Source organism: Pistacia vera, unplaced genomic scaffold, assembly GCF_008641045.1.
Source record: "Pistacia vera cultivar Batoury unplaced genomic scaffold, PisVer_v2 Contig684, whole genome shotgun sequence".
NCBI classification, from domain to species: domain Eukaryota; kingdom Viridiplantae; phylum Streptophyta; class Magnoliopsida; order Sapindales; family Anacardiaceae; genus Pistacia; species Pistacia vera.
Genome location: NW_022196539.1, coordinates 1 through 53,835, shown reverse-complemented (window position 1 = coordinate 53,835; position 53,835 = coordinate 1). Strand labels below are relative to the sequence as shown.

Genomic DNA, 53,835 nt, shown 5'->3' with positions numbered 1-53,835 from the left:
TAAGGGTTATTTTGTAAATAGAGAGGGTTTGTTTAGACATTTAGATATGTTTAAAAATTTTAATGAGATAAATTAAGAAATGGGGCCAATAACATCACTCTTAATTAATTTTAAACGGATCTAAGTTTTTCAAAAACCATAAAAAAAACTCTTTCTTTAATTATAAAAGGTTTAAATGCGCTTCAAATTAAATGATGTTACAAAAGGTATATAAAATTAATCTTGATTATATTTATGTATTAAAAACTGAATTTATTTTAAAAGAATTATATTGACATACTCTCTCTGTTTTTATATAAAAGTCGTTTTAAGGGTGTTTTATTTTTTCAAATTAAAAGTCGTTCATTGTCTTGTCCTTTCTCCACTTTTCGTCATAGCCCACATCTCCTCTGTCTCTCTTTATCTTATCTTATCTTATCTCTTCCCCTCTTCTCCTCTCTTCCATATTTTCCATCGCCCACTTCTTCTTTCTCTACTCCGCGTCTCTGCTTCCATCTTCTCTCTGTTTTTCGGAACAAAGTTTAAAGACAAGATCCTTGACTCGAACTTTATCGGAGGTTAATTCTTCGACTTTAAGGAGCCACGTTTCGTAGAATCAAAGAGATGGAAATGGAAAAGAAATGTAAATGAGTGAGGGACGACAGACTAAAAGAAATAGAACAGAGTAAAAGAAAAGAAAGAGAGGAATGAGCAGAATAAAAGAAATGGAATAAGACAAATGTAAATTATGTAAATATGCAGCGTAAAAGTTTCCCTCCTGCAAAATTAGGGGGAAAAGTTGGGTGAGATAGACAAAAATTTTTTTTATTAAAAATTATGTCCAAGCTTAAAACGATTTTTATATAAAAACAGAGGGAGTAATAAATATTTTGTAAGGTGAATGCTTTGTGGAAAAATAATACTATGATTACAAAGTAGTGAAGTACTACTCCAACATCGTATCAAGCCTTATGACGTTTTGATTTACCATCACTTAAATGACACATTTGATTCAACCGTCATATAAGTGATAAGAAAATATGAGTATGTTTGATGCACAACATTTATATACTTCCTCCGTTTTTATATAAAAGTCGTTTTAAGCTTGCCACGATTTTTAATAAAAAAAAAATTTGTCTCTCCCACCCAACTTTTTCCCCTGATTTTGCAGGTGGGAAAAGAGTTTGCAAGTGGGAAACTTTCCCCCTGCATATTTAAATAATTTACATTTGTCTTATTCCATTTCTTTTATTCTGCTCCTTCCTCTCTTTCTTTTCTTTTACTCTGTTCTATTTCTTTTATTCTATCGTCCCTCACTCATTTCCATTTCCATCTCTTTGATTTTACGAAACATGGCTCTTTAAAATCGAAGAATTGACCTTCGATAAAGTTCGAGTCAGGATCCTGTCTTTAAACTTTGTTCCGAAAAAGAGAGAAAAAAGATGGAAGCATAGACGTAGAGTAGAGAAAGAAGAAGTGGGCGATGGAAAATATGGAAGAGAGGAGAAGAGGGGAAGAGATAAGATAAAGAGAGACAGAGGAGAAGTGGGCCATGACGAAAAGTGAAGAAAGGACAAGACAAGGAGCGACTTTTAATTTAAAAAAAATAAAACACCCTTAAAACGACTTTTATATAAAGACAGAGGGAGTAATACAAAGAACACCGTATAATTCTAAACAATACTCAACCAAGTTTGGTGGGAATTTTACATTGTATTTTATTAACTAATGCAATGTACTTCCAAGTCCTCAATTCATATCCAATGTACTAATTAATACCACATAAAAGGGCGGCTGAAAGGATGTATTGTATTATTTCAGGCCGAACGACTTACACCTACCCAAGGTTTGACGAAACGACGATTGGTACCCAAAAGGTTTGAAAACGACAAACAGGTACCTTCAGTCATGTGCTGTTAGTGATTTCTGTTTACTAATAGTGAAAAGACTAGAATGCCCCTAGAGAAATATTAGTCCATTTTTTTAATTAGTTTAGACCCCTTAAGTTTATTAAATTCATCAAATACCCCCAAAAACAAGTTTAAAAATTAACAAAAACACCCCCAGTCACCCATACTTGCCAGATTCCGACAGCCACCGTCGGTGGTAGTCGGAATCTGTCACAACGATTTACACCACCACCGAAAATTGTCGATACTTCACCGATCTGACCGGAAAGTGACGACCAAAGTAATGACCGTCGTTGACTGTCAACGACGACCAAATCTTGGCCATCGTTGACAGACAACGACGGCCACATCTTTGGCCATCGCTGACGGCCACATCTTTGGCCATCGCTGACGGCCAAGATGGAGTGTTGCAACCGTCGACAGCCAGATCCGTGACGGATTTGACCAGAAAAGGCCAGATCAATGCATTACGACACAGATCCAGGTGTTTTTGTCATTTTACAAAAAATTTATATATTGGGGTGTTTAATTAAATTAGCAAACCTAGGGGATTTTTTATAAATTTTAAAAAAACTAAAATATCAAACTTTCAAGGGCATCCTAGTCTTTTCACCATTAACAAACGGAAATCACTAACAACACATGACGAAATGTACCTGTTTATCGTTTTCAAACCTTTTGGGTACCAATCTGTCGTTTCGCCAAACCTTGGGTAGGTGTAAGTCGTTTTCCCTATTATTTCATTTACTTTGACAATTTTTAATTAATATATATAGATAATTAATATTTTAAAATCACACTAATAAAAAAATATTATCCTTGGGGGATTTTCATATGAAATACCACTATCAATCCACCTATATAAAAGTGTTTTAACACTACAATTTTTTTATTTTTTTATTTTATTTTTTTGCTAAAAATTATAATAGAATAGTTTCTCCTTACATTAACTCTGTTTGAATAAACAACAAACTAAGGATAAACTACTTAAGAGCTCTATAAATAAAATCTCTACTTATAGGAACTCTATTCCTATAAATGATAACAGAGCCTATTACTTGTTAAACATAAATTCTCAACTCCCGAAACTAAAATAATAAGATAAAATTCCAGAAAATATTTATGAAAACAAAATTTCAATATATATCAGTTTACCATATATTAAGATGCATACCTCAGATTTTCCCATACAGCTAATAAAATGAGAAATTTTTCGATAAAACAGGCATTGAATAACACAGCAGATTGGCATGAGTTGAAATGGAACATGGTTGTAAATTTATACCTCAACTTAATAGTATTTTCATTGGTTCAACCGTCTTTGAAGTTCCTCGACAAATTTACTTCTGGGGACGGTCTCCTCTACAGTGGTATCGATGTTCTTTAACTTTACAATTCCTTCGTTCAGCTCCCGCTCACCGACAATTACCATCCAAGGGATTTTTGACTCCCTGGCGCGATCTATGAGCTTCATCACTTTCTTGTGGACCATGAACTCTGCTTTCACCTTAGCATTCCACAGCTCACTAACTAGCTCTGCCGCTTGAGGTAGCTTATCTCCAAGCAAGGCCACCAGTACTTGTGTCTCGCTGGCTCGGATTGTCTGCCAACACCAGAGAAAACAAGAAATGGCACATTAGTGCCTACAACAAATACAAGCACAGAGATTTCTAAAGTTATCCACCAAATGAACTTAAAAATGGAGAAATGTTAACTAAATTCTCTTTCCCACTATTTCATTTTCCTTTTGACGAGCATATAAAAAACAAAGTTATCACTATTTTAACCATATTATCAACTTGCCACATTTTTTGTTTTTGTACATGCATCAAGTGGAAGTGACACAGTGAAAAAGGAGAGTGGCGAGCTTTTCTCCTTAAAATAGAACATTTCTACCCCAAACCATAGAGACCATGTAAAATCAAATGATAGACCCTTGAAAGGGATAAGATTTTATCTAAGCTTGACAAGGATAACTTAAAAAGCACTTCACAGATCTAACTCTGCAATCTAAAAGAAAGCATCATTTGTTTTTCATCTTTTTGTATTTTCTACACGTCATGATGAAAGTAAGAGTGAAAAAAAAGTGCAAAAGAGAGTGTTCCTAGCACTCCTAATCAACCAAATATTTGTAAAAGTAACACTAAATCTACAAAGAAAATGAGCACAATAGAATGCTGTTAACAAACAAATGAACAAGGCTGGGTTACAGGAAACATCCAATGGGTGTAGAATATTGGAGCAATCAACACATTTATTCCTCAACAAAATGCACAGTATAATATTTAGCTAATAATTGACTCACAGAAACCAACTATATATGAATGTTATCATCACCTGGTTCCTTTCTTTTTGTAGCTGCTCCATTATAGTAAACACTCGCTCAATTCCAAGACTGACACCAACTGCTGGAACCTGCTTTGTACCAAACATTCCAATAAGGTTGTCATAACGTCCACCAGCAGCAATTGAACCAACCTGAGTACATAAAGGAGTTAGTCATATTATCTTAGCAACAACTATAAAACTAATGCCGGGAAGAAATTATAAGATGACAAATGAATAATGATTTACATAAATTTGATAGAGATGCCATATTTCAATAGATTTCATTTGATATCATTTAATCCAGTGGTAAGCAACAAAGAGGAAATTTGGTTTATGATTTAACTCATATGACCAATCTCTTTTATGTTGTTCTAGCTACCCTTTACATTTTCATCGAAATGTAAAGAAGTGGGAGTTTAGCTTCTATCCTTCTTTTATCTACTACATCCTTCTTCCCCAAGAAGCTATAGAGATTGGGTACAGAACTCAGCCTCAGTCCAGGAAACATAGGCTTGATTTTAGAAATGTAAACTGTTAGGGTTAGACTGAGCTGGCACAATCTATAGTCAACAGACAATACATTCATGAACTGGTATGGCACAACAGCTACGTTTTATTAGCTATAACTATTGGACAGTAAGCTGCTGAGACAGTACACTTGATCACTGGATTAGGAACCAAAAAAAAAAAAAAAAAAGACCAAAATGTACAAGAAAGAGCAAAAGGGACCTCAAGGTTTAGCAAAACTGCCAAAACCCAAGTGCTTCATGCAAAGACAGAATATGTGACTCAACTGGGAATTATTCTCATGGACTTGGTGACATGACCAGCCCCATTCAACAACTCCACTTGTAACTTATCTTTTGCTAGCTTGGATTGGGCCCCAGCTAAGTATTAACAAGTCAGGCACAGTCCTAATCAGGCTCCAATCAAAATAAGTAGCCCACTTTTAATAAGGTATCTTAATAAGCCTTTAATAATTAAAACTTAATATGCATGATTTTATTTGTAAACTTACTGAGCATTCATATTACACCACATGTTACCTCAATACTGGAACAAGCATGACATTGCCATTATCTAGGGCAATGGTAGAAGTCAGATAAGCACAAAGAAAAGATTTGATTTTGAGAGTGGTCACTTCAGCCAACCAATCCTCGGGCAAACTCAAAGATTTGATCTTTAACAAGTTTTATTCCAAGATATATTCCATCAAATATGTTTTACCAAAAATTGCAAATAATAATTGCTTTCATGTATGACAGGATTAACTTCTGATGAATTTAGTAAAAGAAAAATCATCATAAGAGTGATCTATGAGCATAATTACAACAAAATGATCCAATATTACTTAATAAAATGTCACAATAATATGGTATGCAATATGTATATCTATATATATATCAAATAGCCTTGATGAAAAGAACTAAATGCGGATGCACAACTAGAATTTACCTGTGTCTCCCCTTTGAAAACAGCTTCATAAATCACTCCAGTATAATAATCAAGACCCCTCGCAAGACTCAAATCAAAAACAACTTTGTCAACACACTTAGACTTTTCTAGAGCTTGAAATAAAATTTCAAGGTCATCCAATGCAACTTTTGATGAATTGTTTTCCAAAAACTTGCTTCCTTCCTGTTTAAGCTTTGACAACAATACCAAAGGGGATCCTCTTTCCTTCACAAAATTTCCAATCTTATCTGCTGTCTCAACAGTTAAGCCCTTTTCCTCAACCTAGAAAACATTAGTTTTACAATGTTATTAACAATGCAAAATCATGAGTTTATGACCAACAAAACATGGCAAGAGCTGAATATTGGAGAACAAAAAGAAGAGAGAAGCAGGGGAAAGAGGCAAGAGATATACTTATTTGGCAATAAAAGAGAAAAATTATAAAAACAAAATGGTCAATTTAGCATTTATTTTCAAATAAGTTAGAACAAAAAACAGTATAAATTATACTCTTGCAGAGTATAAAAAAGCCTGACGCATTCACCATTATGCAATATATTTTACAAAGAAAAACGAATATTAGCAGTAGGAATCACTTTCAATCTCCATCATACAGCAGACAAAGATGCAGTGAACCTAGTCTATTGATTTTTGATGCAGCAAAGGGGAAAAAGAGTTGTTTGTTTATTTTACTTTAATATAGTAAAATTGGGCTACAACCTTTGCAAAACATCTTATGAAGGTAAGACTTGCAGGGCTTAAAGTATTGAGTCATCACTAGTCTAGAAGTAAACCAGACTTGCAAGAACTGCTTTCCAAATTAAGATTCAGAAAACCGATGGTACCTTTCATCTTACTATTCTGACTCAACCTCAAAGCAGCAGGGGCAAGGAGTGGGTAGTCTAATTAATAGGAACCTGACTTTGTCAGGCAATTGGTTGTGGAGATTTTTCTTAGATAGCAGCTCTCTTTGGCACACAAGTGCACTGAGTATGGTCTCCAATAAAGCAGCCAGGACTCCAATATTGCCGTTAAAGGCCTGAGCCACTGACATGGGACTCTTATTTCTCATGGTCGGCAGTTTAAATTGGTTCCAATTATTTCATCTTAAAAATCAGTGGACTACATTTAAGAAACTGTACAAGACTGATAAGAACCTGTGAATAACAATCTTAGTCTCCCCAGGCCAAAGGAAAGCAAACCAGACATTAGAACATTAAAAGCAACCTGTATGGACAATAATGCACAATGGAGTTGCATGGATACCTATATGCTTACCATTTCTTTTTTAATCTGCTCAAATACATGGTAAGATAACAAAAATTTTCCAAAGGTTTCAGAAATAATAGAAGCCTCCCCTTTTTTTTAATGAACGAGATGTCTAGGTCAGTTGCATACACCTCAACTAATCTATTTTTTAAAATCAAAGTGTTCGCACCAGCAGTGACGGATCCAGAAATTTTTTTTAGGGTTGACCAAAATAAAAACTAATTACATATTAATATTTTTGTTAGAGTGGGCCAAAATCCAAAAATTATATATATTAATATTTAAAAAAAAAATTGAGAGTGGGCTATGGTGGGTTGGATCCGCCCCTACGCACCAGTGTGTGTATGTGTGTGCACCTTAACTAAATCTCTGAGGCCCATTAAACATCCTACAAGCACCTCTACTAATCTTTTTTTTTTTTTTTATGACCGAAGTGTCTAAACCAGTTTGTACGTTTCTCAACTAATTTATGTAGTCTATTAAACACCCTATAAGCTTAATGTTTCAAGATAAGCTACAAATGTGACAAGTGATTCAAACCCCAAAAGCCAATGAATTGAACAAACTTTCTTAACCGTCAGACCAACTCCTTAAGGTTTAACAGAAACCTCCTTATAGTAAAATTTTAGGTGTCAATATAAATAGTAGAAAGTCAATTTTATTATGGAAAATGATAGAGTTACAGAAAGTTATACACCTAATGACGTGACAAAATCATGACCCTTGATTAAAATAAAATTATTATATATCAACGATCAGGATTTTATCATATCATTCAATACACAAATTCAGTATATACCCTTTGATAACTATAACATTATTCTTTTATAATACTTACCAAACTGTAACGGGGTTTTGTTATTACATCATACCTAAAACGTATACGCGTCTTTAACTTGTTAACATAAACGACTCTTACCTAAGCATTCTCATTGGTTAATATACACCGACGATCAAATATATAAAAACTCTTGGGTTTGTTTATATCATTATATGTTACACAGATTTGGATGGATGAGAAGATGACATCATGATGAATTGACGGTGAAAATTCATTTTAAACTTAATTTAAATGGAAATAAAATTATAAAAGAATGAGATGAGTCATCACTTAATACAAAAACTAGGGTTCCTTCTCAAATCTCAAAAAGTGAGCTTGTCGGCAGCCGACCACCTGAAAATACTTTTAACATTTGTATTTTATTTATTTAAATTTTATTATCATCTAATATTTAAAAAAAAAAAAAAAAACTATTACTCTAAAATGGGTTTCTATTGTATAATATTTTTTTAATTATAAAGAAAATATTAGGTTAAAAAGGACCATAATTTGTGGGAAGAAAAATTTAAAAGGTAAAAATGATGATTTATCATTAACATAAATAATATCTTATATAGACACGCGGGATGTCAGAACTGGCCACGTCATCACCAATCTAATATCAGACACTGGTAGACCAAAAAAAAAAGAAAAAGTAGAGTTATCCATTTCTGATATTCTCAACGATAGGGAGGAGCGGGGGCTTCCGAGCCAAGCCTTTTCAGATCTTTTATTCACTCTATTATTATCATTATCACTTCAATATTTACTGGATTTCCTAAATTCATTCAATTATTACATACAAAATAAGTTAGAGTTACTTCCACGGACCTTTCTTTTCCTCTGTTTTCGATATTTCATCGACGCGTAGAAAATATCATTAGGTTAACACAAACGCTCCATCTTTTGGACAACTTATTAGTAAATAAAGTTGAAAATGAGTAAGGAAAATAACTCCAATGGAACATAATACATGGACAAAGATCTTTATTTTTCGTTTTTCAAAAGTTATAAAATTTAGGCAGAAGTTAGAATTACTATTTTTGGGTGATCGAGTGATTCGATAGGGACTCTTATATGTATTACTTAAGAGGTCATAAGTTTAGGTTTCTTATTGATTATTAGTAAAGATAGTCATTGAAACTCTTATTTAACCGATAGTTTTAAAGTCTCAATAAGGTGTACGTAAACTGATGCAGATATTCTCGACCATCCCAACAAAAAGAAAAAGAAAAAGGAACTGCAATGTCAATTCTTTCAAAGTCACTTTCGGCAAGTGAGATCAGAAATCTGAACTCTTATTTGTATTTTTGAACTCTTTTGTCTCGTCTGTAAGGGTTTCAAGTTACAAATTAAACAAAACAAATAGGTAAGTAAATGTAACATTCGGGTAAACCTTCCAGTGATTATTTTTATATACATTCAAGAATTTCTATCGTCTTACTTAATCACCCAAAAGTGATTAATGTAGGAGTTGATCCCAACTTCGTATATGTATAAGATCGTCATCAAATATATGTATATGAAATTTGATCTGATCAACCTTATTGAATTATTCCTTTAAATTTTCTTAAAGTTACTTAACAAACCTGAACGCGTTATTAAAACGTTATTTATATTCTTTTCTTTTCCTCTTGAAACCATCAAAGGTTTAACCTTTCAAGTACACCTCCCTTGACATTATTTATCAAAAAATCTAGCCGTTAAGCCCTCCATCCTCTCTTCTTAAGAACTCAACGTCAGGTACATTCATTTGGTCTTCCTTTTCAATCTTCTCTCATCAAAATCAACTCCCTTTTTGAAACATATTCCCATTGAGAACCCCTTTTCCTTTCTGGGTTTTCCACAAAATCTCCTCTGTTTCCCCCTGTTTTTCCACCCCCTTTTTCAATCTCTTCTAGTCATTCCCTTTTTGTTTTGATTGTTTTAATACAAACCATATTTCTAGAATTTGTTGTAATACTGTTTTTGGTTACTAAAACAAAGACGATCATTTCCTTCATTGGAGTGCTCTGTTTCTGTTTTACCGTTTTTTATACCTTTTCTCCCTCCAAACTTTTGCTTTATGGTATAATATACTAAATATACAACCATATATCCTAATTTTGGATATATTTAGATTTTGTTTACTTCTGTTTCTATGTTTCACGATCTATAATCGCTTTATTTTCGCTGGTTTCTCGTACCCACCTACCAGATACAGTTTTTTTTTTTTTGTTTTCCTCTACTTCAGTTAGTTCTTCTGTTTTTCTTATATTTAACACTGGTTAGTCTACCTGATTTGTTTCCCATTCCCGGAAAATAATTATAATCCTGGGAAACAAATAGAAAAGGATGGGTTTTTCTTGGTTTCTGAAACTGGTATTGGTTCTTGGTATTTTGAGTTGTTGTGTTAATGGTCTCGGTGTGAACTGGGGAACTCAGGCTACCCACCCACTGTCGCCAAAGACAGTGGTACAGCTGTTGAAAGACAATGGAATTACAAAAGTGAAGCTTTTTGATGCAGATAAAAACACCATGAGTGCTCTTGCTGGTTCTAATATTGAAGTTATGGTGGCCATTCCTAATAATCAACTTCTGGTTATGACTAATTATGATAAAGCCAAAGAGTGGGTGAGGAGGAATGTCACAGCGTACAATTTCAAAGGTGGTGTTAATGTCAAGTAAGTTCCATTTTTTGTTTATAAATTTTTATTTTTGTTGTTGATTTGTTGATGTGGGGTTGTATTGTTCTAGCTGGCATTGATGTAGTTAACCTAATGTCAATGGTTTTTCTAATGAAATTACTAATTTTTTTAGGGTTTTATTTGTATGAGCTTGTGATGTATTGATTTTGGATACTTGTTTAAATTTGTGATTTTAGTTTATGATAGTCTTTGTGTGTATGTGTTAAATTTCTGCTCTGATGCATCAACTATGTGACTGAATTCTGATAATTCTGATTGCTGATGCCTTATTAGAAGAATTTGATTGTATGCTTTAATTGCTATTTTTACATTTTGTGTTAAGTCCTTTTCTGCCAGAATTTTAATTGTATAAAACGAGAGACAGAACCCAGATAAAAGGACTTCTCAAACTATAACAATAGAGTTGTCCAATTTTCTAATGCAATAAAAATATCGTGGTCATCCACCGAATCATAGGTAGAGAAGACTTCCATCAGTGCATTACACATTTACAGCAGAATTAAGTGTGTATTGAATCTGAAAAGCATGTAAGACCTGTTTGTTAGCTGACTCAATTCTTTAATCTGCTACTAGTTAGTGGTTAAGAATTGTTTATTGGAAAAAATTGATATGGATCCAATGTGCATTTAATGGACGGCTATGACTCAGCTTTTCAAGTACCATAGTTTTTGCAGTCTAAATCTGATTTCGATTAAAGTTTCAGCTATCTTTTTAATTTCTCTATACTATAGCACATGGTGATAACTTTTGAGAAAAGGAAAAGGGGATTTGGGATCTTGAATATGAATTTGTTGCTTTTACAAACTTTTGTCCATACATGGTTGTCTGCAGGAGCATAAGATTCTTGTACTGCAGCTTTTCTGTGAATGTTTTGTATGGAAACAAAAGGATGAACAACAATTATTTATATTTGGCGCTCTTAAAGCTGACTGCTGGGTATAACATCAGATAGGAAAAGAAATATTCATGTAAATTATTTGAGAAACAGAACAATAAAATTCATCTAACAGTTTTGGATATAGTTGATGAGAACGGTTTAACTCTTTCGCACCTGCTTGGGCTTGATAGCCAGTGGCATAATGAAAGAACTGACATATGAGTTCCGTATTTCAGCCTCTTTTCTTTTGCCAAGATCTTTTCCATGGAAATATTAGTTATGATTTGTTGTTTTAATATCATAATCATGGACTTTTCAATGCTTTTTTTAATTAAAACAGATTTTGGATGGGAAAGATTGTGACCTCATTTTGTGTATGAACCATATAAAATGTGTTGTGAAATTATCACACATCATAGAACAATAAGTTGTCAACTTGATTTATTTTTAGTTTCAAGTTAAATGAAGAATCTGGTTCTTCATCATGGTGTTATATTAAAGATCTCTGTTAAAGAATCTACTAGTTAAATATTTATCAGCCAGGTAAACCTTTCTTCTGAGCTGGGAATGGAACAAGATTCCAGGCATGTCTTCTGAAGTTGCTAATTACTAAAATAAAATGGTATCTTATGTTGCTTCTTCCAATATACATAATAGTTCATAAGACTTAAGGAATATGATTGAGTTGTCTCAATTGCTATCAATTGTTCTTATTTTCATGTCACTTGGTTAAGAAATTTATATCCATCCATGATTTATGAAATTATTTTATTGCTATTCTAGTTGTATTTGTATTGTTGTTAGATTTGTGGGGGAAGGGGCTTGGCAAATAACAGGCAGTCTCATTGATTTTTCTTTTCTTTTCTTTTTTTAAATCTTGCCACAGATACGTTGCGGTTGGGAATGAGCCTTTCCTCACATCCTACAATAATTCATTCCTAAATTCCACTTTCCCAGCGCTTCAGAACATTCAAAATGCCCTCAATGAAGCTGGAGTTGGAGATTCCGTAAAAGCTACTGTGCCCTTAAATGCCGATGTCTATGAATCACCAGAAAACAATCCTTACCCATCTTTTGGAAGATTCCGTACTGATATCAATACAGAAATGACCCAGATTGTTGAGTTTCTAAATAAGAACAAAGCTCCTTTCACTGTAAACATCTATCCTTTCCTAAGTCTCTACGGTAATGACGATTTCCCTGTAAATTATGCTTTCTTTGACGGGGGTACTCCAATTGTTGATAGTGGAACTGGAATCCAGTACACCAATGTCTTTGACGCCAACTTTGATACTTTGGTTTCGGCTTTAAAAGCTGCTGGATATGGAGACATGACCATTTTGGTAGGAGAGGTTGGTTGGCCAACAGATGGGGACAAGAATGCGAACAATGGTTTAGCTGTTAGATTCTATAATGGGCTTTTACCTAGACTTGCAGCCAATAAAGGCACCCCTCTTCGGCCTGGATACATTGAAGTTTACTTGTTTGCTTTACTTGATGAGGATGGGAAGAGCATTGCTCCTGGTAATTTCGAGCGTCATTGGGGAATCTTTAGGTACGATGGACAGCCTAAATTCCCCATGGATTTGTCCGGTCAGAATCAAAACAAACTCCTTGTTGGTGCAACGGGCGTGAAATATCTTGCTAACAAATGGTGTATGTTTAATCCGAATGCCAAGGATGTGAGCAAACTTGCAGCTACCATAGATTTTGCGTGCAGTAATTCTGACTGCACGACCCTTGGATATGGTTCTTCTTGTAACAATTTGGATGCGAATGGGAATGCTTCGTATGCATTTAACATGTACTTCCAAATTAAAGATCAGGATGAGTTGGCCTGTGGTTTTCAAGGTTTGGGCACAACTACTACACAGAATCTTTCAACAGAGCAATGCAGTTTTCCCATTCAGTTAGCTTCATCTTCTTCTTTTTTCAGCCCCTCACTTGTGGGTTTGGCATTGATGATGATGGTGTCAACATTTATGTTGCAATAGATTTATTAGATAGTGGATAGAATCTTCTTCTATTTCTCCTTTTTTCTCACTAGTTCATTTATTTTTGATAGTTTCGTGTACGATACTTCGAGCCTATATTTATTTTTCCCGATTTATTCAATAAAACTACACTTCATTTAGCTTGTAAACCTCAATATTTTTCATCTAAATTTCAGTTTTATGATGTTTTTGTGATGATGCCATGAAATCGGTAAATCTTGTAGGATTCTCATTCATACTGTGCTCAAACTTCTTGCTGCTTTATAGTAGCAGTTTCATGACAACACATATTGTCAAAACCTTATTATTTCAATATTGAATTTACATTTTTATGAGTCAGTGAAAAATTACTTAATTATCCTCGTATTGTTTGCGAGATTTTTATTATTTCAAAACCTTAAGAGGATTTTGCTATTCAATAAACTCTAATAAATACTGATATCTTAATAACATGAAATGATATTTAGTTAACGCATAACAATATTTTAAAAGTAATAAGATATTATTGAAATTAATATTGCTTGTAAATTTTTGTTTGTCATGTCTAAACATAATAGTGAAACCTCCTTATCAATGGATATTCATTCTGCAAGAAAAATTCCGAAATCACAATCAATTATGAACAATAATCAATCAATCAAATTCAAAATTCCAAAATTCCAAAATTTATAAAATATTGAATTTACAATCAAGGATTATAGATAAACATGTTTGTGCCATGATTGTCATTTCTTGAAATCCTAATAAAAATGACAGAGAGCGATAAGTCTTCCTTTCCAATAACATGTTCTGTATGACAATTTACAAATGAGTTAAGTTGTTCTATGTTGCATTTCGAAAGGGGATTTAACCAATTTTAATAATGGTTTATTGAGCCCTCTCATTAAAGGCCCAAAAACCTTGAAGCCCGTTATAGGCTCAAGCCTACACCAATCGTCAACCCATATTATTATAATGAAGGGTATTTGAGCAATTCTAAAATACTAGAACGATCACATAGAACCTATCAGGATGTCTCATTTGGACTAACCGTTTACCTAGTTTTGATTAAAACAAAATTATACTCCCTCTGTTTTTATATAAAAGTTGTTTTAAGGGGTGTTTTATTTTTTCAAAATAAAAGTCGCTCTTTATCTTGTCCTTTCTCCAAACGAAGGAGTAGAATGAAGGAAATGAAATAAGACAAAAATATAAATTATTTAAATATGCAGCGGGAAAGTTTCCCACCTGCAAAGTCTTTTCCCACCTATAAAATCAGGGGAAAGAGTTGGGTGGGAGAGACAAAATTTTTTTTTATTAAAACCCGTGGACAAACTTAAAACGACTTTTATATAAAAACGGAAAGAGTAATTAATATTAGCCTACAATCAATAAAATACTCTAAGTCATTCATTATCTAAACTTTGATTTGTGGGCATATTTTATAAGGACAAGTTGTAAGCTATACCTAAAATCATGCAAATAAATCATCATCTTGACTAACTTGTTTTTAAAATTCGAAATTTGATTAGTGGAAATTAAAAGTTTAATTATATTATATAAGATATCTCTAACACTTGATGGCGGGAGTATCCAATCAATCAAATTCGTTATTACTTTTTTTTTTTTTTTTAATGATTCTTGAATTTCTTTTTTGTTTATATTATCACTAATCAATTCACAATTCATCATCTAATTATGTTTAATATTTTATCTAACTTCTTTTTTTTTTTTTTTCTTGTTAATTGAGGTATCTGGTTAATTACCGCAACTTAACTATCTAGTAGGATTATAGGAAAGTTATTCCACACCAATTACTGTCGCGTCTCCTTAGGTAAATCACGAAATCAAACCGAGAACTATGGGTGAAGCCATGCATAGCCCTCTTAGTTTGCCCTTTTACTATTGGTACATATTTTATCTAATTTTCCACGTATGATAAAGACAAAAAGGAAGAGAAAAAATCATAATAATACTTTTATTTGAGAGGCTTTGAGTGAGTTGATTGTTATTTGATGGATTTAGGTACATTGAGTATTATTTTTAGTGTTCTATTATTATTTATTTTTTACTTTTTTTCTTCTTTTAGTTATAGATCAATTTTCATCTTCGTCTCGCTTCAAAGATAAGTCCTCGAACTTTGAAAAAAAACCTTTCCTACAACGAGTATTAAAATCAATTATAAGATATACATCAACATTGTGACATTCGTTCCGTGGAAGATTTTCAAGATTTTCTTATAATATCACATAATCATTCAAAATTCATTAACACATCTTTAAATATATTACAAAAAAAAAAAAAAGCTCGACAACCAACCTAAAAACATCATGTCGACACATAATACTCTACCCCAGGATTAGTTGATTGTATATATATTCGTCATTCTTTATTCGAATACTCTTCCAAAAAAAAAAAAAAAAAAAAAGGAAATGGGGAGAGGGAAAATATGAAAAAAACAAATATTGAAAAAAGAGACATACCATTAATTTAGACCCACTATTTGCTGAACATTCAAATCTTAGGTAGCTTGGCTGTTTAATTTTCTGACCCACATCACACTACCAACCCAAATCTACCTTTATTTAAATCAACCAATTTATTTTCAAGACAACCATTTCAATCACTCTAACCAATTTGTCGGTCACCATTTATATTATTTATGAAAATTAAGACATGAATGTTGGTGGGAATTTGCAACTTCATATGGAAACATAAATCTTTCGGATAAGAAGGTGTTATGCCTTGAAGAGTTGAAATTTATGAAACCAAACTCTTCGGGTTCTAAATAAAGTAAACAAAAAACCACCACATTGTGGCGGATGGATAGAGAGCGCATGGTTGAATGTACCCTCCTTTTTCAGTTTGAGTGTACTAAGAGGCGCCAATTCCATATCTAAAAAAAGATTAAAAGAGAAATTTGTATAAATTCTAGAGATTCTATAAAAAGTAAATTACGTACAATAAGTCTCTAAAAAGTAAAACATAATTTGGATCCCTTTACCTAAACATGACCTACTTTCATAGTCTAGGGAAAATTTTAAAACCCTTGAAAAATTGTTATTCTTTTTCCTCGTTGACATGAACACTTTTTTTCCTATCAGTTGGACCATCTGTATCGGTTTCTTTTACTTTTCTTCTGGAGCTCTACTTCATGTATACAGAATCACCTCAGATTACACTGAAACCATGCCAAATTGACATGAGACCGTTTTTTTCTCTTTCAGTCGATCTATGTACTATTTTCTTTACTTGTTCTTCTTAGACTCTTATTTCAATAAAGAATTACCTCATTAGTACTCAACAACCTACAATTTCTTCTCCACAGAAGGTATTAAAATTTTTGAGTGAATCTAAGTAGTGTTGGAAGCATAATAAAGATCAAAAGGAGAAGAAATTAGAATGAAAAGGAGGAGGAATGGTTGACAATAGGCAATAGAATAGAGAAGGGACCCAAGGCCATAATACACGACCCACCCACCTAAAATAAGATGATTATAATTTAATTCACTTTATTTAATTATTAATATTATTTTGAGATTCAATTGTAAAATTTGAGTAAAGGAGGATAAGATTTCTGGTTCTGTGTGTGTTATCTTTCATGCATACACCATATCAAGCATACATGTCATCTACTCAACATGATTTTTTTATTCTCACTTTCCTTTCTTTATTCATTTATTTCAATCAATGCCTTCATTTGGGCAATTAAGCAAACTAGGGTTTCGTTTGGTTGGAATTTTGGGAATACTACTTTAGTATTCCCAAAAGTTAAACAGTAAAATACTCAAAAATTCACAATATTATTCAACTTTATCAACATTTTTTAAACCCCCTAATTTGTTAATTCAATTAATACCCCTAAATATTTTTAATGTTTGTTTACGGCGACTCCAGCACCATCTGGCGGTGTGTGCCGGCTGTCCGTATTTGAGGGTAGATTAGAGTGTTTTTGTATACTTTAATGTTTTATTATAAGGGGTGTTTTGTTAAACCAACAAACATAGGGTGTATTTTATATTTTGATAATCCTACATCGTAATACCCGTCCAATTCAACTTTTTTTTTAACTTTTTTCAAAAAACTTTTCCACAAAAACACAAAATTGTGAACCAAACGGAGCCTAGAAAACCACTTGGAATACTATCACTTAATTTGGTAGTATAATTTTTTTTTTTTTTTTTAACATTTTCTTATGATTTTTTATTTTTTTTTTTTTTTTTTTTAAATGTCTAAGGGTGTCTCAACTAGCTTGCACAAACCTAACAATAATCCTTTAGGACCTTAAACTATCATCAGATAGAACTCTAATGGACACCACCCTATTAACAATCGTGGAGACTCGAATTTTAAGAGACCATATTAGGTCCTCCGTTTGCTTTTTATCATCAAGAATACTCAAACTAAGAGATTATGTTACATCCTCCTTTGCTCTTTACTACAAGTTACTCAGCAGTGGTTTGATTGTTATCTTTGTTTTATCCAAAATATATAACAAAAAGGTTCAACCCATTTATGAGTAGCCCAACGATAAGGACGAACCTAGAGGGCTATGCATGACTTCAATCCACAGTCTTAAGTTTGACCCTTTATTAGGTACAAAAGAAATATTTTTGTCTATGATTTATCTGAAGGAGTGGCAGTGGGTTGGTGCTGAATTGTTTATTTGTATATGGGAACTAATGCATGAAATATAGGAGCATTCTAACTTATTACAAGAGATATGTATGGTGGTTCTAGTTATCATGTAAGAAGAATAAAATATGACAACTAAATGACAATCCTAAATTTATCTTAACTACCCATTAACCAATCCCAATTACCCAACACTTAAATTCAAAGTTTTATTCTATGATAGAAATATAATATAAGATTCCCCATCCATCAACAAACCTAACTTTACTTTTTATAAATTTTCAATCCATCAATCAATCAAATGACCTAATCTAAGCCGTGCTCTTTCAAGCAATGTAATTTTTGAAAGAGTAAACAACTTTTTTCCACCCAAGGTTTGCTTTAATATTTTTCCACCCAAAAAGTTTTAAAACACCACTTTTCCACCCAAAGTTTATATTCCGACCAATCGTAGATCGATTCTGACATCTTTGCAACCCCAAACCACCACAATTTCCTTCCCCGATTATCACTTATTAAAACCTCTCAAACCTTGCTCTCGTCAACCCTACCAATCTCCAACAATCAAGCGATTTGTGAAACGCACAGTCACCCTTCCCAAGTTAGATTCTAACCAGTCCTGACCACCACAAAAAAACTCACTAGAATCCCCTTTTCAAAAACCTTAATAATCTAGACCGAGTTTACTCTCCGTTGCCTATTGAATCAGAAAGTGTATTCTAAATAGTAAATGAAATATAAACTTTAAGTGGGAAAATGGTATTTTTAAACTTTTTGAGTGGGAAAGTGTCATCAAGGCAAACCTTGGGTGGGAAAAAGTCGTTCTCTCTTTTGAAAACTTAAAAACATGCATGCTTTTGTCAATGTTAATTATCTCTATTAACAATCTTATCCAATTGGGCAACGCCATCTCATCACCTTCATATAATTTTTATACCAATTGGTCCATTAATTGTGCTTGCACGAAACTTTATGTTTGAGTACTAGGATTTTTTTTCTTGTTTTCTCGATTGTTTTATCTTAAAATATAATATAAATATTTATGTGAAAGGGGTGACTTCTTGATCAAAGAAAAAACTTGCCAAATGCGCTAAGCGCTAAACTTGAACTTTCAAATTTATTTTCACATACGTATTACATAAAAGTAGCCTAACTATAGATATTAAATCTTTAGTGGGTGGTTGTATATGCATCATATGCACGGAAGAATTATTCCTCACGAAGACATACATTTTTCTTTTTTCTTTTTTATACACGGAATAAGAACTTAAGTGGTCACCTCTATTAAAGGTCGTGGGGGTTCAAACTCGATCATTCTCTTGCTCTTTTACCATCAATAAGACTCGAACTTGAAAGATCACGTTAGATTTTTCTTTGTTCTTTTATCATTGCGCCACCCAGTGCAAGTTAGACATACATTCTTTCATAATAAGAATCTTGGCGGATGACACAAATACACAGTTTATATTAAGAAACACTTAAAAAAAAAAAAAAAAAAATTCAATTAAAATTTGATCTTGAAAAAATGGAGGCAAAAGAATTTTGGAGAAAGCTAATGCATAAGGGTTATTTTAAAATTAAAGGTTATGTCAAGTTTTCTCTTTTGTGCAAAGATTAGTGAGAAAAGGGTTTGGTTTTCTTTCTGAAATGAGAAAGGAGGGAAACTCAGGAGACTGAGCTATAGGCATGGAAACTAGTAACAATGTACAGAAACAGAGGGAAATCTAAAAGCAAAATGCAAAGATGAATGCATGAAGAAGAAAGAAAGGACAAAGAATCACTCAAAACTGTATCCCATTTTCAGGAGAAGCCATTAGTACAAGGCGTCACGTGCATGCCTGGAATCCATCATCCACTTATTTCCCTATTTCATGTACTGCCGAATTACTCTTTCAATTAATTTAATTAAGCTTCAANAAGGTTATCAACCCTAATAAGTAATAACCATTAATTAGTATTTTTTAAAGGTAAAATATCTTACCCATCTAATGCTTTTCAAAGATGGATAATGTTAATGATGTAATACCTTGCTTTTTTAATATTTATCTTACTTAATCAAGGCTTTTGCATATCCTAAATATTTTTTATTGTTTATGACAATTTCTTTTAGAGAGGATTTTACTAAGTAAAGGTTATCATAAGACAATGAGAAACAAAATTTTTATTTATTTTAACAATAAAGATAGGCTCATAACTCAATCTCACAAATTCTCTCTTACAACCCCTCTACGTGACAGCTTCCAATTTTTTGATGATGAATTTTGAGAAATTCATAGAAGCAAAAAACTGGGAACTACCACCTAAGGACTGTGAGAGAGAATTTATGAGATTGGGTTGTAAGTGTAATATTATCCATATTTTGATACACCTTATACTAAAAAAAAAAAAAAAATTAAACAAGAAAAAAGAAAACCCAATTATATTATGAAGTAGTGGAAAAGAATTAGAGAAACAAAAACTGAAATTGTTTATGAACTTGAAGAAACAAATTCATTAAACCCCAAGAGTCAGTCTGACGGTCAAGAAGGTTTGCTCATTTTCTTGAGTTCTTGAGTTCAAACCTTGAGATCACCTACCACAATAACATTGTGGCTTACATAGTCCTTTGAGTTTGTAGGATATTCAATAGATTCTGGAGATTAGTTGAGGTGTCATCGACAACAATAACATTATGGCGCGCAAACTGGCTTGTACAGTACAGTTACCAAAAACAAAAAAACAAAAAAAAACAAATTCATCAATGTTAAAACAAAATCACATGATCTCAAAATTCAGTTGACCTACGAAAGGTAATGGACAAGTAGACAAATTGATGAGGACCCACCATAACACAAAATGAAATAAAAAAACAAAATAAAAAGTGAAGTAATGTGCAAAGTAAGGACAAATATTGATGGGTGGGTGATGTGTTGTCAAAATGTAATGGCAACATTTATCTTCATAGTTTGGAAGGACATGTGAAATGTTTTTATTTTGATATTTNCCCCAATACCCATAAGCACTTTTTGGAACAACCCCAATAAAATTTGCTCAAGAGAGAGATGTTTGAAGAACTGAAGAAGAAGAAGAAGAAGGCCTTAAAGTTTTGAATTTTCACTAATAAGTGGAAGCATAAAAGTAGACTGATACTAAAGCCTAAACAAATAAGCACTGCTAATAGTACTACTACTACTACTACTAGTAGTTAAAAATTTCTCCATATTTTTATATCTAAAACTCTAAACTTTAATTTACATACTGAAAAATGAGAAATTTCCAAGGGAAGATCACTTGGGGACCGAAGGGACCAAGGCCATTCTCATCTCCATAACTTTCTTGTGAGAGTTAGAGTGCAAATAGCTCACAAAAGTAGGACTTTTGGCTGGCCTATACTCAGGCAGCAACCTCCCTGACTTGTACCTCACCCCACATGCATTACATAGAGTTTTTGGACCCAATGGTCCTGCCCTCCACTGTGGGGTCCTTTGTGCTAAGCAATGGGTGCACCTCCTTGGCTGCTGTCCCCCAATGTTCCCCTCCACAAAACTCTTCTCCACCCCCTCCTCCACCTCCTCTTCTTTACTTTGCACATCAGAATCCTTCACTTTGTTGTTGGTGGTGGTGGTGGTGGTGGGGGTGGGGGCGGTGGATTCTTTTTTGGGGACAATGAGTTGACTGTCAGCCAGCCAATAGGCCTGGTGGTGGTGGAGCAAAGGAGAGTCTGAGGTGGGCAAGTTAAGGAGTTGGTTGTGGTGAGTACTACTCCAGGTGGTGAACGGGTGAAAAATTAAAGGTTTATCTTTGGAAATGGAAGCTGGTGGTGATCTCTTTCTTTTGCTTCTGGCCTTGCCTGGAACTACAAACTTCTGTAAAGAAGGTGGGGTTTGTTGGAGCTTATTATTCCGCAACAAGGGTTTTGAGGGTTTTGGTGTTTTTGTACTTCCATTTTCAACACTTGTTTTGGGAACAGCTGTAGCTGGAAGACAGTTCCCTGTGCTTGAAAAACAGTCCTCCACAAAAATTGACAGCCATTCCAAGCTCACATCCACCTCCTGCACTTCCACCAAAAGAAAAAAAAAATCAGTAACACCCAACAAAAAACATATTTTGAGCACAAGACACAAACATTCAAGAACCAAAACAGTGAAAAACTAAGTAAAGTTCAAAACTTTATTTCCATTTCAGACTCTTCTGTCAAACCCAGAAGAGGGAAACACAAACTCACACACACAAAGCAACAAAACTGAGGCGAAAATAAGAAAGAAAGAGGAAAGACAGACCGTGTTTTGAGCGGGGAAAAGGTCATCAAAAGAGGCATGAGTAGTAGTGGCAGTAGTTAAAGAACCAAGCTTGGAGCAAGGAGGAGAAAGCACTTGCACTTGCACTTGCTCTTGCTGGTGGTGGTACTCACCGGAGACAGAGACATTCCGGCAACAGTCCATGGAAGTTGTTACTTGTTAGTGACAAAAACCAAGAGAAAAAGACTCTGGGTTGAGGAAGAAAAGAAGCTCAAAGCTGTGTTGAGTTTGAGTGTGTCTTAAGCAGAGCGGTAGTTGTGACCCTTTATGGCCTGGATTTTGTGTCGGCAGATAAAGCTAAAAGAAACAATCAAACCCAAAGGAAAATAAAAATTAGCCTACACCCTCTCTCTCCCTCTATTTTTTTAAATTTTTCTTCATTTTCTTGGTTTTACCAAACGAATCACTCTTTACCATCCATATTATGTCATGCTAAAGCCAAACTAATTTAATTCGGATCGGTTCAATAGTGGTGCTTATAACCAACGTTTCAATTTTGAAAACGTTATTGAAGTTGATGTTATAATGAGACCCTTGTTTTATATACATTTTTGATAACGATGATGTAACCAAACTCAATTATCTTTTAAGTGGTTTCACGGTAAGCTTAAGACTCTTGGATATATTATTCAAGAGTTTCTGAATTTGAATTCTTATAACTACTAATAAGAAATAACTATTAGATGTTTACTTGACTATTAACTTTAGGACCTCGAAAAAATAATCGAGGTACGTACAAGCTTGCTGGACTGGACACCCTCGGATACCCAAAAAATAAAAATAAAAATAAAAAATGTAACCAAACTCTTTAATTCATAGAGTTAATGACATTTTCCCACCTAAATAATAGTTTAATAACACTTTCTCACCCACACACTTTTAAAATACAACTCTATTATCTAAATTTATATTTCGATATTAAACAAAGAATAAACTCAATCCAGGCTATTAGGATTTTTGAAGAAGGGAGGTCGATGAGTATTTTGATAGTAGAATGTTAGATTTTGGTGGTTGGGATTGATTGGACTTTGACTTGGGAGAACCACCTGCGCAAACCCTAATCGCTCAATTTCTAGCGATTGGGTCGGTGAGAGTAAGTTTGAGAGGTTTAGTGAATAATGATAAAAAAAAAAAGAATAATGATGGTGTGGAGTCACAACGATATCGAAATTAGAAATGAAATATAAATTTAAGTAATAAAATTGTATTTTAAAAACATATGGGTGAAAAAGTATCAACAAGCCACTATTTGGGTGGGAAAAAGTCTTTTACTCTTTATTCATATGAAATAAAAGAGCAATAAAGTCTGCTAAAGAAAAATAATGCTAAAAAAGTTGGCTTCAATTATTTGGAGGCAAAAGGCTGATTGATTGGGAAAATAACACTGTATGAATATTAATAAAAAAGTTGGCTTCAATTTTGTGCCTTTATTTATTTGAAAAAATGATTAAATAATATGCATTATCCCAATCTAATGTTCCTAGAAGTGTGTACCCGATAAAGAAAAGGTCAAAAAAATTAGCCTAGGTTGGATTAAAAAGAGAATAATAAATAGTAATGCATTACATATGACAACATTTTAATTATATAAACTATGGTCTAAGAAGAATAATAATAATGCTATAGCACATGCTCACATTTTATAATTGACAAACACATTTCACACTTATTTAATAAAATTCACTAACTCAACTCGTTTTTCATTTTCCTTGTTTTTAATATTAACATAAAACCAAAAAGAAATTTTATTTAATTTTTATATAATAAGATATAGTAATACTTTGTTATAGGTGGTTATTATAATAAATCTTTGTAGATTAAGATATATTTTTTAACTAAGATATTTAGACTAGTTTGTATGTATTTAAACTAATCATCGGGGTCTGTTGAACACTCTACTAATCTCCAACTAATCCCTGAAGTCCAGTGAACACCCTATTAATCCTTAGAGTCATTGAACACCTTACAACTCGGGAGTCTATTGAAAATCTTACAAGCCTAATGGCGAGTCACTCATCCTAAAGTCTTGTCATCCGATCACAAATCAAGTGGTTTAATATTTTGTTTATGGGTAATACTACACTTACAACTCAATCTCACAACCTCGATATAACAACTCATAATTGGTCAGCTCGCAAATGGGTCTCGCCTGCTCGCTATGGGTCACATCTGTACACTTGTAAGCTAACTAATTACGAGTTGCCATATCGGGGTTGTGAGAGAAAATTTGTAAGATTAGGTTGTAAGCAAATTTTTATCTTTTGTTTATTGGGTTTATACAAAATAAGAATATATGAGAGAAGATTAAAAGAGGGAGTTGGGAGATGTCAATAGCGGGGCCGAAATTTACAAGCCTGCCTACCATAATAACTTTCTCTCACAACCCAATCTCACAAATTTTCTCTCACAACCTCGACATAATAACTGTAATTAGTCCGTCACAAATAGTTCTCACCTGTTTGGCTGTTTGCTATAGGTCACATCTGTGTATTTGTGAGCTATGTTCATCAATCTTTTTCTCGTTTGATTATAGGGTTTATATGAAATAAGAATATAATTAAAAAAAAAATGGTTGAGTGAAGATTAAAAAAGGGGGTTGGGAGATGTCAATAGTGGGGCCGAAATTTACAGGCCTGCCTGCCTGTTTCAGCCTGCCATAACTCTCCCTTTTCCTACTGTAAAAGAGAATATGTGATGATCTAAAAAACTGGTCCACCTCTCCTCTGTATCTATCATTTTAAATAAATCTATTTTTCATTAGTATCGTTGAAGTTGTATAAGTTAGAGTTACAGAGAGTATTTGACCCTATACACCAAATATGAATGAGATAATGGTATACTTTCTGTAGTGATGTGGAAGAAATGACCGTGTATAGGAATAAGAATAGAGTGTAGAGCATGGAGATTCTTTAGACTTTAGAGGGAGGATAGAAAGGTTGAAAACAGCTTTTACCAGCCATGAAATTTTCAATATAATTGGTGCAGAGAGAGAAGAGAAAGCTTTTGAGAGGTGAAATGGAATCATTGAGCAAACCAACATCATCATCAACTCTGTATTCTTTAATTATTATTATTATTAATCCTTGCTTCAGTTTCTGTTCTTTTTTTTGTCTATCTTTCACCAAGCCATCATTCTGTTTTTTACTTAAAATAACCATTTCTTTATCTTATCATCCTATTCTCTCACTCAATCTTTCAATATTATTCTCTCTTTATTTTAAAATAAAAAAATTTGAAAAAATTGTTTTATATATATATATATAGAGAGAGAGAGAGAGTAAACGACTTTTTTCCACCGATATTTATTTTAAGAGCAATGCTAGTTTTACAATGACATATATAAAGGGGGTATACAAAGATAATCTCTACCCTTGATTTTCATGATTTCTTTCTCTCTCTCTCTCTCTTTTTCCTTTTTTTTTTTGTTTTTTTCTTCTGAATAATGTCACTTTGTAGCCCTTTTTGTATGAGTTTTTGTAAGGATATCATTTTTATTATTTTAATGACATTTTCCCATCCAAAAAGTTTCAAAATACAATTTTATAACTCAAAGTTTTATAAATGTTATAAAGTCTCAACGATGCCAAAATCGCCAATCGTCAATCCAGCATCGTTGAGACCCAAAACCATCACCATCTTTTCTTCATTCATCACTTACCAAAACCTCTCCAACCTTGCTCTTGTCAACCTCACCAATTGCCGGCAATTGAGTGATTTGTGGAACGTACAACTGTCCATCCCAAGTCAGATTCTAACCAATCTCAACCACCAAAATTCAACCTGTCACTATCAAAAGACTCACCGACATCCCCTCTTTAAAAGCCCCAACATCGTAAACCATGTTATCTCTCCATTCGTCGCCAAATCGCAAACCCTAAGGAAATTGTATTTTCAGTAGTAACGGAATATAAACTTTGGATAATAAAGTTATATTTTGAAACTGTTTGGGTAAGAAAGTGTCATTAAGGTAAACCTTAGGTGAAAAACTTTGGATATATATATATATATATAATAAAACCTCTTTACAGTCATAATTGAGGGATCAAACTAATTTATTACTATAAGGAAATTATAACTTAGTAGAGGTGTGATACAAAAATTACTGTTTTGATTTCTTATTTTATAATTCACATTTTAGTAGTATGCATTAGGATTTTAATTCATTGTTGCAATTAGACAAGAAAAGAAATAAAATAATCCTGATGATAATACTACAGAAATACAAAAAGTTTTGTGCTAAGAAGTTAAACATACCTGAGAAGCTATAAATATTTTGGCTTCAACAAGAATGTGTTAATGTTAACGAGTTATTACGTATCCGGAAGTTAAAAAATGTGGCAATAACTTTAAAATATAAATCATTGTCTCAAACAACTTTAAATAAATATTTTATTTCATCTTAAACCTTTAATATATATATATATTTTGGTGCAATATATATATAATTATTATTATGTAGAGGCAATTTTCTTGAGATGAGAATTAAAAAAATTATAACTTATTACAATCTGAAGTTTATTCTTATTTATAAGTTATAACTATTTGAAATTGGAACTAACATTTTTTATGACTATATAGAGGGTTTTTTTTTTTTTTTTTTTTTTTGGTGATATTCAGCGGTGTCCTGGCCAGCTTGCACACAACTCAACTAATCCCCTGAAGTCCTGTTAATGATTAGGTAAGCCTCCAGTGGTTATATAAAGATTATTCACATATAGAGTATCACTATCTAAAGGTTTTAATATATATATAACCGCATCTGTTTATCTTCCCAATTAGAAATAAAATAGACACTGCAAGCAATAATTGATAGAGATAAATGGATAAGAATAGGAATAATAATGTGAAATATGTGACCAAATTCATATTCATAGTCATAAAATTTTGATTCTGTCCAGCTCTATGTTTAAAACAAGTCCACAACACAAACACTTTCCACATTAAAGATTAGAATATAATCATATCATACATCTATATAGCTCATAATTCCATTTGAATATATATGCCTCCCTATTCCTGTAGCTGTAGGATGCTTCTCCTTATTTCTTCCAACTATATACAACAGCACCTGGAAAACACTTAAAACCTGAAAATCACTTCTCCTTCATCAATTCAATGAATGATCCATACAAAAGATGATTGATTGAGCTATCACTTATCCTAGTATACGTGTCGGTTTATAACATAAAACGTCACACTTATAATGTAAACAAGAGTAAAAATTAGGAATTCATAGACTCAAACTGAAGGTATAGTTTCTAGGAGCTAAGCAGAATCAATAAACCAAGTGGGGAGACAAGTTCTGGTATAGATGCTTTTGTCATAGAACAACACTAAAACTGGAATATACCAAATGGAAAGTATTGCAAGGGCTCATTGCATAATCAGAATATGAGATTCCAGGATATAGAAAGAAAGGGAGTGGTTTATGTTCATATGTATGAAGTGGAAGGATTTTGATATGGACCCTTCACATCAGATTGCAAATACTCTTTTTTTTCTGCTAGTGAAACTATAGGTAGACCAGGATTCATGCTTGGTAAAAGTATCGAGCAGCTAGTTCTGAGATATGATCAACGAGAAGTCTAAATCAAGAAGAAAGAAAGGGCATAGATAAGTATCTACCATTCTATTTCAAATTAACCATTTGGCCAAGTTAGGGCATTATATGGACTATGAGCTGCATATGTTTTTCAGCCCTGTCAAGAAGATTTAGATACAGTATGTACAAAGTATAGGAATGTACAACAACGACCCCAAATGAGGGATGTCACGACTCGTTTGGTAGATATTGACGCCATTCTTCAGGAGTCCCCTTCCTTATCCTAAGCATTCTTATTGCTGCACTTGTTAAGGGTATGGCAAGTATGTCATAGTCCTTTGGTACCTGCAGGATAAAGGGGCGTATATCATATTTCTGAGAACTGTTATTTCCATTAAGTGAAACTTAGTAGAACTGTAACTGAAAATTGTAGCTTTGGTAATCATTTGAAAAATTTGTCCCAGTGTTCAAAACACCTGGAAAGAAACACTATATCCGATGTGACTTATAGCCGAACTCCCAGTTTCAGATTTTCAACAATGAAGTTTAACAGTAAACCAAGCTTAAAAGCTTTAGACTTACACAAGAGCAACATAGTGAATGAATCTATACCTTTGGGACCTTAAGTAGCTTCATATTTGCTTCCTCTAAAGTTTTTACACCTTTTTTTGTGTTGCATTTGGCACAAGCAGCAACCTGTTACAACAAGAAAATCAGCAGGAATTGTAAAGATTTGGAATAAATGATGGTTAAATCCGTAGTAATGAAAAAATACCTCACAAAAATCAATGACTTTGTTGTGTTGTGTAACATAAAGTCCATAACACCCTAATGTACAATCAATTGTTTCATCATAGTTTTTCTTTAATTAGGTTTTCAGTCATCCTTCTGTTTCTTGCACAATGTTTTTTAAAACTTTTTTAAGATTCTATGTTGATCCATCTTTGTATCAGGTCATTTAACAAACTTATATGCTTCCCACATCAGTAAACAAAGGAGAAAACAAATCATTTTGATTATTCTCACTGTGAAGATTTAGAATCACAATAATTACTGGGATTTTAAATCATGTTCATACCAGAAACAGATTGACAAGGTAATAAGTATGGCAATAAAATCAAACATGTAATAGAACTCCAGTAAACTCAACAAAGCCTTAACTGTAACAAATTTAAAGTAAATTAATTCAAAGAAATGGCAAACCATACTGTTGCTCTGCTGTGTAATCTATTTTCCACATTTCATTTTATTTTCTTTTGAATATCTCTTCCCCACTTAAATCATCCCTTCTCCTTTTAGCAAATGATCTCAATTTGCGATCAAACAACTAAACAATGCATAATGCATGAGAAGCATTTAACTAAGAAGCCCCATATTTAAGTCTGAAGTAATCGATAATGAAAGACAGGGGATACAATTTAACGATTGAAAATATAACTAAAGAAGTCAGCACACCAGATTTTCCCATTTCCATTCTCCTCCTCGGGCGATTGGCAGAACATGATCAATGGTTAAGTTCTCACGTGCAGAACAATACCTATTGGCAAAGGAAACACACTGAAAAGCGTAAACAAATTACACTTATATTGCACAGCTTGTTATATAAGCAAAACTTCAATGAGAAAGGGATGGAACAGGAGCAGTGCAGGCATAACAAGTTAATAAGATTACACGGATATTTTTAATAAAATTTCTATGAATTGTTAAATAACACTAATGAAAGCATAGGGAACAAGAAGGTTACCCTGACATGAGTAAAATAAAATGTACACATGACAAGTATGTTATGTTTGGTGTGAAAGAGGCATGCCATTGACCACATTAACACAACAATCTCATTTCTTCTTACTTTAATCTATAAAACGCCTACCAGAGAATTAGTCAAACTTAGAGCTTACAGGAAAGAACCACATAATCTAAATAAGCACATTCAAAATTATTCTGTTACTTAAAAGTTTATCCATTGAAGAATGATCTATGAATTGCAACTTAACCAAAGGGTATTACTGGCAAGTGTAGTTGTCCCGATATAGTATATTTTTACGGCTAAGGGTGTTTTTGATTCTTCTTCTTTGAACAACCTGCAACAGATGTGGAACCTAGAAGAAGAAACAATGTGGTCAGTTCAAGTAGACTACAACATAATAGGATCAGGAAAAGTTTATTCAGTAGGAAGGGAAAAAGCTTTCAACAAGTAGACAAGGAGAAGACAGAATAAACAGTCATTTAGGAAAAGGAAAGATCAATTTAGTAATAAATTGGGAATGATCCCTAATTGCATACCCTTAACACAGCTGGTATGTAGAAGGATCCACTCGGGGAGTTTACAGTCTGATCATAGTATTCAAGAACATCAGCCTGGTACAAGTAACATCAAGAATTTAAAAACTAAAATGAGTAATTTATATGAATATGCTTATGTCTATGTGAATTCACAAAATGGAAAACCTGATATGTTTGGATGAATGAGTCTGTGAAGCAAGGCAGAGGTAATATACCAGATAACTATTGATCACTATCATAGTATCATGTACCCAAAAGTAGATACTTTCTCTTGTATAAAGTTTAGAAGCTTGACTCCACTACACAGTGCTTTACACATATGCTATGGAACATCAGGTGATGTGTTATGCAGGTCAGATAGTCCAACAATTTTTTCAAATCAAGATTTTTCACCCTAATAAAAACAGCAAAGCTTTAGCAAACAACAGCAATCATAAAGCCAAAAGCCATACATTACTAGCATCTAAGCATTGAAGATGAACAAGTGAACAAAATTAGTCCAACCTTCTCCATGAACTCCAAACAAATAGCACGCCTCCAGCAGACAACATTGACTGGCCTGGAGCAAGACAAACAACAATCAGGTCCATATATGAATGCAACTATGCTAGTCTTTCTAAAATAAGGTAGGACGAGAAAAGGAAAAGGAGAATCAACATGTGCATTTAAGCTCTATACCATACATATGTACACCGAGAAATTGAACACCAGACGAAAATTTGATTCCCCCCTTCATCTTTAAAGTGATTATGTATAGGACGAATTCTTATGAAGTGAAAATTAATTAGAAAGAAACTAATGCACTGGCTGAATTCCAGACAATTTTGAAGAAAATGCCAAAAGATCTGAAACATCTTGATGGTTAGTATAAGCATTTCAATGAAACAATAATGAGTATACACTTTGAAACACAACCAGACTAAGGATATCACACCGTGAAAGGGTTAGTGAATACCCAATAAGCATATCTGATAAGGCTCATCTAAAGAAGTAATTCAATGATTCGTCTTAGTATAAGTATACAAGAAATGTTTATGGCCGACTGCCAAAGCCCTGTAAATTGCACAAGCTGAAACCATATATTCTCACCAAAATGCTTCTCTAAGTAGCAATGTCTATAGCATTGCTTGAAGTGCAAATAAGCACGTTAAAAGTTGTATGAATTAACAGACTCGTATGCACATGAATGGAATGAAGCTGGAGTAGCTTCAGCCTCATTCTCCACAATTCAAAAGAAACTAATTGCATACAAATTGATCATACTCAACAACTTCAAATTTCCAGTTGCATCTTGCCAAAACACTTGACAAGTATTTAATCCTATTTCTTTGTAGAACCATGAGTATTTTAAACTTCACAAAAAGCCCCCTTGGTCTTAAAATCTGGTCATGTTTCTTTGATTCTTGCTATTGGACCATGCTCTAAGCTACCTCTGTAAATTAATACTTGGTTCAAATAATAGCTAAGAAAAGCATACTCCCGCATCATCAACTGCATACAAGTACAACTCAAATCAACTCTTTACAACAAACAGCTAGAAAAAATTCTAAACCCAGAACCCAAATCAAAATCTAACAAAAATCCATGTAGTAAATAAACCATCTTCTCAATAAACAAGTACGAACTAACATTAAAAGAATCAAAACAGAACAAAAATGTTAAGGCATGAAGTAAGTTCCAGAAACAACTTGCCTATAAGAGATATCCAAAACCAGTCCTCTAAAACAAGCCAAGTCATCAGTCTCAAAATCACCGTCATACTCTTCGCTTTCATCATGAATCCCTGCATCACTCACATTAATACTCGTCTCTACATTGAACAGTCTCGATTGCTTCTCACTGAAAGAAAAGTGAAAAGGTTCTCTTGTTTCCACACCAAATGACGCTCCATCACCATTGAAAAGCAGGTTTAAACGACCTTGCGCTGTGAATTGAGCCATAAATGTAAACAAAAACCAAAGAAAAGAGTTGGGTTGTTTCAACTTTGGAGAGAACTACTTCAGTGGGGTTATGTCAATGTATACAAGATTTTAGAGATGGAAGAGATTAAAGGGAAGAAGAAAAGAGTAGTTTTTGAAGTGGAAGCAAGAAAATAAGAAAGAAAAAAGCATCCAGTTTACGTAAAAAACCGTTGCCACATGTTTTTCAACATATGCCTTGAGAATATCTTCTTCAGTTTGAGTATTAGCTAAATGACAGATTTGCCATACTCATTATTTCCGTCTCAAATTATTACACCAACCGAGATGAAGAGTTCATGTGAGAATTTGTATTGATTTAGTTAATATTCCAAGTTATTATTTAAATTTTAAGAGTGAACGATAGGCTCACCCGGGGTTTAGCGAATCCCAAGTTAGTATCCCTGATTTCATTTATTCTAGATTCTCACCCTTAAACACATATCGTTAGTGACAATTAAAGATAGTCGGAAACGATGAATGGGCTCGACAAGTAAGGGTATGAGTTTTGTAGAGAAGGTTGACAAGAGCCCAATGGTGGTCTCGGAAGTGATTTTGGACTTCGAAATCAGCTAAAAAAGCCTAAAAACCACTAGATTAGACGCTGCTAATGTGAGCCGCTTTTTGCTAATATGAGTCCATCGTATGCCAAAGAAAAAAGTTAGCACGTGTGTCACGCTACAATGAAAAGTTGAAAGTCTGTTAAAATAAAAGAAACAACATTACTTTAAAGGTAAGAATCTGAAATAAATACAACTAGAAGCATCAACTTGAGATTTCGCTAAGAATATCTCGTTTTCTCTTATTTTCAAAATGCAATTATATGAAAATATCAATAATATTAAAATTGTTGATGCTTGATTTTGACACCAATAACCTTACATTTGTAAAATATTAAGAAAGTCTTAGAAATTACACGTGATATGATTTTGGAGTTGACACAAGGTTAAACAATACTATCGAATGCAAAGACACAATAATAAATAAGCTAACGGATTTTTATAGTGATTCAGATGCTTGAAGCGAATCTTACGTCTACTGTTTCTTTTATATAAATGAGTGTTACAAGAGGTCATGTATAGTGAACAGCGAACAGAAGTACAATAACTGAGTATTCAGAGAGAATATCAAATCAGTTTCTTTCCCATATGTTATCTTTACTATTGATTGTTATGAAAATCATGATCAAAATCCTGAAAATGAAAGGGAGAGTCATCTATTTATAGTAACTAAATTCAAGGTAATGTGTGTGGTCTTCATTCACTTATAGACAAAACTTGAATCTGTTGAGTTAATGACAGTCGTATTCTTTCTGTCTTAAGACGACATGACAACTCCTAGACGTCACAAAACCTTCCTAAACTCTGATTGGTGCTTCCTCATGCATATTTACGACAACCTTGATTTTTTAGAGATAACAAAAATTATGACATTAAATTTATAACATTTATTAATAACTTTTAATCAGTCTTTCTTCAAAATAAATAACTGAGAAGAATATTCAGAGGTGATTTGCAAGTTAAATCGAAATGTATAGCCTTTGAGGAAGTGGTAGAACTAAAAATTAGTATTTGTTTACTGAGTAACGTACAAGAAAATAAGAATTTACAGTTCTAAGTCTTGAGAAAAGGAGATAAGAGACACCATTTATGACCCTCTTGTTTGTGTAAATATATTTTAACTTACAATAAAACCCACTTCAAATGTGCAGCAATTCACCCATTCATTTCTGGTGAGGTCACACAAAAGCTAAAACTACTAATTTCACAGCTGTAGCTCCCATCTGACTATTGATATTACAGAAGAGCGAAAAATAGACATTAAAATGACCACACAAAATCCACAAGGTTTATGATATAGAAGCTGGTAAGTATAACTATTCATCAGTAATCAAAATTGGAACAAAGTTCTTATTACTAAAAACATCCAAAAACTTTTTGGTTCACATTAAATTATTCAGGAAACATATATGTGCTTCACTCCCTCTCACCAAATGAGTAATTACACAGGATATTTCAGCTCATCGTGTACCAATTTTTTGGGAAGGTGTCTGACCAGGAACAGGACCAAATTACAATGACCCTAATGAAATAACCATAGCCACAAGCGTAAAAGCCAGCTCTCTCAGCCCATGCTTCATATATATTCACACTTGAATCAACCTCCAACACCCAGCGATTAAAAAAAAGCAGTTTCTGAACTGAAAACTATCCACTACAGAGTAGAAGCGCTCAATTCAAATACGTATCATCTGCTTGTCTGCACCAAATATCAAGCACAATTTTCCATTCTTTGTCAAAAGGGATCACTAAATTTTTCATGATCAGGTTTTTGTTATTTTCTTTCAATAAATAACTTCAGAATTGCTTTTGAAAGAATCAAACAAAAGTAGACCAGGCAAAAAATCTAGATGTTCTGGGATGTGCACTCGTGTTTCGATGCCGTATGCACTATACATGAATGTGTGTGTGTGTGTGTGAGAGAGAGAGAAGCCATACCACGTTGGACCTTCTGAACTCAGTAAGCACAGGGTATATGTTTCAAATGCCGTGTGGTCTCATCTTACTATGGTATCAAACAAAGAAAATTGGCTCGTCAGTAAGCAAATCTGTCGGCGAACAGCATGCACCTTGGAAAACAAAAGAACAAATAAATGAAGAAACTCAAAAGACCTTAGCTCTGTGATCACAATCTTTCCGGAGACGAAAATTAAAGCACAATTTGGTTGTTTCATCGTATATAAGGCCAGGAAAGAGTTCTGGTTCTCATACTGTATTAGAAAAGACATATGAGTCCCCACCCATAAAAATGAAGAGACGGCACATATATAGCAGTGGTAAATTCCCATACCATGTTTCAGAACTTATATAAAAAGAGAGTATGAAGTAGGAACACTTTTACATCAACCAAACCATATAAATAACAAGGTTACATACTAAGTGTCAAAACAACCAAAACATAAAATATCAAAAAGCAACCCAAAAAGAAAGTTATTAATCCATTACATGTGGAAACTGAAATAATAAAAGATAAATATGAAATTAATCCATTAACATGGTTTGAAAATGAAAATGAAAAATAGATGATATGACATACAGAGAAAGCACCATGGGAGTATGCAAGACCTTCAAGTCTGATAGGAAATTTAACATCACAAGAACCAACTATATTTTGAATCTTGAAGTCTGCATCAGAATAATAAAGCAGGCAAAACATATAAATAATCTTCCAATGATAATAACAGCTTAGAAGTAACAAGCATGGGATAATTTTTGCTGTGTGGGGGTGGTGGGTGTGTGTGTGTGTGTGAGAGAGAGAGAGAGAGGAAAGCAAATACCTGAACTTTGTGGAAAACCAAGCTTCTGGATGATCCGAGCATACTGAAAAACACAAACAAGATTTCAAACTAAAAAACTCTACAAATATGCCCCACTAAAAAGTCAATTCATTTAAGTCTCCATTGAAGATAATAAATGAAATAGCATCTATTATGTATACTAAATCTTATGTATTCCACATCCATAACTCTTCATCAGTTCAATAATGGAAAATTTAGAACATAATTCTAGATTGAGGAATGCATAATGATCGTGTTTTATCTTCGAAGTATTTGTTTTATATCTATCACATCTGCCACTATGATCTGGATTAGTTAAAAGTTACAAGCATTTCACAGGCCAACACAAACCTTTCTTGCTGCTAGTTTTGACTGCTGTTCACTCTTTGCACCAGTGCAGACCTGAAACAAGACGAAACTCTATAAGCTAAAAGGCAATGCAGATAAATTACATCACTTCCAATATAAAGGAACACCTAGTATGCACAGGTGGCATTTGACTAGAATTTTTAACATATACAAAAATCCTTAACTGCATGCATTGAGTTCAAAACTGGGAGATTGGTGGACCTTAAAACCTTTAGTAATCAACAAACTCTTAGATGTAAACCAGGTCATAATTTAATGCATCCTAAGAGTTATTCTGATACCAACTATAGAAACAAAAACATCTACTGTTCTGCAATAAAAAATTAATATGTTGATGTGACACAGTGATCTGCTGACTGATCTTTCAACACTTATGGAAGCATGATCAAAACAGAAAACATTTATTAATGTGAATGCGAAAATGAATACAAGCCAAATAGATAAAGAAAGATGCATAAACCACGATTATTATGACAGCAGTAAACATGATAGTAAAGCAAGCTATCGGTAGTATATATGACAATAAAGATGATAAATTAAGGAAGTAAAGATAACTAACATCTTTCCAGAAGCAAAAATCAAAGCTGTAGTTTTGGTTCCCTATTCTCATAATGACGGCAGCAAAACGCTGTAGAGACATTAAAGAAGGGTCACTGACAAATAAGCACGTATAAATATACAAGTCTCCGTATTACGCACAACATCATAATAATAATAAATAGTGTATGCGCAACCAAAGAAGACAATCCACAAGATACACACAAAAACAAGCAGAAAGAATGTGGAGAGGCTAGGTGCCATGCCTGGCATGCTGATACCCAGGTAAGAATCAAACTCATTCATATTTCACAAACTCTGAACAGCGTTTTAGTAAATATACCACATACCTTGGGATTGTACTCGGCATTACGGGCTTGCAAGGCAATCTGCTTCGACCAGCTTGCATCTAAGTTTACAGTTGATACAATGTTCCGAACAACAGTAACCATTCAGAATATGTTAGGACTTCAAATTTAAAATGACTAATCAAATGTTTGCTATCACCAGTTTATTAAACGAAAAAAATAATAATGAAATTGTGTGTACCATATATATATTTTTATAGTTATAATAACGTAGATATTAAGATTAAGAGCACCTAAGGAAAAGCCAGAATAAGTGACCAGTAAAGAGTGGTATTTTTCCCAACCTTTAGTGATAAATTTAAGAAAGAACGAAAAAAAATAAATAATAGCAACCAAACAGAATGAGACATTTCGATCAAAAATACTAAGTGAACATGTGATTGTGGCCACCATGTATCACCACCGGATTTGTGGGGTTATATCTGAGACTTGAAAACAGAAGCTGGCAGTTGGACATATCACATAACAACCAACAAAGATATCACACCTATAACAACATCAAGCACAATATAAGCAGTTCAATTAATCGGTTCGACAAATCACACACTGACCTAGGAGCCCATTAAAGTTGTAGATCTGTTAATCACCACAGCCTAAAATGTCACATTCTGATTAATTAAATTTGTCAAAATAAATAAATTAATTCATGCCAAGTCTACCATGCTGTAAAAACATAAGTTCTTCGGGTAGAATGTTCTAATGAAAATTATGAAACTAGCAAATTGCTTCCCTGCTGTTGGTAAAAGTTGTCTAAATTGTTCGTTTTCACAATTAAAAACACTCCTTGGGTATAAAAAAAAGTGATTGTATGCAGAATACAAACATTTCCATGGATCCTTTTTTTTTTTTTTTTTTAACAATAGGCCATAAATCATAAATTGCTTGAACTTATTGCACAGAAAAAGCACATAAAACAAATTTGTTCACCATAAAAAAAAGTTTATGCCAGTTGAAACCCAAGAGGATCCAACAAAATATCAATAATCACAAAATACCATTTACAGAAATTTCAACAGACGTCTTAAATTTGAAGAAAATTTATTTTACATTTATACAAAATACAACATGAACTATATGAATATCCAAATCTTCTTCTTATTCCATATTATTGTTCCTAAAACAACAGCAACTCAATCTCAAATCAATTAAACCCGAATTCATTTATAAATCCTATTACAAAATCCACATAATCCAAACACCCATAAGTCTGCGGCCAAGAAAATCAATTGATCCAAAAATAATATACACACATACGAACACAAACCCAAATCTTCAATCCAATCTTTTTGCTTTAATAATTTACAACCTCCCCAATATCCCCTTTTTACAAACAAAAAAAGAATCCAGCTTCAAAAACCAAATCTACAAGAAAATCCAAATAAAAACACTAAAAATCACAAATTCCTCAATATCCAAATCACTGGGTTCTTCTTTAACAATACAACACTTTCACATATCCATACACACATCTTCACTAATCACAAAAGTTACAATATCTAAATCACAAACCGTCCACCCACAACCTCCATATCCACCAAACCACCTGAAAGAACAAACCCATATACACATATGTAGCTATACATATTTATTATTAATAAATACGCGTATAAATGTAGAAAAGAGAGGCTTACTGAAGAGTGGGAACAATGCCAGACGGGTGCTTGGAAAGATCCACCGGCTGGCTCCCTTCCAAGCCACCTTGTTCAGCCATATCTTGCTTTGTTCCTCACTTATCAATAAAATCCCTAAATTTTTATACACAAATTTAACAACTTTCACGCTTCTAGCCCTTCCTTTAATCAAAACAAAATCTGGGTTTCTCTTCTCAAGAACAAAAATGAAAATTGTTTTCCCTAAATTCTTTGATCCCGATTCAAGTCAACGACAAAAAAAGTACAAATCACAAAAAAATAGCTTCTGGGTTTTTCTTTTCCAAGCTAAAAGATCCAGATTATCACAACAAAACAAGATATTGATACAAAATTGGGGGTAGATTAGAATAAAATCGTGAGAAATCTAGGGTTATGAAAGAGATCCAGAAGAGAAACTCCCAAGAATTGGAGGGAAAAGCGTTGAAATCAAGGGGTTAAAGAGGGAAATTTTTGAAGTAAGAAGTCTTTTATAGGTTTTGATTTAAAGAATTGTGAAGGGATGTTTGGGTTTTGAGGATGGGAGATTTGAGGTTCGAGTTTGGTGTGGTCTGAATGAAAGAGAGAGAGAGATAAAGAGAGAGGAGCGGGGGTTAAACGGTGAGTTTTTGTACCCTAGCTCGACTATATATAGAAATGACCGGGTAGAGTAGCGGACAGCCAGTATTGGGAAAGTATTACCGGGTGGTACCGGTTAACCAATACGGGGCGTTTTCAGTACAAGGTTCTAGAAGGATAGAATTGAGAAAGTGGAATATAAAGTCGGTAATTTATTTTTCGGAGTATTTTTTGAAGAGATATTTTGGACCGTAGATATATTTTGGAGCAATATTACGCCTATAACTCAATCTTATAAATTTTCTCTTATAATTCTGATATAAAAACTTATAGGCTTTGTTTGTTTCAATTTTCAGAATACTACTTTTAGTATTCCCAAAAAAGTTAAACAGTAAAATACCCAAAAATTTTGATTTTTAGGAATACTACTCTCAATATTATTCAACTTTTTTTAAACCCCTTAAATTTGATAATTTAATTAAATACCCCTAAATATTTTTCTAAAAATTACAAAAACACCCCAGTAATTCATATTTACCAATTCCGGCCACCACTGCCGGAAAATGGCCGGAATCTGTTAGGATGGCGCATTACCGGCTGAATCTGGCCGGTAGTGCGCCGATCTAGCCTTTTTCGGTCAACAACGGCCAGTTTATAACAACGGCCAACAAACGATCGTCGTTGACCAGCAAATACGGCCAGATCTGGCCGTTGACGGCCAGATCCACCGTGGATCTGGCCGGCAAAGGTCATATCGGCGCACGACCGGCAAGATCCAGCCGGTCATGCGCCAATATGGTGAACCCGGCTACCCTCCGGCAGTGGTGGCCAGCTGTCCGTATTTGAAATTAGGTTGGGGGTGTTTTTGTTAACTTTTAAGATTTTATTATAGGGGGTGTTTTATAAATAAACAAATATAGGGGATATTTTATAATTTATAAATCTTACATCGTAATACCCGCCCAATTCAACTTTTTTTTAACTTTTTTCAGAAAACTTTTCCCAAAAACACCCAATTGTGAACCAAACGAAGCCATAATCAATCATCTTACAAATGAGTCCTGCCTACTCGTTATAGGTATTGTCCGTCTATTTGCAAGCTGTTATATTACACTTATAATTCAATATCACAAATTTTCTCTTACAATTTTGAAGTGATAGTTTGTAACTGATCAGCTTGCAAATGAGTTTTCGTTTGCTCGATATGAGTCTCACCTAGGAGTGTTCGGTTCCGGGTACCCTACACTTTTTGAAGGAACCGAAACTGACGGTTCCTTGAAATTTGGAACCAGAACCGGAACCGACGGTTTCGGTTCCTAAGTACCCAGAACCAGAACCTGTAACAACGGTTTCGATTCCGGTTCTAAGTACCCTGTAAAATTCATGACCTCCCAAAAGTTTTTAAAATCGCAAAAAAACCCTTAAAAACTTACAAATACCCCCTAACCTGGCACTTGTTAACAAAAATAAAATTACAAATTATAAATTCAAAATTACAAACTCCATTACTTTGTAAAGGTAAATTCTCAAAAGTCAAACCAACTTACTTTAAATGTTATGAAATATAAATATGAATGTATTCACATTACTTTTTCTACAAAAGTTTTTATTAATCCCCCTAATCTTTAATTTTATTTTATATTAGTCTCGGTTCCTGGTTCTTGGTTCCGGTTCCGGTTCCTAACTATAGGAACCGGAACCGGAATCGCACAGTAACAGTTCCAAAAATTTGGAACCGGAACCTACCCATTGACGACTGGTTCTGGGTAGGAACCGGAACCGGAACCAAACCCAGGGTACCCGTCGGTTCCGGTTCCAATCGGTTTTTTTGAACACCCCTAGTCTCACCTACCCAGTTGACAGCTGACTAATTACGAGCTGCCACATCGGATATATTTTCATACATAAAAATAGAAATTTCATATTTCTTTTAAATGATAAAAATACTAATAAAATTAAGTAAAATAATTAAAATATTAAAAAATTATTTCCTAGCATATTCAATACCCTGATTTATGTAACTTTAGATAACAATAATCTCGTTAGGAAGAATTCAAGATAGTGTCAACAGGTGCACGATATCAGGTTTAATTTCTCATTTGAGTGTCCACAATTTAAGTGAGAGGCTATGACAGTGGGTTGCTACACTAATCTCTCTTGAGAATTAGTCGAGGTACGAGTAAGTTAACCTGAATAATTGGTTAAAAAAAAAAGAGTATCACTAAAAAAATTAATTAAATCTTGTTAAATTGCACTAATTTATATTATATCAATATGGTGTTAAATTGTTAATACATAAATAACGAAATTAGTTACAATTATAATATTATATGCCTAATAACAATGTTTTTTTTTTAGTGCAAATACCAAATACCAAAAAGCTTATGTGCTTACCAACAACATTTATATATTTACATATCACTCTCCCTCGTGAATAAAAAAGAAAAACAAAAAAATTTCATTCGCTTACGTCCATGATTTATAAATGAGTAAACGACATGTTCCCACCCTAGGTATAGCAAATTCTAAAGTTTTATCCCTGTTTTCATAATCGTGAAATTCCCATCCTTAAATTAATACTGTTTGTTGTTTTTTAGATTATAGTACAGTATAGATAATGTTATTATCAAATTGCCCTTTTCCTTTTTTCTCCTCTTTGATAGCGTTTGTCAACAGGTTTCCTACTGTCGATGAAACGCGACCTTTCATCTTTCCTAACCTTCTCCCGCCAACGAGCGCGACCTTGCACTTCTAGGTAGTTTGCCAACCACAAACAACTGCACCCTTAAATTGTTAGCCAACAATTACTACACTTTCAAATCCCGACCAATTCTTACTCCGAAAATCAATCTTGTCTGCATCGTTCGAATTCCCTTTCTCTCCTTTTCAAAACCCATCCCTCCTTTGACCATTCCCATTCATCGTTTTCTACCCTCAATCTACACTTGCCGCCACGAGACAATCACAGTTTTGCTGCCCTCTCATCCGTTTTTTGTTGGGTTTTGGTGTGTGATAGGTGGGATTTGTTGTTTTTGAAGTGTTGTTTGCGATTGTGTAATCCTTGTGTCGATTTTCGATTTCTGGTCATTGCGCCCCCCCCCCCCAACTCTAACCTTGCTGCTCCATCGTCGCCCACCCAATGCCCATCCTTTCCTCCTACGTGCTCAACTTGGGGGGTCGCAAAAATCCAGAGGTGAAAACAAAATCATTTTAAAATTTCATATTTAATATAATATAAAATGATTATTTTATCTTTTTATCGTTATATTAAACTGTTTTTGTCAATTTATAGGCGAGAATCTGAAATTTATAAAACCATGATGGAAACCTTAGATTTCACTAAACCTTCAGTTGAAACGTCGTTTGCTCTTTATATATAGGCAAAAACTTTTAGGTATGCGTGTCCCCTTATAGATCGACGCAAAAAAAAAGTTTAACATATATTGATTGACTATATTTATGTTTACAATTTGAAGATTGAACAAATGAGACAAACATTTCCTTGCAATTTGGCCCAGGAGCCAAACAATTCACATCAATGGCACATCAATGTAAGCATTAGCAATGGTGATATGTCTAATAGGTAAATAGATATATCTTTTATATAATACTACATATACAACATGATTTGACAAAAGATAGTTGATTTATTTTAAATTAAAAATATAATTTTATCTAATCATTTTTTATTACATTATGTTGTATAAGAAATGTTGTATGTATAATATTACTTTTATAAAACACAACCAAACTTCGAAAAAGTCATATTCATTTTCACCATTAGCAAATTATTGTGAAAATCATTGGAAGTTCTTAAGCTCATTATGCCACTATTACATGACTGCATCTCTGATACTGAATAACCATCGTGTCGCACTAGTATGAACTCAGCCACCATTTTTGTAGGGATCAAAATCCCTTAAAAGAAGAGTTCATCAAATCTATCACTCCTAAAGATAACAAATGAACTTTCAAAAATAAAATGAGCATCCATGTGGTACCTGTAGAAGATTACCACAGCTTCAAATCTTTGTCTTGAGTTGAATTTCCAGGGTTCTTTAGCACACACAGCACAATATCAAATGCCTATCTCATCTTGAAGGCTTAATTGTTATCTTCTATAGTTACAAATTCAACAAATGCTTTCAGTAAAGGAGATTAGAGATATATACTAAGTGCTCCTAGACATAACCACCATTGACACGAATAACTTGCCCATTAACCCACTCACTAGCATCAGTAGCCAAGAACCCGACAACAGGCGCAACATCCTTGGTCTCACCAAGCCGACAAAGTGGGCTCTCGTCAATTGCCCTCTTTACCATCTCCTTAGTCTTGCCATCAAAGAACATATCAGTCGCAATTGGCCCTGGGGCCACACAGTTTGCTGTTATACTAGTTCCTTTGAGCTCCTTTGCTAGTATCTTCACCATTGTCTCCACAGCTGCCTTGGATGCTGTGTATGCGCCAAACCCCGGCTTCAATGCACCAACCAGTGACGATGATAGAAGTATAATCCGGCCTCCACCACCACGCTTTAGCCTATTTGCTGCCTCTTTACAACATAAGAATGCACCCCTTGTGTTGACACTGTAACCATAAATAAATCACATGACAGGAACTCAAATTATTTCAGTCCAAAATGAAAGTATAAAGGAAAAAGTATGTGTTGGACTACAATTCTAATTCGAGTTTATAGATTTTATTGCAGATTGAATGTTCGAAGATAAATGATTCAAGAAAACAGTCATTACCGATCAAAACCTGACACTCCAATGCAAGCACACAAGCAAAACAAATTTAAACAATTCAAATGTACCTCCTAAACGTTTAGATTCTTAACTTCTAACCATTATTTTTTTTTTTTTTGTGGATGATTAGCGTGTCCAGGCTAACTCACGGGTACCTCAACCAATCTCCCAGACCGTGGAATTACTAGCCAGGCAAGAGCTCCGATGGCCACTCCTATTAACAACCGAGAAGAGACTCGAACTTAAAACCTCTCGTGTAATACAATTAAGAGTCCCTATCGAACTACTCGGCTATCCAAGTGTTATATTTAACCATTATCTACCTTGGCTTGAAATTGATGAAATATCAATATGAACACTATTCAAAATGCTCAAGGTTCCATATTCTTGTTCAAACATTTGCAAATTGCAATTAGATGAATAAAAAGGATTCTCTGTTTCTACTTCTAAAATAAAGAAAAATAAACGCAGAATTTTTCACCGTTTTCCATTTTCATCGCGCTAAAAACAAGAACACAAAAAACAAAACCAAATTAAGCAACATTTCACTTCCAAAATTTACACTTGCTTGATGATAACATAAAAATTACCTGAAAATACGATCAAAATCCTCCAAAGAAGTATTAGCTATAGAGGGGTACTTGGGATCAAGCACCCCGGCTGAGTTAACCAGGACATGAATCGGTGAGCCAAAGGCCTGCTCAGCCGAGTCAAAGAGAGACTTAACCTGGGCTGGGTCCGAAACATCAGCTTTGACGACGATGGCTCGAGGGGGAGAGTCGGGAGAAGCAGAGGAGTTAATCTCGTCGGCTACCAGATCGGCTTGAACAGAGCTGGAGGTGTAATTGATGATGAGTTTGGCTCCAAGTTGGGCGAGGTGTATCGCTATGTCTCGGCCGATTCCTCGTGATGAACCGGTTACAATTGCGACTCGGTCTTTCAGTGGGAGTGAGTGAGTCTCCGAGTTGGTAGCCATTTTCCGTAGACATGAAATAAGGCAAAAGGTCGATGATTTATAAGGGTAAAAGAGATGCGGCCCCCCAAGGTTTAGCTAATTACGTTCACACCCCTGGTTTCATAAATTCCAGATTCACCCCCTTAAATTAACAGCTTTTGTTTCTTCTAACAGTCAAAGGATAAAAATGTCATTTATTACATTTTAATATTTTCATTTACTAAGTTCCAGATTCCGATTATCTTTTACTCCACCGTGGCTCTCTCTCCCTCTTTGTTCCAGATTCTGATTCATATAAAGATTTGTTTGTGTAAAGACAGCATGATTCATATAAAAATTTAATGTATTCTTTTGAAAAGGATGGGGAGTTTGCCATAAAAGGAACAAAGAGGGAGAGAGAGCCACGGTGGCTCGCGCGTTGGGTGGTTTGCGTGGTTGGGCAACAGGGAGTTGGTTGGAGAAAAGAGTCGAGCATGTGGTGGGCAGGCAATGGTGGGTGACGTGCAAGTGGCGGCCGTCGGGCCTTCTCAATCCAAAAACCAAATCAACACAACAAACACTCCAATAATCAATTAAAATCACAACCCAAACTGCAAAATCAATCAAACTCCGACATCCATCAAAAACCCAAAAAAATCCAGTCAATTGCGAAATCGGCAACAGTGGGATGTTGGCAACGGGGAGTGTGGTCAGCGGTAGGTACCAGACGCCGTGGAGATGAAGAAGGTCTGGTCTTCATCTTTTTTATTTCTTTGAGAGAGAGATTTTTCTTGGGTACGGATGAACAAGAAAAAAAAGGGGAACTAGTGGGAAAAGAGAAAGAGCAGCGTTGGTTTGGGATAAGTTTGAAATCTTAAATCAGTGAGAGGGTAGTTTAGTAATAATTCCCTTGGAATCTGTATCAGTACTTTCGTTAACAATGTTAATGTAAGGGTGGGAATATAAAATTTATGAAACCAGGGTAGGACTTAGAATTTCGCTAAACTTTGGGTCGAGCATATCAGTTATCTGATTTATAATAAATTTGTAGGGCCATATATAAAATCTATAATTTTTTTAATTATAAATAAGAACATAAAAATTAAACATTACCCTGATTTATATAATTGTAGGCCATATATGTCAACATCAATAAGAAAAATCTATAATTTTTTAATTATAAAATAAGACATAAAATTAATCCTAATTTAGAAAATTCTTCGTATTGTGTATATATATAATATATCTGTTCAGTGGAACTCGATGAATCGAGTTCGAACTCGATTCCTAAAAGTCGAATTTGAGTTGGTTAACTGAGTTTAAGTCGTATTTTTTGAGCTTTTTGTACAGTGATCAAACTTGACTTGTGAGATTATTCGAATTATTCGAACTCAAACTCAACTTAACTAATTTGAGTCGAATTCGAGCCGAGCTCGGCGGCTTGTGCGACTCGCTCAATTTCGTCTCTATAGATTATTCAAAGGTTATCAGTCCAAGTCCTTCTTCGATTGCTAATAGGAATAGTTACTGAATTTCTTATCCACCGATGATTATAAATCTTGTAAAATTAACTGAGGTGCATATAAACTTCCAGATCCTCCGATCATTAAAAAGAAAAAAAAACGGACACCCACCGATTATGTTTAATAGATTATACGATCCAACGTAATTAAATTAAATAAACCCATTAGTAAAGATTTTTTTTTTCAAAAAATTCAAATAAAGTAATGACTTCACGTGTATATTGATTATTGGATAAGCACAGGATACAATCTAATATTATGGCATTGTTCTGACTCATTGATCATGTCGACTAATGCATCCAACGGTCGATGGAAAACCGCTTAAAATACTTCACCATAACGTAAACATCAGATCAAGATGATGTCAGCCATGACGATCCAATGAGAGCTTCAAGATTCAACCTTTTTGAATTTCCCAGAAAAATTAACATCAAATCAATAAATCTTCAAAGTCAAACCACTATCCACCATTAGCTCTAATGATTTGGCCATTGATCCTTCCCCATCATCACTCCCCAAAAATCCCACAATTTTACTCACATCCTTAGGCTCTCCAAGTCTTCCCAGAGGGCACGCATCTGCAAACCTGTTTATCATTTCCTCACTTTTACCAGCAAAGAACAGCTCCGTTGCCACCGGCCCGAGAGCCACACAATTCACTGTTACCCACTACCCTTCACCTCTTTCGCCAGGATCTTCGCCATTGTCTCAATGGCCGCTTTGGAAGCAGCTAGGCTGCATATCCAGGCGGGAGTGATCCAATAACCGATGTTGATATCAGAATGATCCTCCCGCCACCGCCGCGAGTCAGGCGATTAGCGGCTTCCTTGGCACACAAGAAAGCGCCTTTGGTATTCACATTGAATTTGCATCCCAATCTTCTACTGTTGTATTGGCCAGATGTTGGATACTTGGGTTCAGGACTTCCGGCGCAATTTACAAGTATATGGATTTTTGATTCGAACACTTGTTCGCTTGATCGAAAGGAACTTGACCTGATCAGGATCTGAAACATCAGCTTTAACAGCTATTGCTCGGCAGAGGAAGAGGTACCAGAAGAATTTAGCTCGGAAGCTAGGAGATCAGCCTGGGTGGAGTTTTGAAGCATAATTGATCACAACTCTGGCGCCAAGGGAGTGGAGGTGAATGGCAGGCCTTGCCAATGCCACGCGAAGCACCGGTGACTATAGCTATCCGGCCGTCGAGAGACCTGTGCACAGTTTCCCCACCCTGAGATAGATATTCAATGTGTGATATTTTGAGGATTGTATGTAGCTGCTATATTTATAGAAGAGATATGCTTACCTGAGGAATCTTCAGAGATGGCGTTGACATTTGACTAACAAAATGAATGGTTCAAGCATCTGAATTAACTATAAGAATTGTCTTCTTCTTGGGGAAGCTGCATCTACACATAAACAAAGGTGTCGGTGTCAGAATGGCAATATTCCCCGTATTTCTTATGTGAAACACAATCTAGAGAGGAATAAGGTCATTAACACAAGGCCAGCAGTTGACACTTGACAGTGAACACTCAGCAGCCCAAGTTTGAACAAACTCAAAAATAAAGGGAAGAAAATTCATAAATAAGTCCTAGACGAGGCAATGACCCCATCATTTGAGAGAGAAGGAGAGAGAGACAGAAACAATAACACTACGGACACCGAAAAAATTATATCGAAATTGTGTATCGGCCTACGTGTATCAATCGTATAATTTTTTTTTTAATTTTTTTCTAGTGAACAGTCGTCCAAATTTTTTGGATGACCGTTCACTCACATGGACCCCCGTCCATATTATATAGACGGGGTCTATATACTAGGGACGGACGTCCCCATTTAAAGGACGTCCGTCCTTGAATAAAATACAATAAATTTTTTTTTATAAACATTAAGAACGACCATCCCTTCATTTTGGACGGACGTCTGCAAATAAAGAACGTCCGTCCTTAACCAAAATATGAAAATAAAAAAAAATAAAAAAACTTTAGGGACGGCCGTCCATAAATTTTAGATGGCCATCCCTTACGTTTGGACGGATGTCCATTCCCATCCATACTTTTAAAAAAAAAAAAAAATTCTAAAAAAGACTCTCTTCTTCGTCTTCATTCTAAAAAACTAATTGCTTTGAGCTTCAATTAGTTTTTTAATGCAGATTGCAGAGAAACTCAAAGCAGTGATGGGAATCTTAATAGGAATACCAGTGACAGAACACCCAATCAGTTTAATGAGTAATAGAATTTTTTTTTTTTAAAAAAGTATGGACGGGAATGGACGCCCGTCCAAATGTAAGGGACGGCCGTCCATAATTTATGGACGACCGTCCCTAAAGTTTTTTTTTATTATTTTCATATTTTGGTTAAGGACGGGCGTCCCTTATTTACGGACGTCCGTCCAAAATAAAGGGACAGCCGTCCATAACGGATAAACGGCCGTCCCTAATGTTTATAAATTTTTTTTTATTGTATTTTATTCAAGGACAGGCGTCCTTTAAATGGGGACGCCCGTCTCTAATATATGGACCCCCGTCCATGTAATATGGACAGGGTCCATGTGAGTGAACGGCCGTCCAAATCCGTTCACTAAAAAAAAATTGAAGAAAAATTCACACGACTGGTACACGTAGGCCGGTACACAATTTCGGTGCAATTTTTTCGGTGTCCGTAGTGTTATTGATTAAAAAACTGGGTTGAAAGTTCATAAAAAATAATGANAAAAACTGGGTTGAAAGTTCATAAAAAATAATTAAAAAGGTATCAAATATGAAGTGCTTGAGTTGCTTAAAATCAAAAGGTCATGCATAAACTCCAGAAAACTAATGATGAAATGTCAACTAAACTGGATTTAAACCAAGGTTTATACAGACCCAAAAAGGGCAACATATCAAACTCTATTTAAGGCAAATTCCAAAAGACGGTAAGAATCAAGAGGGTTGGACGTGGGATGTTGCCATATTTTTTTGGAACAATGGAGAAATTATCAAAAAACATTCATAAGCCAACTGGGATAACCCAAAAAATACATGAGAAATTGACAATAATCTCTAAATGGAAAAAAAAGAAGCTAACACTGATAGAGGCAGATATCTTGGAGAAGGTTTTATGATGAAGACACAACAAAGCAGAGAACATTATGGAAGGAGAAAATCCAATTTTGGTAAAAAAAAAAATTACCAAATCAAATTACAAGCAAATATACTACAACTGAACAAAAAATAAATAAATAAAGTGAAGGTTGTCTCATTACCATAATCTTCCAAAAGGTGAATTCAGCAGAGGAGACGAACTCCTCCTCTGAGCTTAAAGAGAATTTCCAGGCCTCATGAGATCATTTTTTTTATTCTCAATCACTGCATGCACTTTCATTTACCAATAATCTCGACATGAACAAACACCACCTTCAAAATGATGAAAGCGGTAGGCATCTCGTACCACAATAGTCCGATTTGATATTTTTGATACATATTTGATCCAATTATGACAATCATTACATACACGAAGATTTTTAATTACACGTACAGGGATCGTATCAGACAAACTAAGAAGACCATAGGCAATAGCCAGTTTCTCACTGTGAATATATACGGTTGGATCCTTCTGCTCTTGCTCTATCTCACTCCAAAGGCTATAACGGTCTTGCACATAACCAATTTTGGCCGCCCTTTCATTCAGATTTCCCAAAAATTCATATATTTTATCTGCTAGTGGATGGAGGCGATCACCAACAAAGAATGCATGAATTGAATTTTTAACCTCAATCCAGCTTTGGCCAGGCTCTTTCTTCACACCCCTATCTTTCATCATTTGCCTCATCTGATCTCTAGAATCCCATTTCTGAGCCACTGCATATATATTTGATAGAAGAACATAAGTTGCAGAGTCTTCAGGTTCCAATTTTAGAAGATGATGAGCTGCAAACTCTCCAATTTCTAGATTCTTATGAACTCTACAAGCACTTAAAAGGGTTCTCCAAACCATTGCATCTGGTTCAATCGGCATATTCTCTATAAATTCCCTTGCACGGTCCAAAAGGCCAGCCCGACCAAGGAGATCAACAACACAGGCATAATGTTCTGGTTTAGGCACTAAGCAATATTCTTTGCTCATGGATTCAAAGTAGCCAAGGCCTTCATTCACCAAACCTACGTGGCTACAAGCTGATAAAACTCCCACAAAGGTCACATTGTTCGGCATTGCATCAGTCTGTTTCATTTTCTCAAAAAGATTTATTGCCTCAATACCATATCCATGTTGAGAAAAGCCTGTGATCATGGCATTCCATGAAACCTCATTTTTTTTGGACATTTCAAGAAACTCTCTCTTGGCATCTTCAATGCTGCCACACTTTGCATACAATGTGATTAAAGCATTAGAAGCTTCAGTTTCTAAAGCATAACCTGTTTTCATAATCATGGCATGGATTTGCTTTCCCTGTTTTATATTTGCTATGTTGGCAGCAGCACTAACTGCAGAACCAAATGTGTATAAATTAATTTCTACTCTGGCTCTATTCATCTGGGAAAAGACCTGCAGAGCTTCCTCACAGTATCCACTCTGTGCAAATCCTGAAATCAGTCCATTCCATGATATACTATCTTTAGCACCAATTTTCTCAAATGCTAAGTATGCTTCTTCGATTATACCACATCTAGCATAAAGACTAACAAGGGAGTTTCCAACCGAAAGATCATCTGAAAAACCAGAGACATAGGATTGAGCATGTATTTGTCGTCCTTGATTGAGTGCTTGAATACCAGCACATGCACTGATTGCACTTGAAAATCCTATGTCATCAGATTGAATCCCTCGGTTTTGCATTTCTTCAAAAAGTTTAAGTGCTTCAGCAAACATATCATGCTGTAAATACCCAACAATCATAGCTGTCCAGGAAACAACATCATCCTCAGATAGTCTTCTCAGAATTCCCTGTGCAGTATTTAGCTTTCCATTCTTAGCATACATATCTATGAGCACACTACAAACATATACATTAAACTGATAGCCAGTCTTTATGACTTGAGTATGAATCTGCTCTCCTAGATCAAGAGCTCCTAGTGAGGTACAAGTTCTCAATATACTTGGATAGGTGTACTGATTGGGTAGTAGACCTTCAATCTGCATCTGTCTGAATATCTTAAAAGATTCAGTTAGGTTATCTAGCAGCCCGTAAGCCACCAGCATCACATTCCAAAGAACAACATTTTCCCTCTCCGTTGTGAGAAAAAATTCATAGGCATTCTCTACATCCGAGCATTTCACATAAAGATCAAGCAAGGAGCCTTCAACAATGATGTCTTTAGAGATCCCCAATTTTATTGCATAAGAGTGAAGTTGCTCTCCCTTATTTAGAGCCCCAACTGATGCACAGGCACTCATGAGACTTGCAACTGTAACACAGTCTGGTTTCAAGCAGTCAAGCTGCATTTTCTCAAACAATTCCAATGCTCTATCACTAAATCCACGCTGTGCCAGCCCAGAGATCAGCGAGTTATATGAAACACTATCCCTCTGCTGCATTTTGCTAAAAACTTGTTCAGCAGATATAAAATTCCCCGCACGAGAATACAATGTCACAAGAGCATTACACACATATGTTTCAGAAGAAAATCCCCACTTGAAAACAAGTGCATGAAAAATCTCTCCCTTGCCATATAGCTCTAGCTTAGTGCAAGCACTTAAAGCACTTGATAAAGCATAAGGTGTAGGTAAAATTCCCAATATATGCATCTGGCAAAACAGATGAATAGCTTCTTGTTCATGTCCAGTTTGAGAAAAGCCAGAGATCATAGCCACCCAAGATACACTATCCTTTAAAACTAAGTTATCAAAAACCTTTTTAGCAGAATCTACAAACCCATTTTTGGCATACAAATCTATTAAACGATTACAAACAAGCGTATTAGAACCAAAACCATGATAAATAATCATAGCATGAACCTGCTTAACATATTCAAAAGCAGCATTACGACCATCACTACAGGCCCTCAAAACACTTGCAAAAGTTGCTTCATTTGGCTTCACATTTTTATTTATCATTTGTGAAAACACATCCAACACTCTATCACTCAACTTCTTTGCAATAAACCCAGAAATTAACTTATTCCAAGAAAACACATTTGTACTAGGCATATCATCAAGAACGTTGACTGCACCATCAAAATCACCACTTTGTACATAAATATCAAGAACTTTATCACATAATACTTGCTCTCTACCAAAACCCAACTTTAAAATCCTCCCTTGAATCTTTTTAGCTTCAATAAAAGATCCAGAATTCAAACAACCATCCAAAAGAAAAGTAAACGTCTGACAATTCGCAAGAATTCCACGCTTTTCCATCAAATGGAGGATCTCAAATCCCTTGAGATTCCACTCACTTTCTTGGACATCAAACTCCTCAAATGAATGACAAATTGCAGTGTTACTAAACCCATTAAAACTCAACCTCCTCCAATTCCCGCAAAAGCACTGTAACATACAAAAACACCCCCAAAAAAAGTTAAAAGAGAAAAAAAAAAAAAAAAGATTTTGTCAATAAATAAGCAAAAGGGTTTTGTTTAAAGTTTACATATAAATGATAAACGAGTTAGTAGTTACCTCGCGAAACTTCTGTTGGGAGATTTTGTTTTTCGGTTTGAGTTTACAATGAGAGAAGGGATATGAAAGAGACAAACGAAGAGAAGTGAGCTTCAGAAACATGAATTCTTGTATTTGAATGAGCATTAAAGAGCGGGAAAATATCTGAGAGATTGAGTACAAAGGAAAGGATTCTACAGATTCTTCACTCTTGTTTACAGTTTAAGTATTTGTTGGGTTACGGTTAACTTTCGCGCCAGAGTATTCAAAGACTCATTTAATTTTTTCGAGGTTTAACTTAATCATAGATTAACCCACATGGACCTCTCCACCCCCTGATAGTAAATCCTTTAGCTACTCGGATTAGCAATATTTAAAAGATTTTATGTTCCAGTCGTAAGAGAATTATTTACCATATTTATATAATTACCTTGATTTATTAAGCTTGTACAGTGTTTGGTGACCTTGAGGATAAACAGATTTCACATACAATAAATTGTGTTATAAATGGTTAATAGTGTTATAAATGAATAATCGCATCATAGATGATAAATCATGTTATAAATAAATAATCGTATCATAAACAATAAATCATGTCATAAACAGTTAACCCTATAACATACCAAATTATTGTATTATAAACGAGTTTATACTACTCGTTTAAGTAATCATGTCACTAAGCACGTTCGCGAGTTAAGGCTCTTTAACTCGAACATGGCATGATTAATAAACGGGTTGGATTCGTCAACTCGAATATGACATGAACATGATTAAAAACAATCTTATCCTGCTTAAGTCATGTTGGGATGGTGTGTGTCAAAAATTGTCACCCCTACTTTACGATAAGTTAAGTGGTGTAAGAGGTAACAGATGATTTTTCAAAATATGAGGGGGGCATCAGTAATTTTCAATATTTATAGGGTCTTGTAAAATCTTAGTGGAGGTGGCTGATAAATGTCCTTATAATAAGTTAGGTTCCGTTGACAATTGAGCCCCACTTTATTTCACATCTCCCCGCCATTCTCACGGTCAAAATCAAAAACCCCTTTCACTCCTGCAAGCTAAAACGACGCCGTCTTCGCACTTCCCTCTCATTTAAACCAGACATCAGGAACAAATTCTCGCATCAAAACCCTAGAACCCGAGCTCCCCAATTCAGCAATGGCAATCGCACGAACCGGAGTTTACGTCGACGACTATTTGGAGTGTAATTCTCTCCACAGTCCCTCAAATTCGTATCAA

The 53,835-nt window shown here is 34.4% G+C and overlaps 6 protein-coding genes and 2 pseudogenes across 7 annotated transcripts; 1 reads left to right on the top strand and 7 right to left on the bottom strand.

Annotated features, from left to right (window-relative positions):
- Positions 1-3,060: 3,060 nt before the first annotated feature.
- LOC116113570 (histidine--tRNA ligase, cytoplasmic-like) lies at positions 3,061-6,968 on the bottom strand. The gene is made up of 4 exons (XM_031399715.1): positions 6,951-6,968; positions 5,673-5,954; positions 4,227-4,367; positions 3,061-3,492 (listed from the first exon to the last, which is right to left on the bottom strand). The coding sequence occupies exons 1-4, from the start codon at positions 6,951-6,953 to the stop codon at positions 3,193-3,195; spliced, it is 726 nt and encodes a 241-aa protein (XP_031255575.1). The 5' UTR covers positions 6,954-6,968; the 3' UTR covers positions 3,061-3,192.
- Positions 6,969-10,029: 3,061 nt separating this feature from the next.
- On the top strand, positions 10,030-13,319 carry LOC116113566 (glucan endo-1,3-beta-glucosidase 8-like). The gene is made up of 2 exons (XM_031399710.1): positions 10,030-10,424; positions 12,212-13,319. Exons 1-2 carry the CDS (start codon positions 10,096-10,098, stop codon positions 13,317-13,319), a joined length of 1,437 nt encoding a protein of 478 aa, XP_031255570.1. The 5' UTR covers positions 10,030-10,095.
- Positions 13,320-21,105: 7,786 nt separating this feature from the next.
- LOC116113568 (GATA transcription factor 2-like) lies at positions 21,106-22,354 on the bottom strand. Its single transcript, XM_031399713.1, has 2 exons — positions 22,193-22,354; positions 21,106-21,964 (listed from the first exon to the last, which is right to left on the bottom strand). Exons 1-2 carry the CDS (start codon positions 22,352-22,354, stop codon positions 21,200-21,202), a joined length of 927 nt encoding a protein of 308 aa, XP_031255573.1. The 3' UTR covers positions 21,106-21,199.
- Positions 22,355-27,790: 5,436 nt separating this feature from the next.
- Positions 27,791-32,086, bottom strand: LOC116113567. 2 transcript variants are annotated; one of them, XM_031399711.1, is made up of 7 exons: positions 31,728-32,086; positions 30,540-30,594; positions 30,036-30,110; positions 29,760-29,851; positions 29,208-29,289; positions 28,365-28,448; positions 27,791-28,097 (listed from the first exon to the last, which is right to left on the bottom strand). In XM_031399711.1, the coding sequence occupies exons 1-7, from the start codon at positions 31,973-31,975 to the stop codon at positions 27,981-27,983; spliced, it is 753 nt and encodes a 250-aa protein (XP_031255571.1). In that variant the 5' UTR covers positions 31,976-32,086; the 3' UTR covers positions 27,791-27,980. The 2 variants fall into 2 exon arrangements, with proteins under 2 accessions (XP_031255571.1, XP_031255572.1); XM_031399712.1 differs by lacking the exon at positions 29,760-29,851 and having other exon boundaries at positions 29,208-29,309.
- Positions 32,087-34,224: 2,138 nt separating this feature from the next.
- Positions 34,225-38,815, bottom strand: LOC116113565 (annotated as a pseudogene).
- A 3,785-nt stretch (positions 38,816-42,600) lies between these two features.
- Positions 42,601-44,538, bottom strand: LOC116113569 (NADPH-dependent aldehyde reductase-like protein, chloroplastic). The gene is made up of 2 exons (XM_031399714.1): positions 44,153-44,538; positions 42,601-43,401 (listed from the first exon to the last, which is right to left on the bottom strand). Exons 1-2 carry the CDS (start codon positions 44,536-44,538, stop codon positions 42,993-42,995), a joined length of 795 nt encoding a protein of 264 aa, XP_031255574.1. The 3' UTR covers positions 42,601-42,992.
- A 1,941-nt stretch (positions 44,539-46,479) lies between these two features.
- On the bottom strand, positions 46,480-47,354 carry LOC116113564 (annotated as a pseudogene).
- Positions 47,355-47,373: 19 nt separating this feature from the next.
- Positions 47,374-52,716, bottom strand: LOC116113563 (pentatricopeptide repeat-containing protein At4g13650-like). Its single transcript, XM_031399708.1, has 3 exons — positions 52,615-52,716; positions 49,265-52,485; positions 47,374-47,427 (listed from the first exon to the last, which is right to left on the bottom strand). Exons 1-2 carry the CDS (start codon positions 52,714-52,716, stop codon positions 49,384-49,386), a joined length of 3,204 nt encoding a protein of 1,067 aa, XP_031255568.1. The 3' UTR covers positions 47,374-47,427; positions 49,265-49,383.
- Between the last annotated feature and the right edge of the window lie 1,119 nt (positions 52,717-53,835).

Coding starts and splice junctions, on each gene's coding strand:
- LOC116113566 (XM_031399710.1), top strand. CDS start 10,096: ATGGGTTTTTCTTGGTTTCTGAAACTGGTATTGGTTCTTGGTATTTTG. Junction 10,425..12,211: donor AAAGGTGGTGTTAATGTCAA/GTAAGTTCCATT, acceptor ATCTTGCCACAG/ATACGTTGCGGTTGGGAATG.
- LOC116113568 (XM_031399713.1), bottom strand. CDS start 22,354: ATGGACTGTTGCCGGAATGTCTCTGTCTCCGGTGAGTACCACCACCAG. Junction 21,965..22,192: donor TTTTCCCCGCTCAAAACACG/GTCTGTCTTTCC, acceptor GTGGAAGTGCAG/GAGGTGGATGTGAGCTTGGA.
- LOC116113563 (XM_031399708.1), bottom strand. CDS start 52,716: ATGTTTCTGAAGCTCACTTCTCTTCGTTTGTCTCTTTCATATCCCTTC. Junction 52,486..52,614: donor CCCAACAGAAGTTTCGCGAG/GTAACTACTAAC, acceptor TGTATGTTACAG/TGCTTTTGCGGGAATTGGAG.
- LOC116113570 (XM_031399715.1), bottom strand. Junction 4,368..5,672: donor TTTTCAAAGGGGAGACACAG/GTAAATTCTAGT, acceptor TTATGTACTCAG/GTTGGTTCAATTGCTGCTGG. Junction 3,493..4,226: donor TACAAAAAGAAAGGAACCAG/GTGATGATAACA, acceptor TGGTGTTGGCAG/ACAATCCGAGCCAGCGAGAC.
- LOC116113569 (XM_031399714.1), bottom strand. CDS start 44,538: ATGGCTACCAACTCGGAGACTCACTCACTCCCACTGAAAGACCGAGTC. Junction 43,402..44,152: donor GATTTTGATCGTATTTTCAG/GTAATTTTTATG, acceptor TTATGGTTACAG/TGTCAACACAAGGGGTGCAT.
- LOC116113567 (XM_031399711.1), bottom strand. CDS start 31,975: ATGGCTCAATTCACAGCGCAAGGTCGTTTAAACCTGCTTTTCAATGGT. Junction 29,852..30,035: donor ACATACCAGCTGTGTTAAGG/GTATGCAATTAG, acceptor TTCTTCTTCTAG/GTTCCACATCTGTTGCAGGT. Junction 28,098..28,364: donor AGCTACTTAAGGTCCCAAAG/GTATAGATTCAT, acceptor TTTATCCTGCAG/GTACCAAAGGACTATGACAT.